The 71,842-nt window shown below is 35.1% G+C and overlaps 5 protein-coding genes across 9 annotated transcripts; 2 read left to right on the top strand and 3 right to left on the bottom strand.

The window, feature by feature from the left end:
• Positions 1 to 11,137: 11,137 nt before the first annotated feature.
• On the bottom strand, positions 11,138 to 20,080 carry LOC122599245 (DEAD-box ATP-dependent RNA helicase 17). Of its 2 annotated transcripts, none has more exons than XM_043771723.1 (11): positions 19,924 to 20,080; positions 19,669 to 19,741; positions 19,478 to 19,587; positions 19,198 to 19,341; positions 18,946 to 19,054; positions 18,515 to 18,846; positions 18,361 to 18,434; positions 12,419 to 12,723; positions 12,077 to 12,323; positions 11,670 to 11,927; positions 11,138 to 11,550 (listed from the first exon to the last, which is right to left on the bottom strand). In XM_043771723.1, the coding sequence occupies exons 1-11, from the start codon at positions 20,036 to 20,038 to the stop codon at positions 11,542 to 11,544; spliced, it is 1,776 nt and encodes a 591-aa protein (XP_043627658.1). In that variant the 5' UTR covers positions 20,039 to 20,080; the 3' UTR covers positions 11,138 to 11,541. The 2 variants fall into 2 exon arrangements, with proteins under 2 accessions (XP_043627658.1, XP_043627659.1); XM_043771724.1 differs by having other exon boundaries at positions 19,669 to 19,737; positions 19,924 to 20,001.
• On the top strand, positions 19,693 to 22,116 carry LOC122599246. Of its 3 annotated transcripts, none has more exons than XM_043771727.1 (8): positions 19,693 to 19,716; positions 20,270 to 20,607; positions 20,694 to 20,787; positions 20,911 to 21,029; positions 21,116 to 21,220; positions 21,321 to 21,416; positions 21,498 to 21,555; positions 21,755 to 22,116. In XM_043771727.1, the coding sequence occupies exons 2-7, from the start codon at positions 20,290 to 20,292 to the stop codon at positions 21,552 to 21,554; spliced, it is 789 nt and encodes a 262-aa protein (XP_043627662.1). In that variant the 5' UTR covers positions 19,693 to 19,716; positions 20,270 to 20,289; the 3' UTR covers position 21,555; positions 21,755 to 22,116. The 3 variants fall into 3 exon arrangements, with proteins under 3 accessions (XP_043627662.1, XP_043627661.1, XP_043627660.1); XM_043771726.1 differs by having other exon boundaries at positions 19,694 to 19,716; positions 21,828 to 22,116; XM_043771725.1 differs by having other exon boundaries at positions 19,696 to 19,716; positions 21,833 to 22,116.
• A 14,978-nt stretch (positions 22,117 to 37,094) lies between these two features.
• Positions 37,095 to 46,069, bottom strand: LOC122602319 (protein NPG1). The gene is made up of 5 exons (XM_043775016.1): positions 45,914 to 46,069; positions 45,194 to 45,443; positions 43,473 to 44,677; positions 43,153 to 43,300; positions 37,095 to 37,414 (listed from the first exon to the last, which is right to left on the bottom strand). Exons 1-5 carry the CDS (start codon positions 46,067 to 46,069, stop codon positions 37,095 to 37,097), a joined length of 2,079 nt encoding a protein of 692 aa, XP_043630951.1.
• Positions 46,070 to 50,014: 3,945 nt separating this feature from the next.
• LOC122599470 (3-oxoacyl-[acyl-carrier-protein] synthase II, chloroplastic-like) lies at positions 50,015 to 54,816 on the top strand. 2 transcript variants are annotated; one of them, XM_043771985.1, is made up of 14 exons: positions 50,016 to 50,619; positions 50,766 to 50,986; positions 51,080 to 51,286; positions 51,367 to 51,477; positions 51,554 to 51,649; positions 51,810 to 51,855; positions 51,937 to 52,016; positions 52,322 to 52,390; positions 52,519 to 52,603; positions 52,819 to 52,973; positions 53,061 to 53,141; positions 53,931 to 53,990; positions 54,231 to 54,393; positions 54,609 to 54,816. In XM_043771985.1, exons 1-13 carry the CDS (start codon positions 50,328 to 50,330, stop codon positions 54,345 to 54,347), a joined length of 1,620 nt encoding a protein of 539 aa, XP_043627920.1. In that variant the 5' UTR covers positions 50,016 to 50,327; the 3' UTR covers positions 54,348 to 54,393; positions 54,609 to 54,816. The 2 variants fall into 2 exon arrangements, with proteins under 2 accessions (XP_043627921.1, XP_043627920.1); XM_043771986.1 differs by lacking the exon at positions 54,609 to 54,816 and having other exon boundaries at positions 50,015 to 50,619; positions 54,231 to 54,549.
• A 130-nt stretch (positions 54,817 to 54,946) lies between these two features.
• LOC122599469 (RRP12-like protein) lies at positions 54,947 to 62,311 on the bottom strand. Its single transcript, XM_043771984.1, has 18 exons — positions 61,725 to 62,311; positions 60,862 to 61,378; positions 60,512 to 60,766; positions 60,331 to 60,422; positions 60,004 to 60,213; positions 59,517 to 59,921; positions 58,547 to 58,725; positions 58,355 to 58,448; positions 58,187 to 58,243; positions 57,839 to 57,973; positions 57,703 to 57,774; positions 57,095 to 57,208; positions 56,850 to 57,011; positions 56,544 to 56,672; positions 56,295 to 56,396; positions 56,134 to 56,213; positions 55,816 to 55,950; positions 54,947 to 55,669 (listed from the first exon to the last, which is right to left on the bottom strand). The coding sequence occupies exons 1-18, from the start codon at positions 62,223 to 62,225 to the stop codon at positions 55,090 to 55,092; spliced, it is 3,819 nt and encodes a 1,272-aa protein (XP_043627919.1). The 5' UTR covers positions 62,226 to 62,311; the 3' UTR covers positions 54,947 to 55,089.
• Between the last annotated feature and the right edge of the window lie 9,531 nt (positions 62,312 to 71,842).

Here is a 71,842-nt window from a genome sequence, read left to right as displayed (position 1 = left end):
TATATATATGAAAAGAAAAGGTAAGTATTTTACCCCAAGATTGATGATCACTCCTTAGATACATTGACAAAATAAAATATAATCTATAAGGATTTTATCATTAATTGTAATTTAAATCAAAAGTTCATAAGAATTATAATAATCTTACCGATAATTTGCTTTGACAATGATGATTAAAATATTGCTTTTGTGATGGTGTTTGGTCTTCTTTTTGTGTTTGACGGTAGGATAAAGAGCAAGCAGAGGTTTTGTTTTAGATTCTTGATAATTTAGATTATTTATAATAATCTTACCAGAATTCCATGCTTTGCCACTATCTCCTTTATGTAAATTCTTGCCAACTGTTCCATTATGTAGTTCTCACAGATAGATATAAAATGCGCAGACTTTGTCAATATATCTACTATCACCCAAATCATGTCATTCCTACTACTAGTTCTTGGCAACTTTGTAATAAAATCCATGGTTATTCTTTCCCATTTCCATTCGGGAAGTTGTGGTTGCACTAATAAACCCGGTGGTTTATTATGTTCAGCTTTGACTTTCAAACATGTTAAGCATCCACTGACATAACTGCTATATCCCTTTTCATTCCTGGCCACCAATACAAATCCTTAAGGTCGTGATACATTTTGTCAGCTCCCGGATGAACGGAGTATCTCGTACTATGTGCCTTGTCCAAGATCACTGTTCTTAATCCACCTACAAGTGGAATCCATATTTGTCCTACAAAGTATAATACTTCATCCTCTTTACGCTCCATCTGCTGGTCTAGATCACGCAACCCTTCTTTTTCTACATTGATATCCTGCAATGCTTCACCTTGAGCCTGAATTATCATTGATTTTATATCCGAGTCAATCGTCATGATCATTGTTCGTACTCGTTTTGACTTAATTCTTTCTTTCCTACTTAACGCGTCAGCCAGAACATTCGCTTTACCCTGATGGTAGAGAATCTCACAATCATAGTCACTAAATAACTCAATCCATCTCCTTTGTCGCATGTTCAGTTCCTTTTGGTCGAAAATGTGTTGGGGACTCTTGCGGTCGGTGTAGATCACACTTTTTGTTCCATAGAGATAGTGCCTCCAACATTTGAGTGCAAAAACCATTGCACCAAGCTCTAAGTCGTGGGTGGTGTACTTTTTCTCTAGCTTATTATTCCTATTACGACTTAACTTTAGCTTATAATTTCAGTGTACAAATAACTAACCTGTAATGATTTAGCAATATCTAAAAATGAATATGACTAACAATTACGCGCTTGAAGAGTACGTACGGGAGTAGTTATAGGCATCTATGTTTAGGAAGATCAAATGTCAAAATCTTAAACTATTGGAATCCAAGTAATACAAGCCACATATTGGAATGATCACCACATTTATATGCTTGTTATACTATATAGGCACATTGACTGGTCAAGAAAATTGAAATTAAAGTTAGAGACTATAATAGATTACCAGTTTTGGTGACGGATGTCACAAGGAACACAAGAATCCATATTTGTAGGAGCAGAAGATGAGACGAGATCAATCTTTTCAGGAACAATATGCATCAAAGATCTATACAAAGCAGCAGGATCAAAGGTCAATTTGTCAATAATGGGAAATCAGCATTCTTGTAATCAGCCACAGCTTGGGCAATAGCTTTGGATGAGTTATCAACAAAGCCAGAACAAGAAGCCAAATCCACCTTCCCATCATCGCTCAATCTCTTCAAGACAAGAGACCTCTCATCATCCCTGTTAGCTGTGATCACCGTCGCCACAAGCTTCCCAAATTCATCAATGTCTATCAAAGCCCTGCATGCATAAGGAATAACATCGGTTACAAGGCTAGCATGCTCCAAAATATGTTCTTGCACCTGCTTAGAAAGCCCAGCAGAAACCTCCTTTTCCAAATTAAAACTGCAAACAGAGTTGGTCAGTTTCTGCTTCAACTCAGCAATCTCATCCTCCATGATCTTGCAACCAACCTCAGCCTCCCTAAGCTTCCTTTCCAATGTTGCACCTTCATTCGACTGGCTCCTAACATCCTCACTGGACTAGTTTAGCTTTTCACATTCTTGATTCTTCTCTTCTAGCTGTTCCAGCAGTTTCTCAGTGAGAGAACACACTGCTTGCAAACGCTCCTCTATGACGATGTTCATCTTACTCTGACATTGGGCATGCTTGTGATACGATTTGATAAATCCTAAATCGCTTATGCCACGAAGAGAGTCTAATGAGACATCATCCTCGTCATCATAAGACTTGGGGGGAGCATCATCTGCATGGTCAAAAATTGCACACGCTGCACATCAGCAATCAATAGTCAAGGAGGAAACAAAGGAATAGAATAATCAAACAAAAAATTTTGACAAAAAGCAATAAAGAGATCAAAGGATAAAAACCTCTCAGCTTAGTCTTCTTTTTCTTCAATGGAGGACTCGAAGGTGAAGCAGTATCCTTCCTCTTCGGAAGACGCAAAGCAATACCAACCTCAGGAATCTTCCAGTCACTAGCCTTCACACCGGTAATCTCTACATCATCATCTTCTTCAACAACAACAGAAGGGGATCCTTCCCTAGGAAGATCAAACCCTTTGGGAGGAGAAGATCCAAGCCCTTTAGTATGGCTCACACTTGGCACAACAAAGGGCATGGGTGGGGATATAGCAGCAGCTTTACCAGGGGATTGCACAACATCTTGACCTCCTTTCTTCACAAAATCCATAAAACTCATATCTGCAAATGGAAAAGGAAAAATGCATTCAGACAAGGCAGAACAAAGATGAAAGAGACAAATGTAATAAAGCAAAACACATGCTTACCATCCATCTCTTCTTCCTCAACGGGCGAAACATCTACAACCCAGCTTTGAATAAGACACTCTCAGGGTATGACACCGCAATTATATGATTTTCACTGACCTTCCTAAACAAAATACTCGATTCTTCACCAATAGGAATGGGATCAACACATTTTTTCACATTCTCCAAACCCACCCCATCCACCAAGACACTAAAGACATTGGGAATTAACATCTCGCTCATAAATACAAAACAATCCTTCCAATCTCTGATAGTCACCTCACCCTTCTCAAAACATCCAACATTGTTTGGCCTATTCTGAATGGTAACCCAATCACCTGTATTGCAAATACTGGCAAATTTCCTAAAAAGATCAACAGTGGGTTCACCACCATAGGCACGACACATCACCTCAAAAGCCATGACCTTTGCATGACCCTGAGGATGCCATCATGATAGGTGGTTCCCATAGTGACTGTGAACACTTAGGAAGAAAGGGTTAGAGAATGGTATTTATGGGATATGTTGGACACGACTTCCAAAGATGGCTATGCACCGCCTACTTGTTACCATAAAAACACATGCAACTACCTCTTTATGGCTAAATTTTCACTTCCACCCCCTACAGAAAGAGTCACCGGTCTACGCCCCCTCTTAACCGAAGAAAATTGCACAAATGGCCCTTCGAGGAAGATCAAATTAGAAATATTCTAAAGATACCTCATCCGAAGCAAATAAAGGCACAACAATAATAAAAAATTATTTGATACGATGATGGTTAGAGTAACAACGAAGAACACAGTCTAAAATCATACCCCTTGTGATCTATAATATTAGACTAGGGGGCTTGACGATGTACCCTTTTGAGATCACTATACAAAGGGCATCAATATGAAGCATCCTTACAAAGGGTATAAGCACGAAGATGCTTAAATTAGCAAAAGACGATTAATATAAATCCTTTCCAGAGATAAATACTCTTGCCTAGTCTGAAATATTTTAGGATATCCTCCTAAGGAAACTAGATCGGATAAACATGGCAACAAGAGTTTGTAACGAAGAAGGACTAGGAAAACCCTAACCTTCTCCTCCAAAGAATCTCCTCCTATAAAAGGAGGAGATTCCTTCACATTCGACATCATCACATATTCGGAATAACACCGAATAAACCCTACACACATACGATCAACGATCGAATCAAATCCCTAAAGTCGAATATCATCCGGCCATCAGCTTCATACACCTTCGTTGGTGTAAAGGAACACCGATCATACCTTCAGGGAATCACCAACAAAGCCTAAAAACCCTTTAGGGTCTTACATTCGAATCATAAAGCCTATCGACGCAGTTTGGTGCACAATCATTGTTCCAATACATACTAGTTTTTTATTTTCATTTACCAAAGTAGAGACTATCTTTGTACCTACTTTACCAAATTAAGGTTTCATATTACACGTATATCTAACAAGACGGGCAGTCTTTTTCTTAGGGAAGGGGATTCTCTCAAGTTACTCCTAACATGACTAGGGTAATTTTGACCTTTAGATGAAAATCAAGGGCCAAGATTCAGAGATGATTTTTTAATCTTAGCCCTTGATTTTCATTCAAGAATCTAGATTTCACCAACTTAACTCAAGTTAGAGAAATAACTCAGGAAATATCCTTCCTAATCTTAGTTTATTGACCTGGTACTCCACTTTCACTTCTACATTAGACTTTCTTACATGGAACTAAAAAAAACAAAACTAAATTTTAAAATCTTTGAAATTAACATATAATAATATTATATTTACAATTCGATCATTTATAAAATATACATATTTATTCTTATTGGAGTTGGTATATTACTTTCACCAATAATATACTCATTTGACTACAAAAGACACCATTTTAATAAATTACCAATGGACTCATTTGAAGATAAAATGGACGAAACTTAAGGGCAAGGGTGCAATCGGTAAAAAGCATCAGATTTTTTTTTTGTCTTGCATCGGCTCTTTGGCTTCATTATACCCTTTGTATCGGCAAACATCGACACATTCCATCAGCTATATATATCTGCCATATTTGGCCAATCCTTGTGAACGTTGGGAGCGTAGTATGTGACCGTTTTTTTCTTGTTTTTGTGCCAAAAAGAATCCTACCGGAAACCTAATTTTTTTATTTGGGGGTTTTTTATTTTGAGGCATTGAATATGGTTTTCTTGACTTCTATTTTGAGATATGAAACCCCTTTTTGGGTTTTCGGTGGTCGTCGGCCAAAACGTTCACTTTTACGGCCAAATAGTTGTTTGGCAAGGGTGCAGTTGGCACTTTTCATTGGCTCTTTGTATGGCTACTTTTCAGGTGACCCCCTTTGTAGGGTTTCTGGTTGGTACATGCTCTTCCGGTGAACTCCTTTTTTGGGGTTTCTTGTTTTAATTGTTGCATATGTTTCGGCTACCCCTTTTTGGGGTTTCCGGTGGTGTTGCTTCGGTTTCCCAACGAGTCCTTTTTGGGTTTTCTGGTGCTGCTTATGCTTATGATTAATTTTATGTATATTTATCTTTATTACAATGTCGTCAATTGCATGTTTGTGATTAGCTTGGTAGTGTTAACTTCGCGGTAGCGTTGCTGGATTTTTTTCTTGGTAATGTTGCCGTCTTTTGTTCCAATAAAGCAATAGGTAGCCGGAAAAGTAGTATTATGCCGCAGATGATATCATTGAACAATTAGGTTGTCGGTATTACGTTTTCATGGGCGATGATGATACAAAATGTTTGTAAAAATGGAACTTGGGTGGTCCGCGGCGTATCTTGGCGGGGTAAACCTTCGGGTTGGCAGCCATGATGTCTTCGACTTCCGAATTCCCAATCCCCAAATTCAGTGCCCAAATATTATATTTTATAAAAAATGTGGCGACATTTCATTGGTCGAAAAAGAGCAAAAACTAGCCAAAGAGCCATACTTTGGCTCCTCACTTTTGTCCCTTAGGAGCACATAATTATTGGACTGTCTAACCTTTCAAATTTACTAGTGTAGAATATATTCTTTCCGTAAAAACTTTCCGATGTCAACAACTCTAAATTTGTACACTGTTTTCCATAATTACTCTATTCGCCTATAAAACTAAAGATAGACAACTAAACATTAAGCATTAATCATATAACTCATAATCTAGTTTTCTCATTAACATAAATTAGTATATAACCTATAACATAATTTCTCATGCTATTTCTTTTATACTAGTTTTAAATATTCATATAGGGATCTATATAACTTAACAATTGCTAGTAAAAATTTACCCCTACTAGTAGCTCACCAATTATTAGTAGGACTTTACCCACATATTGATAATTCAAACAATTATTAGCAGAAATTTACCCACCCACTAGTAACTTAACATTTTTAGTAGAAATTTACCAATCTAAAAATAGCTTAACAACAATCAATTCAGGTCATAGGAATTTAACCACCTAGATAATACAAATTTACGACCAATCGATTTTGACGATGTTTCAAATCTGAGCGTGTAGAGTGTCAACTCAGGTTGAGTATTAAACTATTAATGGAAATCTTCAATATGCGACCCGTGGAGATGCAACTGCACAATGTCGTAATTCCTAAAGATGTTTAAAGATGTTAAGGGGTTTTGTAAGAAACAAAAGGTGATGAAAGATTTGGTTACGGAAAGCGAAGAAATGAAACATGTTGGATATTTGAGTGTAATTGGTTACTAAAAGTGAAGAAATAAAGTCATAATAATACATCATATAAACTTGGTGGTGCGGATCGGACAACATCGCCCATGAGAGCGGGGTCCAAGAGGCATAGCCCCTAGCTAGGGTCAAGCTATGGTAAAAATATTATGGCAAGAATGTCTCAAATATTAATTCTCAGAACTTGAAGTACTATCTTTACCAACCTTACAAATTTACGAATTTAACTCCTTAAAAGATATTTACGGGTTTGGAACCCTTGATTCTGTTCTTTACGAATACTCAATAACTCTCTGGTTCATACACACTCTCAAATACACACATACAAAACGTTCTCTTATCTCTTATTGTATCCGTTTATCCGACTGAATAATTTGGGGTAAACCATCGAATTGATTAAATTTAAAAGCATTCATGTACCTTCTGAGATTTCATTATATCCTTTTGTTGTTTGTTATTTACTTAATTAACAAAAAAAACATGATTGCTAATACACAAGTGGGGTTTCATTTGCCCAAAAGTAAAGCTAAATTTATGTATCGGCCTAAGAAGAATGACAATTGTGCATGTTGCTCGAGAGTTAAAACTTTGAATGCATTCACTTTAAATGCATTGGTGTATTTAGAGGCGGGGCCAGTTTTCCTATTGATGAGGACCGGATTGAAAAATATTTTCAACAAGTCTAAATATCATAACTACAACTTATAATATATAATCTTAACTATATATTAAAACTTATGTTCAATTAAGGCTGACAATTTTGACACGGAACCTGTTAACACGACACGACACGACTTGTTCTTAACAGGTTTCGTGTTTGACCTTAACAGGTTTCGTGTCTTAACAGGTCCGGACCTGATAAGACCTGTTAAGATTCGTGTCTTAACAGATCCGGACCTGTTAAGACATGTTAAGATTATACATATATATAAAATACCAAGAATTGATATTATGATTTGATATATGATTTTTATAAGGTAAGATGTTTATGAACTTTTGTAATGTAAGGATTATTGTCGCTATATAATAATTGGAATTTGTAAGAATTTTTGTGTCCTTAAGGTTTTTTTTTCCAATATTAGTCAAAAATTCTATAATATACATGTTAACAGGTTCTTTAACAGGTCTTAACAGGTGCACCTGTTAATTTTCGTGTCGTGTTCGTGTTTGAAAAAAATGACATGATTAGTTAACAGGTCGTGTTCGTGTTCGACCTTAACAGGTTCGTGTCTTAACATGTTTCATGTGACCTGTTATGCCAGCCTTATGTTCAATATATAAATAAACTTAAAAAGTAAAAGGCTTGTATCAAAGTTTTTGAAAACTATAAGGCTGTAAATAGAAAATCAAAATAAATATCTATGTAAAACATAAAATGATCCCACCATATTCACAAGTCATCGCCTTCAACTCTTCACCCGTTCATCTTCCGACGTTTCTTTTGATTTGAATCAATTTTTTTTAACAGCTCTAATATTTACCATTTTATTGAATCATTGGGGGCTAAACTATATTAAACTCGGTAAATCTCCGACCAGTGATGAAGTTGTGATTATTGTATTACAATTTTCAAAGTATAACACACCTAGAACCGTATATCTTCAAAATTATAAGCTTTTATTAATTAAACGTATGAAGATCTAATATTGATAATATCGTAATCCCGTGTCCAGTGTTGGACACGGGTCTAAAATCTAGTATACTTTCTATATCTTAGATATATAGTTTTCTAATATCATTTGTAATGCTTGATGATCAACTTCAGATTAGCTTATATATATGGCCTCTTGTAATCTCTATCATTCATACAATTCAATAATACAAAACACAAGGTTTTTCATATGGAAAACGGAGTTTTCACTCATAGTTTATACGGAGGAGTAATGAAGATGGCGAGGAGTCTAATTTTCAAAAATGGCTATGGAAATCTTTATGGGTGATTCTTTGGCATCGGAACTAAAGATCTGATTCTTAAAGGAGATTTCACTTGTGTACCACGTAGTAGTAAAGTTTGATAACTTATATGAGCCAGCTTTTAAGGTCATTATGTCTATCTACCACCATCTAGTTTGAAATATCAGGTTCACTCTATTCGTTATACTCATATTCACTCATGGAAGAGATGCAGACTTTAGTGTATCTGGCACACCTCATCGACTTTAATTTGTTAATAAATGTAACATTTTCTAAAGATGAATCTCTATGCTAAAACTTCAAAAAGCACTCGAGCGATGACGGACATTAAAGCCTTTTCACTTTCTTCTTCAGGAAAAAAACAATTTTTTATCATACAAACTCATATCTCACGTGCTACATTTGTGGAAATATTTGGAGAATTAAGTATCTTCAAATCACTGTATTGCATTTACAAATTAAGATACTTTGGATAGAAAGCGTATTGCTCGGGAAACATCTCTTGTACGTTACATATACGAGCATGGTACCCGCGCAATGCGGCAGCGGTGGTGGGGAAAGAGGTTTAGTGGTGTCAGTGATGGTATTGTTGGTGGCGGCGGCGGTGTCACGTGGGGTAGGTTGATGTAATTGGGATAGTGGAAATTTTTAGAAGATAAGAGTTTAAAGTGTTAATTATTAAATAAAGGTTTAGAGTGTAAATTATAATTAATTAAGTGCAAAACATAAAAAGTCAAGGGTAATTCTGACAATTCAAAGGTAGAATTACCTAAAATATAAAGAGATTATTTCTTTTATAAGAAAGTAAAGATACAGATAAATATAGGCCTATATTATTTATATAGGTTTTAGGTAAAATAAAACAAATATTAAAGTAAAACAATAACTTTTATTCACTGAAAATCACCGTGCATCATAAAAATTATCGGACATTAATTGTTTCATAAATCTTTGTGCATCAATTTAACCATGATCTAAGGGTCAAGATCGTGTCCTATTTGTTTTACTTTAATACAAGTTTACCCCTATTAATTATCGTGTTTTCGAGCGGATTAGTAGGGGTTTTCCCCCATTGGGTATTTGAAATAGACATTTCTACTTCGAGCAAGGTCTCTAGCATGGATGCGGTCAAGACAACGTATGTTAGACCTGCCGTAGTCGATTAGCGACACAAAGTTTCAAACGAAATACATCGTTCAAAAAAAAACTACAATAACATCTATCTAAATCTAAATCTATATATATACACACAATTTTGGACGCCTGTAGGAATAGTGAAGCAAGCAGGCTGACAGGCTTTGTTTTTCTTTTTTCAATATCTTCGTTTTTTTATTATCCTAATTGATATGTTGTTGAGTATCGCACTTTAATTATATCTTTTAGCCTTTTTTTTGGTTATTCTTTTACTTAACGCTAATCTTTCATTTATTTTTTCACTTATTTAGTAGTATATTAATTTGTAATCATCTTTATAAAGGGTCTTTCTAACAAAAAAAAACTAATATTTCCTCAGTCAACTTTTAGATAATCCCGTCTAACGACTATAACGTTCACCTTTTAATTATTCTTTTATTCATTTACTAATATATTAGTTTATATAGGCCGTTAAAGGGTTTTTCAAATAATAAAGTAGTTGATATTTTCATGACCAACGACTAAATAACCACATGACACTATGATGCAATTTTTTTTTTACATTGTCTTTTATACTACTTTTTATTATTCATGTTTTATTTATTTATTTATAATATGCTTTTATAATGTGCGCTTATTTTTACTTATATATCACCAATCTTAAAAACTGTTGCAAGTTTTATGTATCTTTATGTTTCACGGGGCAAGGCCTGAGTTAAAAAACTAGTTTAACATATAAGATAACATGCCCTTATTTCGAGAAATTTTTTTTGAAGAACAGTGAGAGCTTTTAAATTATTTATTTGATCACATATTTTTAAAGTTTATTCACATATGAAACGTTATAAAAATGTATGTTGTAGAACAAAACTTTTTTCAAAACCTTTATATATAGCCGTTTGTTCATATATGAACGTAAACATTAACAAATTCATTCACAAGTTCACACAAAACTATGTCGAAGGTTTTGAAAAAAAATCTTCAAATAACATAAATTTTTATAATGTTTCATATATAAATGGACTTAAAAATATGTGATCCAATATAAAAATTAGTAGTTCTATGGGAAAAAAAATGTTATTTGTATGGTCCATATATCCTATATATATATATATATAGGCTTATAGGTTATACTTATACACATGCTAGGAAAAATGAGATGTGTAAATAAACAATTCTTAATTAAATTGGGAACTAGATTGATGATTAGAGGTGACAGTTTGGGACCATGGAATTTGGCATTGGTTGATCATAAAGGTGAGATTATTCTACATTTCTACATCATCATAATCATAATCAAATCACACATGAGATCATGAGTAGCCAGCCTGCCAGGCAGTCCCCAAGAGTGACCGTGACATAAAGTTTCCAAAATTAAATGAGAATATTCATTATACATATACACCGGACTTGTGCCTATCCATCTTTTTTTTTTTTTTTTTTTTTTAATATATACTAGTCATATGTCTGCATGATGCATTAGTGTAGTGTCAGTGACGATAGTGGTGGTGGTGACGGGCTATGATGGCGGCGGTGGCGGCTGCAGTGTGATTATTTATATAAAATAAATTGATGTAAAAAGAACCAAGGAAGTGGTGTAGTTATTTTAAAAGGTTGAGGTTAAGTTGTAAATAATTTCATTGAAGGTATAAGAGGACATTTTGGAGTTATCAACTACCAAATTGAAAAAAAAAAAAAAAGGGAATAAATGTTTTATAATGTAGCACAGATATAAAATACGAAGAGCACATAAGCAAAACTGATCACCTGCATTTCTCATAACAATTTGGTGTACTTTCAGTTGCCCCAACACCTTGTCAAATTAGTCAAACCAAAATTTGCATGATTGAGATGGGTCCAGTTCTCCATCTGCTTGCACTTTGATACAGCTTACTCCTGACCCTACTCACATAATTAATCATCTCCAGTCTTCTTCATCCTAGAGCTATAAATATATATATATATATATATATATAGATATATATAGATATTCTTTCTTGCCAACTCAGTCTCCCTGTCACAAACCATGCCACGTTTCGTAACTCATCATCATAACTTATATTTTCTTTCTTTTCTGTGACACCTCCATTGTACTATAAAAGAATAAATAAAAATGAAAATATGTCGTCATACCTCGTTAGCCATCATTCTCTTCCTTTTCAAACCTTCCTTCACTTTGTGCGTTTTTTGGTCTCTTTTCCTTTTTTCTGTATGCTTCTTCTGTACTGATCTGCCCACCAATGAAGGCTGCTCCTTGAGTGCAAAACTTTTAGCCACATGTCCCAAGTGAAGCTTTTTCACCATGAATATACTCTTCAACTCCCCACGATGAGCATTGTACGCACGAACCCATGAACAAAATGCATTCTGTGCTAGCTTCTTTAACTTGGCCTAATATATGTTATTATGTTAGCATACGGCACCAAATGTAAATCCAACAGTAAAATAATATGTGAATACAACAATAGATGTAGGCATAACACTAAAAACAAAATAAAATACGAAGTAACAAAAAGAAATTCATTGAAATAAAACTTTACCTCGCTAAAAATGAAAGATTCAAGAGACTTCTGGAGCAAAAGCACCCACGGATGCATCTCAATAGAAACAAACTTTTTGGTGTGATGTTTCGGACCATGTAATGGGAAACCATCCAAAAGTTTGAGGAGTGCGTATTCCTTTAACAATACACCATGTTTCTCTAGTTCTTCCAGGTAATCAACTTCAATGGGTTGCAGGAATAACAAAGAATCTCCCTTTTCACCCAAACGAGCAGTTCTTCCAACCCTGCACACTCCATATTACGATTGTTGTTAGTCATATGTCACTTCTATCCATTATAAAACAAACAACAATAATAAATTCCTATAAAAGCAATATACCTGTGAACATATTCAGTCGCCTCCCCGGGGGAATCATACTGTATAATGCATCGAACTTTTGGAAAGTCTAAGCCTCTTGCAGAAACATCAGTGGACAAAAGAAGAGCCGATTTTTCGGTTTTAAAAGCATTAAAAGTTTTTACACGATCCTCATGCTTCATGTTTCCATGTAACCTTAAAATGTTACATTTCACAAATAGCTCTTTCGTTTCTGTATCTGATTTCAAATTTGATAATCCATGAAATTGACTGATGAGTGCATGATGAAAATCTACTGCATCACATGTTGAGAAGAATACCACAATCTGAAACCAAAATAAACAGCTTACTCTTTGATAGCCTCATAACACATCTATGATAACCATTTGGCGAAAGAAACTCTTCAAGGATTCAATGTACACTCACTATCTTGGGCCTTTGTGTTGGTCGTATGTTGTCTTAGGCCCAGTTAGGCTGCCCAGTCCAGAAGCTTCTAATAGGCAGTAGGCCTTAACAACCAGCCTTAATTTAATTAGGCCCAGTTTTGTTAGGTTACTTGGTGAACAAGTTTAGCAAAGGGAACCCTAATTTGTGTAGCCAATAAATATATCTCTTGTACATGTGTTTTTCTGTGGGATTCAATAAAGAGAAACCAGTTGCCCCCCGTGGATTATTTCACAGTTAGTGTGAGATACCACGTTAAATCTCGTATCCTTCCTTCTAGTTATTTTTCTGGTTCTTGTGTTTGTGTGTGTGCTGTTTATTCCTAACAAGTGGTATCAGAGTTAGGTTTCACACAGGTTACATAGCCGTCACCTACCCAGCCGTCACCCAGATTAGGGTTCCAACGAAAACCAGCCACCACAGTCGTCGCCGTCACCCAGAACAGCCTCAGTTAGGTCTGATTTAGGCAGAATCAAGTCTGATCAGGTCTGATTTTGGCAGATTAGGGTTCAATTGGGCAAATCAGGGTTCAGTTGAGCATATAAGGGCTTGATTTGGCAGATTGGGTTTTTTTGGGGGTTCTTGAATTATCAGAAGGAAGAACTAGGTTTTGGGAAAGCAGGGGGCTGTTTCGGGAGTGTGTTTGACAGCAAAAAAGAGACAGTTTACAGCAGGAGCTATTTCAGTTCTCTTTGAACTAGGTCACGCTTAGCTAGAAAAAAAAGGGACAGAAGCAGGAGGCTTAGTGTTGCTGTTTTTTTATTCTTTGGTTAGTGGCTGTTGAGAAAAATTTCTGGGTAGTGAAGATCAGATCAAAATTTTCAGCACTGTGTGCTGATGTTGAGTTCTTTGCGGGCCTTAATTGACTTGTTCATGATAAGAGGAGACTGTCGTGTTGCATGAAAAACAGGCAGTAAGGATCCATCAAAGTAGGTGGCTTTGGATTCGTCTCGTTCTGCAAGGTGAAAGAAAACTTTAGAAGCATGTGGCTTTGTTTTCTTGATCGGTAGAGATACTTCTTTAGACAAGCATGATCAGAAGAGGTGGGACATATTAGGAATCAATGTCTGAAAAATATCAAAGAACTAAAAACTACAGAAGATTACAGCTCAGACGAGGCGATGATTGCAGAGTAGAGAGTAGTGTGCTAGGTCATGAATTTCGATGCTTCGTTACATGCTACCCACAGTAGTGAAGCAATGCGGAACCTAATGCGGAACCTGAAAGTTCGAGATTTTGGAAAGGTAAGACTGGCGAACTATGAAGTTCTTGATATGACGAGCATGGTGACAGGTTTGAAGACTCCAGCCGCTTCATGGACTTTGAAAGTCCTGGTTATTCCAAGTCTGGAGAAGTTGTTCATTTTGTTAGGTAGTTATATGAACATAGTTATATGAACATGGCATGAGGTAAGTTCGGGAACGGGCAGTGAAGAGTTATCAAGGAAAATCTAGTCGTGGCTCGAGCTAAGAAATGGGGTTCGCGTTATATGGTCAGTTTATCCTCTAAGGGAGTGACCATCCCAGTTGAAAAGAAAATCAAAATCCGATTCATGGAATCTCGTGGGCAAAAGAAGGTTTGCTTTGCAGATGGCAAACCCAGAGCTACAGGCCGGATTCAGATTGAACGTGCTAGGAAAGGTTCAGGGAAACTAGTCAAGGATTTTTATGACAGTGGGGGCACCGGTGTTGTGCTTCAGTCAGAGCTTCCACATAGTGGGTTAAGTGAACCAGTATTCCAGTATTCCAGCTGTTAAGTCTCTCCATTTATAGTTTGCTTTAAAGGAGAGTGTTTGTTCTAAGAATTTCTTAGGATCTGGCATTTCATTTCGGTAGGAACCGATAGAGACAGAGAACGAATCAGGGGTAGAGATAGCCGTAAGTGAACCAGTATTCCAGCCGTTAAGTCTCTCCATTTATAGTTTGCTTTAGAGGAGAGTGTTTGTTCTGAGAATTTCTCAGGATCTGGCAGTTCGTTTCGGTAGGAGCCGATAAAGACAGAGAACGAATCAGGGGTAGAGATAGCCGTGACTGATGGGTTGAAGCTCAGTGGGAGCTTTAACGGGCTTTCAGGTTATCTGATGAGTAGGTCGGGGCTAACTAGGGCGGATTGAAGAACTTGAGGAGTTCTAATTACAGATGTACAGAAGAGATCGAAGGTGGTGTAGAGGTCCGAAGACACCAAGTGAGAGATTGTTGGTCGTATGTTGTCTTAGGCCCAGTTAGGCTGCCAAGTCCAAAAGCTTCTAATAGGCGGTTGACCTTGACAACCAGCCTTAATTAAATTAGGCCCAGTTTTGTTAGGTTACTTGGTGAACAAGTTTAGCAAAGGGAACTTTAATTTGTGTAGCCAATAAATATATCTCTTGTACATGTATTTTTCTTTGGGATTCAATAAAGAAAAACCAGTTGCCCCCCATGGATTAGTTTACACAGTTAGTGTGAGATACCACGTTAAATATCGTGTCCTTTCTTCTTGTTATTTTTCTAGTTCTTGTGTTTGTGTGTGTGCAGTTTATTCCTAACACTTTGAACTTCTGTGACCAAGCCAAGCCCCATGTGTTAAGCTCCCCAAGTGACCCCAGGTTGTTAAAGGCTCAACCACTAAGAGGTTCTTGGAACATGGCCCATGAATGTGAGGCGTATTATATTGAAAAAAACCAGTTACACATACACACACAAAATTAGCAAACATGGTTTATAAGTTGTATAGTTATCTACAAACTACATAATCATAGCAACGGACTAAATTATGACTACCTCCGTCCTAACTTAAATGTCATAGCTTGACTTTTTGAGTCTTCTACTTTCAACATTAACCGTAAATATTTTTTTGTGTTATATAATAGTTGATATGAAGTATATGAGTTTCAAATGTATTTTTCATAAATATAACTTTCATCAAGTACTATATAACACAAACAAAAATATATAAGGTCAAAGATGAAAAAAAAAAGACTCAATGAGTGAAACTAGGAGATTAATGTATATTCTAATTGCCATTATGCTACTCAATTTGTATATAACAATGTGTAATTCCAAAAAAAGACAGTACCATCTATTTTATGGGTAGAATGATATGATCCCACATCGGCCAAGTATGGGATTGGTTGGTGGCTTATAAGCCTAGGTGCCCCCTCCTCCTAATGAGCTAGCTTTTGGTAGTGAGTTCTACACTTAGCTTAACCCATCCCATAATAGGCTCGCATCATGCGATAAGCTAAGTGTAGAACTCATTCCCAAAAGCTAGCTCATAGGGATGAGGGGACACCTAGGCTTATAAACCACCAACCAATCCCATACTTGGCCGATGTGGGATCATATCATAGAATGAGAATACGAAATTTCTTATGGAAATAGCAATTCTGCAATTGGAAAGTGGGCAGAAAGGCACAAGTATTTTCTAGAAATTTTACCCACTCCCCGGTTCACCAAATGAATATATTATATATATGGGAAATATATGGGAAAAGTGAGTGTGTGGTTGTCATGTACTTAAGTTAGGTATAGAACCACCCCCATACTAATTTTGTAATATTTTGAATAAATGATGGGCCCCCATGTATTTTATGGATTAAAAAAATAAGATGTGAGGGGTTCTATACCCAAGCTAGGTACATAACAACCACATACTCCCAACCCTCTATATGTATATATATATATAGGGTGGGATAAATTGAGACTAGCTAATTTGAGTCCAAAAAAGTCCATGTAACTTACACATGTGTAAGTTAACTCCGACCACCACCACCACCACCATAGTTGTTAGACTCGTACGAGTCACGATTCGACTCGTACGAGTCGAAACAAGAGAAAAAAGATATGACTCGGACATCCTTTTGACTCGGATTGTCTCGCACGAGACATGTTGTGACTCGGTCTGTATCGTTCCGTATCGGGAATCGGGCGAGTCACAAAAACCCACCTTTGTCTAGATTCCGGCGTCCATTGAAAGTCTACGGCGACTCTTCTCAGATGGGATTTGTCTGTTTGTGTGAGTAATTAAGTTATTACACAGGAACTTCAATAGATTGTATAAAAAAGATGGATCTGAAATTTGGGATCTAGTGATGTATGCGTTCATGGATGAAGAAGTAGATTAACATGCTTTCATGTTGTAGATGAGAGACCAAGAGAGGTAAATTTTTTCGGGATAAGAGGAGACAGCTGTGAAAAGAAAGTGGGTACAATATGTGGTAAAAGAGAATCCAGCTGTAACACATTAAATATTAAAATACATTTTCACAATTTACTACAGTAACGTTTACTCAACAAAGTAAAAGTTTTGACTTTTTAAATGAAAATATCAAGCGTTGCCACCAATACATTAAGTTTTCATACATTTATACTTTGATCAAATTTACATTTATATTATAAATTTTAATAATAAAACCTAAAATTGTTGCCATGTAACTTTTACAGATACATCATTATATATATTTGTTAAGATTATCAATATATGTATGTTTTTCACATACATTATATATTTTTGTTATATAAAATTTTAATTTTGTGACTCTTACGATACGATTCACGATACGAGTCACGACTCAAAATTTCACAAAACGAGTCGTATCACGAGTTACGAGTTGACAACTATGACCACCACCATCATCATCTCCGGCCACCACTATTACCCTCCGGTGACGGCGACCATCTCCGACGAGACTTACACATGTGTAGGTACAACTTACACATGTGTAAGTTAACTTTCCGGCAATGATGGTGGCTGGTGGTGGTTATCAAAAATTATGGTGGAGGTGATAGGTCATTGAGGGTGATAGGTCATAGTGTGATAGGTCATAGAGGGTGATAGGTCATAGGGGGTGACCGATGATGGGTGATCTACCTAACGGGCTCCGCCCTTAGCTGCTATGGCTCCGCCATGGACTGACAGGCTCCGCCCTTGGCCACTGCCATATTGCCATGGATTGACGGGCTACGCCTTTAACCTTAATTGTTGTGTACATAAGTTGTACTTACACATGTGCAAGTCTCGCCGGAGATGGTCGCCGCCGCCGGATGATCACGGTGGTGGTCGGAGATAACGGTGGTGGTGGTAGAAGGTGGTTGGAATTGGAGGAGATGGAAGAAAATCAATGGACTTTTTTTGGACTCAAAATAAGCTGGACTCATTTTATCTTTCCCCTATATATATATATATATATGGGGGAAGTGAGTATGGGGTTGTCCCCCATCTAAGCTTAGATGGGGAACCCCTAACATTTGGTTTTTATAATCATGAAAATCATGGGGGGCCATGTATTTGTTTTAAATTCAAACAAATAATATAATATTTTTATGTGAGGGGTTCCCCATCTAAGCTTAGATGGGGAACAACCCTATACTCACTTTTTCCTTATATATATATATATGAAGTTACAAGAACATAGATGATACGCATACATACGACTTCAATTAGTCATGTTAGATATGCTGCGTAGAGGGATTGAAAGTTGAACGGTTGATATCTATACAGCAGTAAGCAGAGAATAATATGAAGTTCATGGATAACTGTACCTTTTGTGACGATTCTCCGGTGAATAGATTCTTTAAAACAGAAAGTAGCACCACAAGGCGAGAACCACAAGGCACTGAAGTACAGAATGAAATATAATAAAAAAACGGGTAATTGGAGAATAGGTAAGTATTTATCTTTTTTACAATCAATTACCTTTCACATATCTCTGATTCAGTTGAGCGGGAAGTGTATATTCACCGTTTGAGGTAATTGATAGTTTACCAGAATTCTCTAATTTTTCAATAGCATTATCTAACAGCAAAACTTTCTTATTGGTTGATTGTATCTGCTTGCTATCGATACCAATCATAACTGGATTGTCCAAACTAATATTTGCTAGATGATTGACCTTTTCATTTAAGGTGGCTGACAAGAGCAAATTTTGCCTCACGGATTCAGTATCTTTACTTTCAGATATGTGCGGCCTTGAACCCAAAATATCAAGTATCTCCTCTATCTCTTTACCAAATCCTAGTTCCAGAATCCTGTGCAGAAAATTTTAATAATTGGTTTTGCGATGCACTTAACTATAAAAAAAAAAAAAAAATAGTACCGAATTCTTCAATCATGATTGCAAGTCGAACCTGTCCGCCTCATCAAAGATAATCGAGCACAAATTCTTATGTACGAATGACGACGTGTGCTTTAAGTGATCCAGGAGACGCCCGGGAGTTGCAACAAGAATGGATATTCCTAAAGACATATGACCAACACACACAAAGGAAGTGCAACAAAAATAAGTTTTTTTTATTTTTTGTAGAATAATACTTAAAGTATAATACAGGTTGCAACCGATTAAATTATGATTCTAAAGTGAATGGGAAAGTAGGGGGTACCTTTGCGCAACCTGGCTTTCTCTTTGGACCTGTTTTCGCCGCCCATAATATAACCGGGAACAATCCAATGGAAGCGGTGCAGCAGTTTCTGCAAAGTTTCATAAACCTGCATGCATAGCTCATGTGTAGGTACAAGGACCAGAGCTATTATTATTATTATCAAAGTTAAAATGAATGAAGTGAGGCACATGGAAATCCTACTTTTTGAATTTCTACCTAAAAAATAAACGGAGAAGACTTGTATAAATAACGAGAATGCTGGTAAGCAAGCAGACATTACCAAAAGTACCATCAGCACGCTGAATTCTAGGTTGGCGGTTTTGCAATCGATGAATGACAGGAGCCAGGTAAGTCAGAGTTTTTCCGGTGCCAGTAGCAGCATTAACAAGCCTATAACAATAATAATAAGCGGGTTTGTTTAAGACAAGAAGAAGAAGAAGAAGAGAAATGATAGAGTAGAAGGGAACATACACGTGTTTGCCGCAGAGGATAAGGGGAATAGCTTGAGCTTGAATTAATGTAGGTGATTGAAATCCCATTCTGTCTGGCAATTAATTAGTTATATGTCAAATTTAAATGATAAACACTATAACTACTACTATCATCATCTCATCTCATCATCATGATCATGATATATATATATATATAAATGATGATGACCAACAAAATCAACTCTAATAATAATAATAAAAAGAGAGAAAGAGAGAAAGAAAGAGAGTAGTGAACCTCGGATTTGGTCACATAAAGCAGGATGAAGGCCAAGACTAGGGAAATCACAGGCAGCAAATATTTCTTCGTCGGCGGCTGATCCACCATTATTACTGTTTTTGTTCTTCATCATCTCCTAAATCTATCTATGTATTGTATCAACAACAACAATTATAATTGGGGGTTTAGGGTTCTTAAGGAGAGAGAGAATATTTTTGTACAAATTAGAACCCTGTAGTTTATTCGTTATTCGTATGAACCCCTCTTCCCACGTCTCTCGTGGTTGACAATCTAAATCTATATTATTATATATTATCGTGTTTTATTAGAAATTAAATTCTAAATTTATACTCGTATTTATTAGGTTAGAACAACCGATAGATAATGGAGGAATCACAACAACTAGTTGAAGAAGAGGACGATCATCTGGAGAAAGGGTTGTTATTATCATCCCACCAACAACAGCAAGACATAGAAGAAGAGGAGGTGATAGTGTATTCTGCCTGCCTCCAAGGACAAGAAACTGAAGAAGCTTTTATAAAGCTCAAGACAGCAGAATGGATACTCTACTCGTTACTCATGATATTGGCTTGGGGTTTTGGTTTGCTGATGCTCCTGTACACCCCCCTCCGCCGTTACATCCTCCGCCGTACCTTCCGTTCCCGGAAGCTCTATCTCACCCCCGATTCCATCGTCTACAAATTAAGTACCCCTTCTCGATCTCTTTAATCAATTGCCCCAATACAGTAATACTAATAATTAATTTTTTTTTCTCATCTTACCTACAGATTACTAAGCCACTCCCCTTCCCTTGTTTTGGTGTTCTCAACACAGAGAAACATGTCTTGCTGGCTTCTGTTTCTGATGTTGTCATTCACCAAGGTATTCTTTCACTTCACTTCACTCTCTTCCTTCTTTCTTTTAACCCACTATCTTTGACTATCTATATATATACAAAACAAAATGTTTCTTGTTGCTGATGGTCTGTCATGCTCATACACTCAGGGTATCTGCAGTCTCGTTACGGTGTCTATTCTATCAGAATCGAGAATATTGGTGTCACAAGACCACCAAGTGACCATGTTCAAATCCAAGGTATTGCTCATCCTCAAGCATTCAGAAAGGTAAATCTATCTATCCCTCTGTCTCCTTTTTTTTTTTTCTTTCTTTTCTTTCCTCGTTATGCGTTGACCCTTGTATCATCACCCAGGCCGTTTTGATGCGCCTTTTAGCTTTGCGAAATGAAGACTTTTCTAGGCAAACCCAAGACAGTGTTGCTGCTTCTACAAATGTCCACTCATATCCTGCACCGGGGGTATCCTCACTCATCACATCCTAAACTAACCCCCACATTGAATATCTTCTTCTTCTTCAAATTCCTTGACTCTAATAATACTGCATTTCTCTCCATGTAGATGTCTCCCTTAAGACCGCCTATGCATGACACTCTGTCTCATGTTGGTGAGTTTGCAGTACTACAAAAGCTAGATGAAGTTGCCACTTCTCTTAAGGTCAACCCACTTTATTATTATCATTTTCTTTCTTTTCGTTATTTGGTTTTAATGCATTTGTGATAGTTGTGCACGCTGCAGAGAGTCCAATCACTGTTTGAGGAGCATCAACCAAAATCGTCTGTTTGTATAGACTGAGGTGCGTTTTTTTTCTTTTACGGAGTATTTTGTTTTGTATCTATTCAACGTATTGTGTATCCATAGATCTTTGGCTATTACACTTTTGTTCCTTGCATGCAAAACATGACCTATAGCACAAAGGTTGATGGAAAATCGATCTCTATTTCCCCTTTTTTGTTTTTAGCAGGAAAAATATACTGACTCATCTGTTTAACCAGATTAACAATGTTGTGATTTCATCCCGTAAAGGGGCCTAATTTATATATGATGTTCTTGGATTTCATCTGGAAGTTTAGGGGTACACATGGTTCTTCAAGTGACGCCAACCAGATTGGTGATATGAATAGAGATGATGGTGCCACCACTAAACCAACAAGTTTGGCTTGCCTTATTGTCATCATAGTATACATTTGCCAACAGTCCCACACATTCACTGTGAATTGCTTATTTTGCTGATTTTGAAGTTAGGTTGTAGCACTAGCACCATGACTTGTGCCATTTATAAAATGTTTATTGTACTGCATAAACTTATGTGATGCGGGTTTGTTAAAACTTGCCAGTTTTAGTCACATTTAAGTAACTTTTCCGTGTTTCTCTAAATGACAATTACAAGACAATATGTTAGCTATTGTGTTTTTTAGACAGCAAATGGGTGTTCACAACGAACCTTGATTCAGGACATCTATCTTTTTTCCGGAACTGTAATGTGTATGCCAAAGTCCATATTTTAATTTTATCACCAGTTTCTTAAGTCTCGTTTATCATTCCGGGCTTTAAAGAAAAATAAACTTATTGATGCCGTATACTATAAAAGTAGAGATGGGCAAGGCTTTTTTTTAGCCCGGTTTAGGCATCTAGCCCTCTATTTTTGGCTGGGTAGTCTTATTTTGTGTAAATCAAGGAGCTGGAGTATTTTCTAACCCACTATAGATAATTCATACTCGATCTCTCATTAAAGATATTCGTGCAGGTTTTATCCGTTAATATTAATAAGAGTAGTTCGTAAACTAAACTTGCGATTATTTCTTACCTATTACAATCTAAGACAATGACATGTAATTTAAATCTGAATCCACACCGCATTGGTGCATATGTTAATACTAATTGATTCATTTATGTACATTATTTAATAATCCATTCATTGTAACCTTTATTTATTTCATTTATTAGTGTATATATTGAGGCAACCTCTCATCAAGAGGCATGCAGTATTTCCACATTCACATGGTATAGAGCCTTTTTGATCCCTCCCCCTTCTACTCTCTTCATCGTTTCCTCTCCCTTCATTCTTCTTTATGGCTGCTGCTTCTTCACAAACTGATCCCCTACCCATGTCTTCCATCTCTCACTTGCTTGGAATCAAGCTATCCTCCACAAATTTCCTTTACTGGTGCAATCAAATGATACCCATACCCCTCCTTACGGTTCATGGACTTCTCTCCCATGTCGATGACCGAAGCTGCTGCTGCTCCTACCATTCTTGAAAATTCGAAGTCCATTCCTAATCCTCATCATGCTATTTGGCAGGCTATCAATCAACGCACTATCATGGTGATTAACGGCTTAAGGCTGTCTGAGGAAGCCATAGCCAAGGTCATCGGCCTCACCATTGCTCGTGCGATATGGCTTGCCCTTGAGAGTGCTTTCTGCAACACATTGATGGAACGTATTCAATACCTCTGGGACCAACTCCGACAAATTACCAAAGGTTCCTCTACTGTGTCTGAATTTGGTCGCCAGTTCAAGCTCATATGTGACCAACTCTCAGCGGTGGTCACCTAGTTGCTGATGGGGATAAAAATCATTGGTTTTTACAAGGCCTTGGTGTCTCATTTGAAGAATTTTCCACCGCCATTCGGACTACTCGACCACCTCCCTCGTTCCGTATATTACTAATCCAAGCCGAGTCTCGTGAAATGTTTCTCAAGTCCCTTCATGCAATTGCACCAGTGGTGTTCGCCTCTTGATGGTGTACCCACTGTCACCCAGGATAAAGCCTCACCCTAGGAAGGCTAAGAGGTCACCCAGGGTATCACATAGCCCGGGAAAAAGAAGATAAACACGAAAAGATACGATCATATCACTTCCTTAAATAAAGGAGATCGTTACCAAAGATAAGAAACGCGTTGGAGACTTTCTCTCCACGAAAAACCACTATAAAATGGGGAAAACCCTAAATCATTATCATTATGCCTACCACGGGAAAAACCCTAAAAGCATATACAAGATCCACGGGAAAAACCCTAAGAGATCTAAATACATCTAAACCGGCGTACAAGGGAGGAAGACTCCTACCAACAGGGAATCGTCGTCCAATCCATCAAACACCCCTAAATCTCTTAACCTAATACGGTGTACAAACAATTGGCGCCATCCTCGGGACAATCGCTACTCATCACCACAACCTGCACTAAAAAAGGTTAAAATCCAGAAATTTTTTCTCACAAAAAATCACAAAAACATTCAGATTCCCTGTTTCGACACTCAGATCCCGATAATGTATGCCGGCAAAGATTCCAGTAAAGCAAGCATGAAACGAAAAGATCCAGAAGACTCGCAAATCCAGTCAAGAGATCTACGTTTTCCAGCTTTGGGAGACAAAAAAGCCAGCAAAGATCCATTAATAATACAAGCACAAATATTCGATATTTCGGTACGAAGAGTATATATCGATAATGGAAGCGAATGCGACATTATATATGAACATTGCTTCCTGCAATTACCAGAAGCAATAAAGGCAAGAATGACAAACCCCACAGGCCCACTCACAGGATTCGCCGGTATGGCCCCTGGGGGAAATAGATCTCGATGTTACCCTGGGGAACCCTCTGTTTGCACGAACGGAAACCCTAGATTTCACTGTAGTACGAGCACACTCACCATACAACCTTCTCCTGGGAAGACCAGCAATACAACAAATGGAGATGGTACCTTCCACAGTCCACGCCATGGTACTATTCCAAACGAAATCAGGCGTGGGAATGATAAAATCAAGTTATGATCATACAAAACAAATTAGTGAGGTCAAAAAATCAAAGGAGGAACTAGAAGAAGTGAAGATACCTAGCCAGAACGATCAGGCTCAGGATAACGACAAGGTACTCGTAAACCCAGTCTTTCCAGATCAACTAATTACCATAGGGAAGGGGCTGCCAGAAGATTTAAAAAAGAAGTTACACAAATTATTACAACAAAACATCGATATATTCGCATAGGAATACCCGGATATGACAGGGGTCCCCAGGGTGCTCACCCTAGGGGAACAGACCTTTGTTACGGAGCACAGGTTGAATGAACGAAAAAGCATGGAACCTATACGGCAAAAGAAAAGAAGTTTATCAAATGACAGAGATGAGGCAACATGCAAAGAAGTAGACGAGCTTGTAAATGCCGGAATCATAAGAGAAGCCACGTACCCTACGTGGATTGCAAACCCAGTAATGGTGAAGAAAGGAGACGGAGGCTGGAGAATGTGTGTAGATTTCACAGATATAAATAAGGCATGTCCAAAAGACTGTTATCCACTACCAGAAATAGACTGGAAAGTTGAATCTTTAGCAGAACATAAATGGAAGTGCTTCTTAGACGCCTATAAAGGATACCATCAAATACAAATGGCTAAGGAAGATGAAGAAAAGACATATCTTCATACAAGCAAAGGAACATTCTGCTACACAAAGATGCCATTTGGACTAAAAAACGCATGAGCAACCTATCAACGACTTGTAGACAAAGCATTCCATAAGCAAATTGGGCGAAACCTAGAGGTCTACGTAGATGACATGGTCATCAAAAGCAGAACGGAGGAAGAACTACTTGCAGACATCCAAGAAACCTTCGAAACACTGCGAAAGATAAAAATGAAGCTCAACCCCAAAATATGCTCTTTTGGAATGGAAGCTGGGAAGTTCCTAGGGTATTATATCTCAGATAGGGGAATCCAAGCAAACCCATCTAAGGTAAACAAGATACTCGAACTACCAGCTCCCAAGACAGTAAAAGAGGTACAAAGCCTAAACGGCAAACTCGCAGCATTAAGTCGTTTTCTTTCAAAAGGAGCGGATAGGCAATTGCCATTTTTCAAGACATTAAAGAACTGCGGGGCCAAAAAAGGATTCGAATGGACAAAGGAGGCTGACGAAACATTCGAACAAATGAAAAAGCACATAGCAGAACTCCCCACCTTGACATCCCTAAGGAAAGGAGAGACCCTGTACATATACCTCGCAGCCTCCGCTGAATGTGTCAGCGCAGTTCTATTAACAGAAAGGGATAGGAAACAAATGTCAATCTACTTTGTGTGTAGAATACTGCAAGGAGCAGAAGCAAACTACCCAGAGATGGAGAAGCTTGTGTTAGCACTTGTTCACGCAGCAAGAAGACTACGCAGGTACTTCCAAGGGCATCCAATTGTGGTACTCTCAGACAAACCGCTGAAACAAATTTTAACAAAACCAGAAAAATCTGGAAGAATGACAAAATGGGCAATCGAACTAGGAGCATATGATATCGAGTATAGGGCAAGGCACGCAGTCAAAGGACAGATACTAGCAGACTTCATTACCGAAATAAGGTAAACAGGAAATTCAGTAACTCACTCCACGACACTCACAGTCACTGGGGAAGCAGATTTTGAAACCTGGGAATTATACACAGACGGAGCATCAAGTTCATAAGGTTGTGGGGCTGGAATACGTCTAGTAAGCCCAGACAAACAAGAATACACATATGCCTAAAGATTCGAGTTTGAAACAACGAACAATGAAGCAGAATACGAGGCACTAATAGCAGGATTGGACCTGGCCAAAGATATGAAAATCAGAAGCATCAAAGCATTTGTGGACTCCCAGCTGGTAGCCAACCAAGTAAAAGGAGAATACGAGGCCAAAGGAGAAATCATAAGGCTATATTTGGGAAAAACAAAGAATTTAATCGAGCAATTTGGAAGCTTCGACATCGAGCACATACGAAGAAATCAAAACAAAAAAGCCGATGCTTTAAGCAAGCTAGCCTCATTAACATTTGAACACCTGGGGAAGAAAGTACTAATAGAGGTCCTGAAAGAAAGATCCATATACGAGAAGCAGGTGCATGATTTGGTTAAAGAAGAAGGAAAAAACTGGATGACACCGATAATCGAATATTTTGTGAGCGGGATACTACCGGAGGATGAAAACGAAGCAAGGAAAATAAGAATTAAAGCTCCACAATACAAGTTGATGGATGGGAACCTTTACAAGAAGGCATTTTTGACCCCATGGTTACGCTATGTGGGACCCAAACAGGCAGAGACATTAATTTTTGAAATCCATGAAGGAATCTGCGGACTACACGCAGGACCCAGGTCAGTGGCGACAAAAGCACTGCGCCTAGGGTATTTTTGGCCATCAATGCATAGAGACGCAGCCAAGCTCTTGCAAAATTGTGAAGCATGTCAACTGCACGCAAACGTCCCCGGGCTACCAAAGCAGGATATGACGTTAGTAACATCTGCGTGGCCATTTACAAAGTGGGGAATCGACATAGTAGGGCCACTACCAAAAGCACCAGGAAAGGTAAAATTTCTAATTGTGGCTATTGATTATTTCACAAAATGGGTAGAAGCAAAACCTGTGGCGACAATAAACGGAAAGACAATTGAGAATTTTGTCTGGGAATATATAATATACCGCTTTGGGTTACCACAAATGATTGTCTCAGATAATGGAAAACAATTTGCGGAGGGTACGTTCACAGAAATGTGTCAAAGGCTAAACATAAAGCAATCCTTCACATCAATATATCACCCACAAGGTAATGGACAAGTAGAAGCAATCAACAAACAGATTATGAAAGGTATGGAAAAAAGGTTGGGACGCAGCCATAGTGGCTGGGTGGATGAACTACCATTAGTACTCTGGGCACATCGTACAACACCCAAACAAAGCAATGGGGAAACCCCATTCTCCCTAGCCTTTGGATCAGAAGCAGTCTTGCCTGCGGAAATACAAGTTTCCACATGTCGAACGACAAATGTAAATGAAGAAGATAACAATACAGAAATGCGCGTAAACCTCGACCTTTTGGAGGAAAGAAGATAAATTGCTTCAATAAGGGAGGCTGCGTATAAACAAAGAATTGAGAAATATTACAACAAAAAAGTTCACCCAGACAGCTTCAAAGTCGGTGATTACGTCCTCAGGCTCAACAGCGCAAGCCATGTAGAATACCTGGGGAAAATGGGACCAACGTGGGAAGGACCATATAAAGTTCATACAGTCGTCGGAAATGGCGCTTACAAGCTTTCAACAACAGATGGCAACCCCGTTAGCAGGACATGGAAAACAACAAATCTGCGTAAGTTTTATTGTTAATATATATATATATAATATATATGCTTAAATAAAGAGAAAAGGAGAGAAGATCTTCAACTCTTACAAGCAAATAAATATTCTTTTTTATTAAAGTGCACTATTATAAGAATTACAGGCCTAAAAAATTAACGAACGGTGGGGACGCCTACCGGACTAATATAAGGACGGGTTACAAACCCTCCAGTATCAAAAAAAATTATGATTCATGGTGAAGAAGGATCGCAACCTCACACACATAATTTTGAAATGCCAAAAAAGGCAAATACATTAAAATAGTCATACTCCTATGATTATAGTGAAACACATGCCTAAAAATGCCGAAAAAGCAATGGCATTAAAAAATCATACTCTTATGATTTTATTAAAGCATATGCCTAAATGCTAAGAAAAGCAAGTGCATAAAACAAAATCCTGTAAAAGGTATGCAAATGAGAAGCTAAAGACGTAGTGTTAACATGCTTGTAATATGTGGGAATTAGATTGAGATATTTCACCCCTATCAAAAATCTTACAGGGAGGTTATGATGTATCCATTATGATATCAGGAAATTCTTCATAAGCTTGTTTTTTTCCCTTACTTTGAAGTTTGAACTTGTGTGTAGACTCTATTAAAACCAACCTGGCTGTTGGTTCACTGGTTGGAAAAAAGTAATAGTAATTCTACTAGAATTCACTGGTTGGAAATATTATATCAGAGCGGCTGAGCGATGAGTAATTGGGCCAGGCCTTTCTAGGCCCTGGTGGTAGATTATTCTGAAAACAGGACTTTAGCTTTGTGTTTATTTTACTCGAATTTTATATATGTTGGGTAATTGTTTACAATTTAATCAAGAAGAAACCCTGTAAACTGTAGTCAAGGAAATGAATACAAGCATTAATGTACTTCAAGTTACATAATCTATAATCATAGCCATTATAAGGAAACTTTAACCTAATAACTATATTAAATCATTTAAAATTTGATACGTGTAACACATTTATCCTCTTTCACAATCATCATCTCATTTTTTTAATTTTTTTATTTGTCATGATCATATTATTATTAGAAAGATAAATTAGAAGGATCCATCGTTACCCAACAAAATACTATAATGCTCAATTTCATAGAAAATCCGTGGTTTAATATCAAAATTCAAGAGGTTGCATGAGGGGTCAATGTTTTCAACATCATATATAGGTAAAAACGTATAAATGAAATGATATGGTTGTGTTAGTTGGTTGATTTGGAGGAAACTAATACATTAGCATTTTTTAACATAGAATAAAAGGATGGAAAATTTGTTAATCAACAAAAGTTGGTGGTGACAACATTAACACCAAAGAATTTAAGCCCATGTTTGGCCTACCAATTTTTTGATTTTTAGTATTCTATACCCTATATTCACCTATATCGTACTCTCCATTTATTTATTTTTTTGCTCCATACATTCAACTTATATCTGAAACAAAATTAAGTTCGGTACTAATTATTTTCTATGGATTAGATTCTCATAGATAGTATCAACAATAAAAGAAAATCACACTAGCTAGTTATCAAATTAAATATTTGTCATGGTTCACTTTATGCATGTTATTTTTACTTTCTGTTTTTTATATTGATAGTGATATGTTAGAAGATATAGTTGACGTGCTTGACTGAAAATATAATATTAGGTGTTCTTAGACCATCCGTAATCAATTATACAGTAAACTCAATTTGTTAGACGTCATATCAGCAATACGTTGACCCAACATAGTGACCACTTTACTAATAACCTAATATAGTAAAACTTCACTTTGTTGTAACACGCAAGGCCGGCTTCGATGATGGGCGAGGTGGCCGACCGGTCGAGACCCGATTTTTAAGGGGGTCCGAATCTTTTTATATTTAGTGTTATATATATTAAAGGTTATGTATTCGTATATGTAATTAACTAAGTCCATTATAAATTTTAACAATAATTTAAAATTAAGGAATATAATTTAACCCGCATACAAAAGCTACTTACATACTTTTGTGGATAGAAAAAAATTATTCAGTACGTTATCTCAGAACTCGGCAGTCAAGCCGCCTTAACTTGTCACTTCATTTTCTACCGGTTTTTCTTTTTTGACACACAAGTAGTCATTTTACTCGGTTATTGTAAACAATACATGTATATATTAGGAGGAATATGAACATGTGGTTGTCACGTATGTAAGCTTAAGTATAAAACTCTCACATCTTAATTTTTTAATTCATAAAAACATAGAGCCAATCATTTATTCATAATACAAAAAAATATCTAAAAAAATAGTATGTGAGGTGTTTTATACCTAAATTTAGGTACATGACAATCACATATTTACTTTTCTCATATGTTATTTTAAAAAAAATAGCAAAATAGTTTGTTGCTTATCATTATCCTAAACATATCGAAATTTTATTTATGTTTGAGATTTAGATCTTACTTATTTAAGCATAATCTTATATTGTTAATTTAAAAATTCAGATTTAATTATTAAATTATCAATTGTCTCACATATTATTTTTTATATTGTTAGTCTATTTAATACAATTTGTTACACTTAGCTAAGAAGCCTTCTTTTTTCTTCTTTTATTCTCGGACTAGGCCCATAAATCCTCAAACACGACATTGATAACACGTAACCGTATATAACTAAAAAACTTTTTAATCTTCAATATCTCTAATGATAATATAATATAAGAGAATCTTTAAGTCACCAATGACAGATTTAACCGTTAGATGAGTTTTAATCATGAATTCCATCTCTTAGATAAAAGAAATTGATGTCACGCAACAAAAAAAAATTACAATTATTCACACTTTTAATTAGTAAAATTTGTTCACGCTTTTATGTGTGTAAAATTATGTTAAAATAAAAGAGTGTAGAAATTTCTTCACACAAAAAAGTGTAGTATTTTAAAATTTCACACTTTTTAGTGTGAATTTTCATATTTAATTTGTAACACTTCATTTGTCCACATTACATAAAAAGAGAGTGTACAAATGGTGTGTTACAAATTAAATATGAAAGTTCAACTAACAAGTGTGAACTTTTAGAATATCATTTTTTTAGGTGGATAAATTTTTACACACTTTTATGTCAACATAATTTCACACACATAAAAGTGTGAACAAATTAAACACTAACTAAAAGTGTTAATAATTATAATATTATTGTAGTTTGGTCATCAGAATTAATACTTAATTAAATACTTGTTATCCTCTTATTTTTATTTATCTTTTATTTATAATCTCTCATCTAAATTTGTGTATTATCTGAGATTTGAGTTTTTGATAAATATGTCAGTATTAATCCAAAAAGAATACTAGATTTTCAAATTAAAAGTTTTTTTAAAAGGAAATGAATGAATAGTTGAAATGAGAGAATTTAATAAGATTGATACTGTTATATATAATTATGGAATGGATGTTCATATCTTTCGGAGATCTTTTTGTTATGTTAGGAAATTTATTACTTGGAGATGAATCCACTATTGTAATATAAATATAAGCCTCTTTATGAGACGAATAATAGAATTTCTCTATTCTCTCCTCTATCTCTTGTCTTCTATATTGTTTGTTATTTTACAGTTTTATAACACGTTATCAGCACGCTCTAAAACCCTAATTCTCTAAACCATCCGAGCTATCTTCCATTGCCGTCGATTGAGAAGTAAGTTTTCTATTGTTACCATCGGTTGAGGTAATAACTTCCATGTGTTTCTTACGTGTTTCCAATCTATTAAAAGTGTATGTATTTAATATGATTTTCTTTCAACCGATTATGCTTTCTCACTTTAACTTGTTCATTGATATTTAACCATATCACTTTCATTAGTAAATCAATGCACAACTATAATCAAATTAACATATTAACACGTTTTTTTTTTTTTTATATTGTGTCATGCATACAAATTTTTTTATGATATGTTGTTGCTTTATTATAATTATCATATATTTAAAGTTGAATTTAAATACAAATTAATCAAGTATTTAACATCTTGTTATAATTAGTAATTAATTTAATGGGATATTATAAATCTGATTCTGGTAATAAACTAAAGAAACGAACCACTATTAGAACTAAAGTATGAAATCAATTATATATTCTTTCATTATATATGTATGATGTTTATAATTATTAATTTGATCGGAAGATATATATCAGTATTTGCATGAATAATTATTAATTATTCATAGGCTTGAAGTTTTATTATTTGGTCAATGAATATTGTTAGAGGTTTTACAATATTGTCTTAAGAGCAAACATCCTTATATTTGATAATAACTTTAAAAAAAAAATGTCTTTGTTCAACATTTCTATCCTTCAATATTAATCCTCTGAACAATTTGCTTGAGAAAACCATTGGAGTTTGTTGTCGATTATTTCTGTTCCATATAATCAAAGTTTTATATTACTGGGTATTATTAGATTGCAAAAGATTTTAGAGACATTAATTATATTGAGAGAGATCTAGCTATTTCTTTTTTACTTGCCATCTATTGTCAACTTCGAGCTATTTGTGGTCAAGGATTATGGTTACAAATTGAAGAATGTTTAGATGTAGTTATCAAACTTTGAGGTAAATCTTTAACTTTTACTTTCTATAAATCATACGAATCTTGATAAGTGTGTATATTAAATACTGGATTTCTTTAATGTCGGTTATTTGATATATGGACTATCATTATGAAAAGTTTGAAATCTATGTATCATATTTTTTTTATTTGATATGATACTAGTTATTCATATGCTAATTAAGATAAAACAATACATTGTATTAGATGGTAGTCAATGTTCTAATTATCAAAGATTTATTAACTTTGTATCTATGCGTTTAATTAATGACGAAACTTTGATTAAAATATAATAATAATAAATTATTATAACTATTATTATTATTATTATTATTATTATTATTATTATTATTATTATTATTATTATTATTATTATTATATTATTATTATTATTATTATTATTATTATTATTATTATTATAGATAACTTAGGTAAGCGCATTATATGTATCGATCCTCTGCATGTATAGTTCTTATAAATTATATTTTAATCTTTTGTGTATGAAGAATTAATTGATTTTGGAATCTTATAGTTATAATTAACTGGCGTAACTAAAGTATATTATAGCCCATTCTAACTAATTTGCAATCTATTGTGATTGAGTTATGTACATATATTTGGTCCATAGATAAATTTTAATCTGGTAAGATTATACATTTATACAGACTATTTAGCTTTAATTGGCTCTGGCTTATTAGTTGTTATATATATGAATGCACTAAAAATTTACTATGCTTATTATGTACGTATACTAACACTTTGTACACATGATTAATTTGATATATATATATATATATTTTACAACTCGGCTATAACTTTTAGCTTGATAAATATTGTGTATGCGATATAATAAGCTGGTATGCAAATCATAAATAAGTATATATATCGTAAATTAATGATATAGCATCTCGTTTGGTTTGTGGTTGATGAATACATATGCAAATTAAAGTTTATAGTATAATGATCAATGTAATGAGCATGGTTTAGACATAATTTATTTGTTTACATTTGAGATACTTTGATAAATGAACAATGATAAATATATATGGAACTTGAATTGCATGTTCATTTTATATTGTACTTTTAAGTTTATTAAATTATGTGAAATCTCTTGAGTAACTTACTATAAATTTATTATGAGAAATGTTTTGAGATATGATAATACATGTAGCTTGTACGAAGCACACCGAGTCTAATGAAGGTTTATAGACTTTGATTATTTGGCATGACCGGTTGGATCATCCCGGGTCAATAATGATGCGAAATATATTTGAGAGTGAAGAGCTTATTCAAAGTGATTATTATATTGCGGTCATTTGCTCTATAAGAAAGATATGTCAAGAAAGATAAGAATTGAATCCTTTTAATTTAATGGAACATATACAAAGGAGATGTAAGTAGGCCTATACATCGTCCATATTGACCATTTAATGTTTTAAATCGATGCATCGTCTAAATGGATCACTAAAGTCGCAACATGATGTTTGCGTAATTAATTGCTCATCTTGTAAGATTGAGAGATTGGGAGCATGTTCCATATTGTATTGATGCGCAATAATAATTAATTTGGTAATGATTATTTAGAGCAAAATGAATATGATTTAGGGTCATGTTATTTAACTTGTAATAATATGAACTCGCATCATGCCAATAGTGTTCCTCCCCATTGAAATTGGTTTATGGTCAGAAACCACATATGTCTCATAAGAGTTTTGAATGTACAATATATAATTAAGTTGCTCCACCACAATGCACAAAGATGAGACTTCAAAGAATGTTAGAAATAATGTTGGGAAAATAGGCGTACATTGGAAGTGTGTAGGCTCATGCTTTGATTCAGTTCGAAACGGTCTGATTTAACTAGACATTCGTATGATTGTTTTGGGTATGAGTTAAAACATGAAAATGTGTACGTATATCAAGCCATCATTGGTAGATTTGTATATGGCTAAAGTTTATCATTGACATGATTTAATTTTCCCAACATTAGGGGGAGATGTTCCCAACATTAGGGAAAGTGGAAAGCAGCTAAAGAAATAAGAATGAATTATCAAAGATCCTCACATCACTGAATATAAGCTTAAAGTTTGTGAGATAATTCATTTAGTATGTTGTAATTGCCAGCAATGTTAACTGACCAATAAGCTGCTAATGCTCCTATTTGAAAGTGGTAGAAAAAGTCGATTCCAAATAAAAAGTCTCGAATGAAAAGGAGCATTAAATTAAGATGGCCAAAGTCGAGGTACAAAGACCCCAAAAGAGATTGATGATAAGATCCTAGACATGGAGGTTTGTGAGAAACCCCGAGTACCTGGAAATAATGAGATCTCAATGATTTGTGACATGTCTAGAGACTTATGGAATCGAAAAATAAAAAACAACGTCGTGATTGATTGAATATGAAAGCGCTAAGAGTATGTTAATGGTGAGGATCTTGAAAGCATGCATGCACATAATTTGATATGATATAGATTATTGGCCGAGATGAAAAGACGCTAGTAGTTTGGGACATGAAGTCCAAGCACTTGAAAGTGCAGAAATTATATGGTGGAAGGAACTAAATTAAAAGTCTGGCAAAATGAGAAAGTATTGATTCGCGTCTAGTATATAAAAATAGAGCTCATTTGAAATTGAGATTCCATGAAGGATATAAAATGCATGAAGCATGTTTCGTGATTAAAAATGATTGAAACACGTGTGAAAATTCTCGAGAATATTGTTTTTCGTTGAAATTATTATGGTTGAAATTTATCCGGATTTGAATATGTTATAAATTTTATGCAATTTTGATGATTTGAATATCGATGGAACTCTGAGGGAATGTCCAATAGTGATTGAATTAATAAATGAGAGATGAAAGACAAGGTTTGTCTTGATTTATGAATTTAATATCTTAAGAATGAATCAATGTGCATCATGACAAATAAGAGAGAAAGATAATAAATATACTTGATATTGATAATAAATGATGCTCATGGTTATGAGTTCACATGATGCTTAAAATGCCCCTCTTATGACTTTTTAGATAATGATCACATTATTGGTTTAGAAGTGTCATTGAAACACTAATTATTCTCGCAGTTCAAACATGAATTATACATCATTTACCTTGAGTTTATTGGCAATGTGTAACTTGTGAAATACAAGGATGTACTTAGATGAGATGCATGATGTATTACTAATCCTCAAACATGGAATGTGAATATATGTGAATAAAATAATATTTGAGGATTTCATTTATACGAGATTCAATGAAAGTTATATTGTTAAGACACTTCATATGTTAGGCATTGAAAACATTTGGTAATAATGAGAATTTTCATGTGATGTGATCATGAGGGGGAGAAGATACGTGTTGCACTCTTTTTCCCTTGAGCAAGGCTTTGTTCCACTGGGTTTTCCTGTCAAGGTTTTTAACGAGGCAACATCCCCAAGCGTATCAAAAGAGTTATGTACTCTTTTCCCTTCACTAGATTTTTGTCCCATTGGGTTTTATCTAGTAAGGTTTTAACGAGACATAATGTCTTTTAATAATGGACATCCAAGGGGGAGTGTTATATATAATTATGGAATAGATGTCCATATCTTTCGGAGATCTTTTTGTTATGTTAGGAGATTTATTACTTGGAGATGAATCCACTATTGTATTATAAATATAAGCCTCTTTATGAGATGAATAATAGAATTTCTCTATTCTCTCCTCTATCTCTTGTCTTCTATATTGTTTGTTATTTTATAGTTTTATAACAGATACGTGTTTATTGATTGTAAAATTTAAAAGGATCGCCAATCAAATATAAATACAGATTGTAAAAGAGTTTGAGCTATAGTGATCTTAAATTTCGAAATTATAGATTGTATGTCTTTTTCTTTTTTTTATTAGAAAGGGAGCGGAAATAGCCTACTAATCCTTTATACCGCATCGGTAGCTACACAAACACCATGCAAGGCTATGGTTGGTCAAAATTGCACTTGATAAGTTTTTATTCCCATTTGTATTAGTTTGTGTAATAAGACTTAAATTTATATGGTAATATACTGAGGTTCAAAAGTTTAATAAGACTTGTATTTGTATTGGTCTATCACTGAGTTGCTGTTATACGGATTGTTCGTTATCTGAAAGGTACCATGATCTTGGTCTTTTTGTCATACACAAATCTGGTTCCCTTCTTCATGCATTTTCAGATTCTTTTTGGGACGTCCGCTTGGTACCCATACATGCTTATTTAGATTCTAATTGGGTTGGTTGCCCTTTGTTCGAGAACAGGTTGCTGATTGAAGCGAAATTAAATATTCAGTTTATTAAGATAGACGATTAGATTGCCAACATCTTCACAAAGCCTCTATTATCACAAGATTTGAGTTATTGAGGTCCAAGTTACAGGTTGTTCCTGGCCCTAAGGGGGGGGATATATTAGACAGTTTGGTCGAGTGTTTTATTACATAGGGCAGCTATATATGCATTCTATATATTGTAACCCTTTTTTATTCCGTATTTTATATCAGATCAATAACAAATACCTACAAGAGGTGATATGATCAGAATACAATTTGCTACTTTGGGTAAACAAATGTCTTCCTGCTAACAAGATAATTACAACAATGAAAAAGAATATATGTACTAATGTTTAACCTTGTGATCAAAGAATTGAGTTGAAGCTCTCAATAGGATCTGATTCTTCAAGCATGGAAGCAGCCTGGAAACTATCTATGGCATCTGATAAGCGCCCATCGAGTTTATGCACGAATCCCAGGTGAAGCCAAGCCATACGATTGGTTGGTTCGAGCCGAAGTGCATCTGAGAGCATGGTCCGTGCCACAGGTAACATGGGTAACCCCCTATCTGACATTATAGCCCCAATACTGATCTTGGAAGGTAGATAATTTGCCTCTACTAATATAGAATTAACATAGTAGGCCAATGCATCATCTATTTCCCCTCGTCTCTGGTATATAGTTCCTAACAAAACAAAGAGATTTGAGGTATGATTAAAATGAAGGTACATTTAATTGGTACGAATGAATGAAAAATGAAAGTCATATTGATGTTTGCTTTAAAGGAAATTCCCGGGTTTGAATAAATACAAACATGGCATTTTGTGAACCTATCAAATATGATAGGTTTTACATACTATCTTTTGTACTGATTATAGAGATTAACTTTAAAACTTTTGATAATAATAGTTGCACTATCATGAAAACAATAAACACATAAAAGGATATGAAAAAAGATTTATAGTGGGTGAACTAAAGATAATACTGGTACATATGTTTACACTAAACTGAGCACAATGAGTTATTTTGGTTGAAATACTCATAATTTTTGCACAAGCTTTGTTTTTGAGTTTTGTATATTCAGTATGTTGCTTGAGAAGTTGTTTTGTACTCAAAATTTCGAGATACCTCGAAACATAACCTCAAAAGTTATCTACCAAAAAGCCTAACCTCAACTCAACCTATATATATGACTAATCTCGGTATAAAAACTTTTTATTTTTTAATAGGGTTTTTTTTTATTTTTTAGAAAAAGAACTTGTAATCTTGAAATTTACCTCTATATATTATACTAGGTTATACATATGTGTTGTATAGCTGATTAAATTTTTAACTATTAACTAATTAATCATTATTAAGTAGCTAAAGATAGAAAACTCAATTTTATCTCTATATCTATATATTTATTAAAACAGTAGGAATCCGGACGATTTTAAAGCACCCTCAACTTAAAACTATCTTATAACATTGCCACATAAGCTTTAATCCTAGGTGGCACTTCTATAAAATTTTAGCCAATATTTTAATTAGAAAAAGAAATGAAATAAAACTAAAAACTCAAAGATATTATTTAACATTAAAAACTCAAGATATTATCTAACGTGACATATTCTTTTTCTTAGGCAAACATTTTGTTGCCCTGCTCTAATTATATTAATATTAATTATATAATTAGCAATGTGATATTACCTACCCTAAAAACAAATATTTCTTCACCTACTCAATTCATTGTAATTTTAATTTTGTTTTTAGTCATCTTTAAAGTTTTTCATCTTTCACGAATTTTTATTATTTGATGATGTAAACTTCATTAAAATATTTTATTTGAATGGGTATGATAAAATTCTAATGGATTACATATCATTTTGCAAAAATAAGAGATTGTTGTGGTCTTACATTATATTACAATTTAATTTAATTTTGTGTTTATTAATATTGCGTGAAGTATAATATGTCTTACATAATTAATAATTATAATTACTTATTAATCGACTAATAGTTAAATAATAACAATTATACTTTGGATAGATATACTAAATATATATATATATATAATTATTTCCATTATCGATAAATATAGATTTATGTATATATGCTTAAGATATAAGTTATAATTGTTAAAAATTATTATTTATACTAATATAACATAAATGAACAACTTTTTTAAACAACCGCACATCGTGCTGGTAAAAAACCTAGTATATATATATATAATATGCTTAAGATATAAGTTATAATTGTTAAAAATTATTATTTATACTAATATAACATAAATGAACAACTTTTTTAAACAACCGCACATCGTGCTGGTAAAAACTAGTATATATATATATATATTAAAGTAGTAGTTAAACAAGCCTTCTAAAGCATTCTTCAAACTAAAAGTCATTCTAAAAAATTGCTACGTAGAATTTATCCCATGTGGCATCTCCATATTTTTTTAACAATATTTTATAGCCTATTTTATATTTATAGAAAGTTTTAGATTAAAAAAAAAATCTTCCATCAAAATGATCAAATCTTATGTATATATAATCACAATTACAGCTTTATAATTCAATATTAAATATTATATTAATGCTACAGACTACAGTTCTTTATTATATTATTATTAATATCAAACTAATATGTTGAGTTTTAATGATTTTTTTATGAATTTTTTAAGGACTTAGGTTGAGTGTATGTGATTATAAGATATGTTCATGAATAAGTTTGAAAAGAAACGATTCATATCATATTATTGATAATTTTAATTATGTGATTAAATTTTAATACATGTTTATCTTTAATCTTATATCTACAAAATAAATAACATTAGTCAAAACTTTGATAAATGATTATTTTAAATAGCCTCACATTACAAAATTAATAACATTAGTCAAAACTTTTTTTTTTTATTTTAGAACGATAGTCAAAACTATATTAAATGATTGTTTTAAATAGCCGCATATCGTGCGGGTAAAAAACCTAATATAATATAATCCTCTATCTCCCAGTGCTTATGTGGCATATCTCCAAGCTCGCCACATCAGCTTTTGTCTTACGTGTCGACACATCAATGCCATGTCAGCGTCATATGCCACATGTATATAGAAGTTAAATGCTTTCAACTTAAAATGAAAAAGATCATGACCTCTAGGATTCGAACCCGCGGTCATTGTCATATAGTATGAAACACAATGCCATTTGATCTATCTACTTGATAGTTAATATCTTGCTGGCCGACAATACTTATTGTTTGATAGAAGTCGGCTAATACATTTTTGCTAAAACACTACAATACTTATTCTTGATTTGTTAGTTTATAATTTTTCAATTCAACCCAATAATATTAATTTAGTGTTCCCATTTGTTCTCAGTGACAATCAAATGAGAACCAAATTAAAATGAGAACAAATAAAACCACTAAAAAACTACATTTTGATGCATTAAAAGTCCATAAAACTAACATAATGCATAACTAATTATCATTATTTAAGTGTTTAACAACACATTGATCCGTCAAATTCGAAAAAATCACGTGTTTTGTTGGATGCATCATTTTGATGAATATGCATCCAAGATGGATGCATAAAATATATATATAATATATATATATATATGTGGGTTATTTGTAGTACACACGAAAAAAAGTACAAAAAGTACACTCCTTCTTCCTCCTTCTCTGGTGAGACGGTCACCGCCAACCACCACCTTCTTCTCCAGCGACCGCGACACCTCCTCCTTCTTCCTTCTTCACAGGCGAGACAACTCTAAATGCACGTCTATGTCAATAGCAGTCTAGATTGTTTAGGCTTATATTGTAATATGTCTTTGTCATGTGATTGTCATTAATGAACTTTGTATTATGAATAGAATGCTAGATTAAGTTTAAGTATTGAATGTGTAATAATATTCTGCTATGTGAAATACGACCTCGTAATTGCAGGGTCAATTACGAGGCAAGACATAGGAATACGACCTCGTATTTGCAAGGAAAAATACGAGGTGGGACACAATTACGACCTCATAAAGGTGTCGAGCTGGGCAGAAAATGCGAGGCTGACTCACTGAAAGCCCAGATCGTGTTTCCTATAAATACCAGAACCCTAACAGAGTTTAGGTCGAACATTTGTCGAATTTTCAAGCATTTTTTGTGCCGGTTAACAGGTCAAAGGTCGTTTCGCTAGCCCAAAGAAGATCTGCGAGGCAGCAGGTGATCTAGGGGCTTTCGTTGTGAATCACCACGTTATAGAGAGGGATTCCGCACCTCTGGATAACGGGATCAAACTATTAACGATCCGCTTCAAGGGGACTTACAACAACCTCCGCCACCACCTCCGGCGACATCTCCGGCGACTTTTCAGCAAGAATCAAGTTCGTTTTTGGGTGGATACGGTATGGGCATTGCTCTCATCCGTTCTAAACTGGTTGTCAAGGGATGCATATGAGAATCGTACGGATTGATGGGCGGCGATCCAAGAGATGGTGACGGTTTGGTACGGTACGGGCGAAACCCTTGCTGCTGGCGCCGACGTCGTGGTTGGGGTGGTCAGAGATGATGGTGGCGGTGGTGGTTGTCTCGCCAGAGAAGAAGGAGGTGGTGGCTGGCGGCGGAAGTCTCGCCGGAAAAGAAGAAGGTGTCGCAGCAGCCGGAGAAGGAGGAAGAAGGAAGAGAAAGGCTTGATCTGATCCGTCCAAACCTTTGATCCAACGGCTGTGGAGTGTACTTTTGTATATTTTTTTTATGTGTACTACAATTATCTTTCCTCTCTCTCTCTATATATATATACACATATATATAATTATATGAGTTTATGTTTAGTTTTATAACTACCTTTAACCCCCATGTATTAACATGAGTTTTCTATAAAAAATTCCATTAATATTATAAGTGTCATCAAATTTTTAATAATGAGTGAGCAAACTTTATGAATATGTTGTCCTAACCATATCTACCTAGAGAGCTCAATCACAATTATTGATTACGTCTGACCTCTTCCATTTCAATACTTTTTTTAGCAAAATATGTTATTATGTGTTGATAATTAAGATGATAATTGTTGATACTTTTTTTATTGCTCACTCTGTAATGGTCTTCTTTATTACCATTTGATTCAAATTATTACATGTTATATAAAAAAATTTGATAATTTAAAAAATGTTAGTGTATGTAAACACATGGAATTGTGTGTTCTGCAACCAATTTATTATATAAAAGAGTGAGATGGTTAAAATTGTTTTCTAAATTATACAAAAAATGATATTTATAACTAGCAAGGTACCCGCACATGCAGCAACAATGGCAATTATGGTATAGAGGGCTAGCGGCAACGGATGGTGATGGTGCTAATGACGTTATATGGTGTAGGTAATTTATGTAAAGATGTTTGATTTAAAAGGTGTAGTAGACATATTTTCTAATATAAGGGACTAATAATGTAATTTAGTATTAAGGGTTGGTGGTGATTTAGTTCATTAAGGGTACATTGATCAATTCGCGTGTCCCGTTATTCTCAACTTTCAACATGGGTTATAATTTTTATATAGTAGTATAGATGTATCCTCTTTTGGCATTCAAACCTTTAAGTTGTATTTGTTATATAACGGGTTAATGCGAAAAATGTTGTCTTAACTTAAGTTAAATTTATGTTTTTGTATTCTTCATGTTTAATTCTTTGAGGACGGATGGAGTACAAGGGAGCAAAGTGGTGACCGATGAGTGACTGGGTGGAATATCGCTCCACCCTATAGGTACCTATGGGGCTATGAGATGGGAGCAAAGTGGTGAAGAGTGAGTAGTGAAACAATCCTTGCTTGTGGGAAGGGGATAATGAAAAAAGTGATGAGAAGTGAGAAAACAATCTGTGAGTGACTGGGTGGAATATCACTCCACCCTATAGGTACCTATGGGGTGGGTAACAAACTGGTGAGGGGTGAGTGGTGAAACAATCCTTGCTTGTGGGAGGGGATGATGAAAAAAGTGATGAAGAGTGAGAAAATACTCTGTCCGCCATGATATTTACAATTTTTTTTATTTATAATAATGTTTATTACTTTATGCTTTCTTTACATTTTACTTGAATTTCACAAAAGTTATATTCATTCTTTGATGAAAGTTGTTTTTTTATATTGACTTTTTGTTGAATTATTCGTTACAAATTTGTGTTTACTCGTGCAAAGCACGGGCCAAAAACCTAGTGTATATACTATTTTATATACTAAAAAGAGAATGATTTTGATGAATCATATTGGCGATAGGCACTTAAACTTACATAAGATAAATGATACGATGCAATTAACTGAATAAAAAAGTATGATTTGAAAGCTAATGAGTTTGGTCATCTATGAGTGCAATCTTAGTACCTTGGTACCTTGGGTTTAGTTGTGTTAAATGGATAAATTGAGGTTTGTACTATTGAAATTTTAAGCATTAAATCTTACCCTCGGTATGCAATGTCTCTGATGAGCATTCTATATTTTCCCGAGCTTTTCCCAAACATATCTCTGCATCCTTCCAACGTGCAAGGCTGGAATATAAATGCGCTAGACCTTGCCAAACTTCATACTCGTTTACCCTATCATCTTCGGTCTACAATATTCAATGGTGAAATGACTGGTTTGGTCATCGTCCATAACAGTAAAAAATATAGGATGCCAATCAAAAGGGACACAGGTTAAACTCTTCAAGGAAAACAACATTTCTGTTTAATGTATGCTTTTGGATATGTTAAGAAACGAGAAGGGATAAAAATAAAGCAAACCTGGTGTGTACTATGAAGTGGCCCATTAGATTTTTTTTGGACTTGAATCAATGCAAGTAACTGTCGATAAGTTTCAATAGCATCCAAATGTCGTGATTGTGCAATTCTCAGCTTGGCTTTTAATCTCAAAATTGGTCCTTGATCCCATTTCACTGTTTCATCTAAAGCAGCATCAGTGACTACCTCTGCCTCTTGAAACCGTTGCTGTGCAGATAAAATCAAAGCAAGCAGTCTCCAACCACGTAACATAGAGCCACCGGTTATATCAATATACTGTTTAGCTAATCTTAAAGCATTATTCAAGTTGCGTTGCATAGCATATTGTATTGCTAACTCAAAGACCAAATCCGAGTTTTCAGACTCTAATGAAACTGCTTCATCTAATGACTTTAGTGCTTCAGATTGGAGACGTGAACGCTCATAATCTGAAGACGAAACACTCGCCTGTTTACCATAACAAAGTCCTAAAGCTCTAAGGCATACACCCCTTAAATGTCTGTTTCTTTTTTGGCAATTATTCAATGCCCTTTGAGCATACATGATTCCCTCTGCAGACAGAGATCCATCCTCACTACAAATTTTAGCAGCCAACAACAAGGACAATATATCATCCGGTTTTTCATGTTTATGAAGTAGTTTTTTCAGTAAGTTAAGGGCAGTTTTTCTCTGGCTACTGCAAAGAGCCAATTTTTTCCATAGATCCACACGATGAATTACCCCTGGGATCACTTCTTCAAGCTGATTTGCTAAAACATGAGTTTCGTTGCAGACAGACAGAGCAAATGTGAGGTGCTCTATAACACGTGGGTCCCATCTCGCCTTGCCGAGTGAGAACTTTCTCATGCAAATCATTAAAAGTAGAATTGCTTCTTCTAAATTGTTTTTTGGCAGGAACGTAGTGCCCTCACCTTTTGTAGATGTAGTGGGTGGTCCCACCTCAGCTCCACTATACAACAAAAATACTGCAAAGTTATTTTGAATTCGTGCGCCACTGTCATTATCCAGGTTCCATTGAGTGAGGAGGGCACGTCGATAAGAAGAAACAGCTTCTTGGTAGCAACCAGCTTCCGCCCAAAGTTCTGGGAGAAGCTCAGTGGCCCGGCTAATTGTTTCTTGTAACTTGGTTTCTAGAAAAGCATCAGGAATCCCTTGTGGAAATATCTTCTCTATCGCATCAACCACTTTCTTACACTCTTCAACAGCATCTACAAAGAGTGGTCAAATAAATGAGGGTTAAGACTAATGGAAATTCCTCATCAATAGCATTTGAATCTGTTGCTGATCAAAACTGAAAAAAATTAACTTGGTTTTGTCATGATGATTTTCATACTCCTAAGTCCTAACTAATTAAGAAATGAAGTGAGCCAAATGAGAATTTGGTCTCAAATTAATTAAAAAAAAAAAAAGGATTAGTTTCCTGGAACGTAAGAAATTTTGAACGAATGTCTATTGTAGGAAATAACTAAAGTTTTGTGTATTGTATATAAACAACTCGAAATAATGTTTAATGTATGTAAGAATTTCGTTTCAACCAATTAAAATCTGACAAGTGGCACCTGTATATGGTTGCCACGTATGTTTTCTTACATACAATAAACATTTTTTCGAGTTGCTTACATACAATACACACAACTTTAGTTTTTTCCTACTATAGACATTTGGTCAAAGATAGTTACATCCCAAGAAACTAATCCTTAAAAAAAAAAATACAAATATCGTACCATTTATCCTATCAAGTTTTTGAAATGACTTGATTTTCAAATATATGGCTTCAAGCACCAGATTGGCTCCCTGTTGTGGGCCGGAAAGCCCCGACTCAGATTGTGACCGTGCTTTTTTAGGTATTTTTTCTGTTGAAACAGTGTGCAGCCGCTGTATAGCAGCTTGGAGATCAATACCTTCAAATAATTGAAGAGCAGCTTCCGCATTTCCTCTTTGATATTCTAATCTTCCAAGAAGAGCTCGTGCTTCCTATAAATTAGACAATATTCCATTATCTTCCATCTGTTGGTCCCCCATAAGAACTTCTTTCTTTATACAAATAGAGGTTACCCAAACTTTAAAAAAAAAAAAGAAAAAACATACAACCAAAGATCCTTAGTTGATCAGCAACAAGCATAACGTGTATGCTTTCTGCTAAACAGTTGTAATTAATTATTTGAGTTTCTTAACAAATAGACTACAAAAAAGAAAAGAAAAGAAAACGTGTATATTTATTATTGAAAAAAGGGAAATGCTTGGAGACGTGAATATTGTTATCATGTCGTGCACCCAACTTGCTACTATTTTCATGATACATAACAACTTGTGAGCAAAACTATTATATATCGGACAAACACAATAGCTATATTTGAAGGTTGAATACACATCATCATAGATTACAAATACGACATTGTACGTGCTCGATACGGAAACAAAACCAAAAGGGAATGAATAACAACCTCTGCATTGAGTGATAAACCTTCACGTAAAGCAGATTCGGCTTGATCATAATTACCGGCATCAAGCATTGCCTCCACGGTATCTGTTTGTACACAACCCCCATTTCCGCAAATTTTTCGTTCCTCGCTTTCAACAACATGCTTTGATCCTGACATTGTTTTTCAATCAAATATCCTAAATATTTACCATATATTTCAATGATCAAAGAGCGGCAAACACGGTATGTCGATTTTGAGGAGGTTGAAAAAAGTAATGTGAGAAATCAGATAATATTTTTTGAAAATGTTATCCAGATGTTAAAAGACAAAGGTTTGTTTTTGGAAAATGTTTTTAATTTGGTTGCGTAGGAAGGATCCTGTAACAAAGTTTGGGAGAACTAAAAGTATTCAATATTCAAATATCATTTTAAACATGCATTAAAATTTAAAACATTAAAAGTCTATAAAACTGACATAGTACATAACTAATTATCATTATTTAAGTCTTTAACAATACATTGATCTGTCAAAATCGAAAAAATCATGTTTTCTGTTTTGTGCATCCATCTTGGATGCATATTCTTCAAAATGATGCATCCAACAAAAAAACGTGATTTTTTCAATTTTGACGGATCAATGTGTTGTTAAACACTTAAATAATGATAATTAGTTATGCACTATGTTAGTTTTATAGACTTTTAATGCATCAAAATGATGTTTTTAAGTGTTCTCACCGTTCTTATTTTAAAAGTGTTCTCACCGGAGTGTTACCCTATATATATTAGAGTTTTCTTATTTTGAGAACCATTTTTTTTTGTAAGAACCATGAGAACTCTTAACTTATATGTTTGTTCACATGTTTTTTTTGTTCATTCACATGTGAAATGATATAAAAATGTATGTTGTAGAATAAATTTTTTGAAGAAACCTTCAAAGTAGCCTTTTGTGAACTTGTAAATGAATTAGTTCACGTTTTCTAATTCACATATGACAAATGGCTATATATATAAGGTTTTGAAAAAAAATTTCTTCTACAACATATATTTTTATAACGTTTCACATGTGAATGAACAAAAAAAATATGTGATCAAATATAAAACTTAGGAGTTCCACGGTTCTTACAAAAAAATGGGTTCTCAAAATAAGGGTCCCTCTATATCTATATCTATATATTAAAAGAGTAGGAATCCTAGCTTTCTAAGCGATCCTCCCCAAGACAAAGCTATTCTTAAACGTTACCACATAGGATTTATCCTACGTGTCATCTCCATATTTTTTTGACAATATATATACCCAAAAAGTTTTTAAAAAAAAGTCAATCATAACAAATGTTGTTTTTATGATTTGAGACTCTTACGAGTTACGAGTTACGAGTCGACTCTTACGAGTCGAGTCGATTTAGATCGAAAACGAGGCGACTCGTTGAACGACTCTCTTTTCTCCTGACTCTTACAAGTCGCGGTGTGAATTTAAAACGAGTCAGTACGAGTCGCAAACTTATGATTGTTGTAGTTTTATAATATGGTTATATATTATGGTTACATTATTTATGGTACGAATTTGGAGATAAACTTATCATATTTATGGTTACATTATTTTGTAGGTTATATATGCATTTTTGATTCTTTTAGTACGAATTTGGAGATAAACTGTAAGTTTATAACTTAAATGTATCGAATATGTGATATTTTGGTAATGTATTAAAATAATCAACTTATATTTTGTTTATAAATACGTCACATATATATAATTATACAATATTATGTAGTATATACAAATGTCCGGACTCTTACGAGTCAAGTCACGTTTCGAGTCGAGTCGACAACTATGGGTGTGTATACCTCGAACAACATTATCTTCATATGTCTCCACATGCGTATATGGCATGAAGCCCTTCTTTAATTTATACTATGTATAAGGACTACTATATAATATTTAATTAGATGAATAATTTACAAATTTATGTTATGCAGAGTGTTGTTTTTAACGTTGTTGTATCTGTGTGGTGGTAGTGGAAGGGATATGACAGCTAAGAATGTTTGTTGATCCTTTCTTCTAATAAAGTTATTTCTATAGCATAACTAACAAGTTTTATAAAAGTTTTGATATTGATATGTAGTAACTTTTTTTGAGTTTTCGTTCCAAGTTTATCGAGTTTCATTACCTATGTTTTTGCTACAAAAATGTATAATAAATATTTTTATTTTAGTAAAAAGTCTTCTTAAATATATATATATATAGCTTTATTTATTTGTTTTTATTAAGTTATTATTATGTATATTTTGCATCATCTTATTTTCTCTTTTCCGTTTTTATGTAAACATTTTTGAATATATTCAAGTGTAAACATTTTTCTTTTCCATATTTAAAAACATTTTGAAGATGATATATTAATCCATATTTAATATTGTTTTTATTTATATTCATATGTTTACGAGATAAATAAGAAACAATCATATTGAACTACTTAAACAAAATATTAGTTTCCGTGTATGTCTACGTCAAAAGATTTAAATCAACACTAATTAAACAATTAGTTATAATAATCCGTGTATCGCGCGGGGTAAAAGACCTAGTGTGTATATATATACAAGTCTACAAGATAAAGATCAAAAGAGGGAAAGAAGAAAGAAAAGATCCATTTTTTAAACTTTTTTTCTTGACTTTTTGTTTTTTTCTTAAATTTTTTTCATTTTCTCATTTATTACATAATTCTAAAAAAAATTTAAAATATTTTTTTTTTTTCAAAAGACGTAGCATGTAAGCTATATGCGAAGCATGTGAGTCTATGACAAAGTTATGATGGATAAGGGCGGAGCCCGTTAAGTAGACCACCCTATCACTGATTACCTCTATGACTTATAATCCTTTATAACCTATCACACCACCAGCTACCCCTTATTAATATCCTTAATGGTGAAGCTCATATCATACCCTTATATGTATACCTGACTAATTCGGACTAGAACTTTTTTTATTTTTGGAATGAGTTAATGAAAGTAATAATGAAAAAAATTTAAACTAAATTTTTTTAAAAAAAAAAAGCAATCTTATCTCATTTATCTCCTTAAGAAACTTCTCTCACAATCGCTACCCTATATATATATATGTATATATATTGATATATCATTCATGGTTTACCTATGATTCCAAATTGAGTTCCATTCATAACATGAACAACTTTCGTATACCGTTATTCAAGTTATAGACAACTTTTAAGTATACCTACAGTTCTCTTATACAAAAAGTATATGGTATATTTTCTAGATCATTAAAATACAAATTATAGGAAGTCTTCATTAGGAATTTGGCAAGTGAAAAAACGGTACTATTCGGTACCAAACCCGAAATACCGCACCTGGTATCGTATTCATATAATTGGTACGGTATTCGGTTTTAACTTTGAGTTGTTTTAGGTATCGGTAATATTTGGTTCGGTATGATTTCGATACCGATCTTATCCCTACTAACGAACATAGAGAAGTAGGAGCTAATGTTTTAGATGCAAAAGTATGAAAACATCGTCACGTGCAAAGTGCAATGCACGTAAGGGCTTTAACGGGGAATCACTACCTTTTGTTAGTCAAAAGGACGGGTGACGTAACTAACATCGACTATAATGGCACCAAGCAATATAAAAAAAGGAAGATAATTCCCTCAAGTTATTTCCCTAACTTGAGTCAAGTTAAAAATTTTTTTACCCTTAATTTAAAGTCAAAGGTCTTGACACTTGATTATAATCTTAATGGTCATGATTTTTTTAATTTTGACTCGTCAAGTTGTATTCAACCCGAGGAAGTTTTCCTTGAAAAAAATAAAAATAAAAAATGATGAAAACGTTATTTTTGACAACTTGAAGGTAAGTTAGACAAGAATATAACGTTTATTAAAGTGATTTGTAAAGTGTGGGCGACATTTGTCATATGAAGATGGTGGGGCCCAAATGAAGTGTGTTAGAGGAGTCACTCAGATATCTGCCATGGTTATTTAATTTCCACTCACTCCGTCCACACTAATTTTTCTGTTTCAAATTACATTTTTTACAATACGTTTGAAATTCATTCATTCATCATATATACGAGTATTCATAAACCTAAACAATTGAATTTTAATAATAATAATAATAAATATGATGGAATTATATCTTTCCTCCTCATCTTCGTCGTCTTGTTGACATGTGTTTTATTTATATCCATTTTTGTTATTTTTAAACACCTTTGTTTCTCTCTCTCTAATACTCTCAGATTTAACGCCTTTCAAAAACCACCCCTTACCGTCCATTTTCTGCTGGTCTCTGTCCGCCGTCACCGCCACCACCACGACATACAAATATAACAGAAGAAGAAGAAGAAGAGTAATTGATTGATTAAATATCAAGTTTTTGGTTGAGAAAGAAGAAAAGCTGAATTAAATATAAGAAATAGTATTATTAGAGATGGTAGGGTCTACGGTTGTGGCTACATGGTTAGTAGCCGCCTGCATGTCCGTTTCATCATCTGCTAGTGTTAGTAACAAGAGCAGCAGCAGGAGGAGGCTCATACCAAAAGCTAAAGCTAATAAGGCTAAAGCTGCTGCGGTTAGTATTAGTAATAACCAATTAGTATTAGCAGCAGCAGCAGCAGGAGGAGGTTTTATGTCGTCGTCGTCTTCTTGTTGTTATAGTTTAAGTTTAACTCCATGCCATCATCATCATCATCATCATCATCGTCGTCGTCCTCGTTCTTCAGGTTTAATTCCCTTCCCTTCCCTTGTCTACTGCTAGCTTTAGAAATTGATTGATTGATTGATTGAATTGATTTTCCCTTCCCCTAGATCAAATTATTATATTATAAATGAGTAATACTATATTATAATAAATTATTATTATTATTAGGTGGCGAGGCAATAATGGCTATAGCCATTCAACCTTCAATGGAGGAGGAGGAGATGATAACTAAAAAGAAACCCCCAACTAAACAAAGGCGAGTGGTTGTGACTGGGATGGGTGTGGAGACCCCCATTGGCAACAACCCTACTGATTTCTACAATAATTTGCTCGACGGTGTCAGTGGCATTTCTCAGATCGAGGCCTTTGATTGTTCCACCTATCCCACCGTATGTATCTCCCCTCTCTTTCCTTCATTCTCTGATTGTATTATTAACCACCCACACACACAAACAGACCGATGTCTCTATATATTCTTGCAGCGCATTGCTGGCGAGATCAAAAATTTCTCCACTAATGGATGGGTCGCACCAAAACTCTCCAAAAGGATGGACAGGTTTATGCTCTACATGCTTACTGCTGGCAAGAAAGCCCTTGCAGATGCCGGCATTACTCAACATCATATGGACCATGACCTTGACAAGTCCAGATGTGGGGTTCTTATTGGCTCCGCTATGGGCGGTATGAAGGTATCATCTTTCTTCTCTGTTTTCTGTTACTTGACATCTTTTTCTACTACCTACTCACTGTATATATATATATTGTTTAGGTTTTCAACGATGCCATAGAAGCTTTGAGGGTTTCCTACAGGAAGATGAATCCCTTCTGCGTACCCTTTGCGACTACCAATATGGGCTCTGCAATGCTGGCTATGGACCTGGTGAGCTAAATTCAATCATCCCCCGACTAAACCCTTGGACATCATTGTAATTGCTTGTTTGCATATGATTCTTCAGGGATGGATGGGTCCAAACTACTCCATTTCTACAGCCTGTGCAACAAGCAACTTCTGCATATTGAATGCAGCAAATCACATCATTAGAGGTGAAGCTGTAAGTACCTTCTTTCTCTCTCTCTCTCTCTCTCTCTCCTTTTTTTTTTTTTGTTGTTGTGTCTGTGATACTGTAGCTTTTGTTAAATATGAGATACAAAAATCCACAATTTTAGTTATCACGTGCTTTTTTTCTGCTGAAAGTGTAAAGAAACTTGCAGGACATGATGCTTTGTGGTGGCTCGGATGCTGTCATTATACCTATAGGTATTGGCTTTTTTTATTCTTTCCTTCTAGGGTACCTGTTAACATAGAATATCAACACTAAGACATTAACCATTGGTGTAGGATTGGGAGGATTTGTGGCATGCAGAGCTTTATCTGAGAGGAACAGTGAGCCTGCTAAAGCATCTCGCCCATGGGATTCGGTAATGTTTACAAGATCTATTTGATTAACATTTTTGGTATTCTTTATACTTTTTGGAAGCTACCGTGCTGAACATGATTTAGAACATCACTTGGAAAGAAGAATTTCATGTGTAAAAAGCTCTTAGTTTTCAACTTATGCTGTTGAAAATTGTTTATTCTACTGCGTAAAGCTATGTGATTCGTGTATGTAACTTCATGAGTTATACACCGAAACTTGTGAACTGATTTTTTTTTTACCGTTTGTCCGTTTCTCTGTACATGTTTTAAGTGTTGGAAGACATTATTTTCTGTGTAATTAAAACAGGGCCGTGATGGATTTGTTATGGGAGAAGGAGCTGGAGTCCTATTGTTGGAAGAACTTGAGCATGCCAAGGTTTGTTTCAAGTTTATAGTTTTACTCACCTTTTAAGTAAAGATTGGTGATCCTTTTAGTGTCAACCACAACACAACAATATGCTAGTCACATGTGTTAACAATTGATTAAGTTCTGGTATTGTACAGAAAAGGGGTGCTAAAATCTATGCAGAGTTTCTTGGTGGAAGCTTTACTTGTGATGCTTATCATATGACAGAACCTCATCCCCAAGGTTGGCATTACATCTTTATGTGTAAAATGTTTTCATCTGTATACAAGATTTGATGGGGGAACAGAATCCAATCTAGTTATAGATACTACGGTGCAACATTTTGGATATACTTCTGTATGTCCTTTGATAGAAATTCACATCAAGAGTGTGTGATGCAGGATAACTGCATTTTTTGCAAGTCTGGTAATGGGTTTCCTCCTTTTCATCTGATACAGGTGCTGGTGTGATCTTATGCATAGAGAAGGCATTATCTCAGGCTGGGGTGGCAAGGGAAGATGTGAACTACATAAATGCACATGCTACTTCAACACCAGCTGGAGACCTTAAGGAATACCATGCGCTTCTTCATTGTTTTGGCCAGAACCCAGAGGTATGACTAATTACAAGCATCAATATTTCAGTGAAAGCGATGTCTTTTCTATTGCTGACTTCATAATTAACATTTTAACGTTTGCAGCTGCGAGTGAACTCTACAAAGTCTATGATAGGTCACCTCCTAGGAGCAGCTGGTGCTGTGGAAGCTGTTGCAACTATACAGGTATGCAGTAATTCATTTTATATTTGGTTTTCCTTAATATGTGCTGGAAATAGAGTATGATTAGGTTAACTGGTTTTTTACAGTTAGGTGTCATTAGTAGTGATATCTAGTAAGAGCAAGGTAAATTTTCATGGAAGGAACAATTATGTGCATTGGGTTCTTTGCATGACATGGCTGAAATTTTAGTGAATGGTTGTAGAAATTATAATGCGTACTAGGTCCTATCTAGATGTGACTTGATTTCTAACCCAATAATAAAGTACCATCTAAGATGTGGCATGCCATTGTGCTGCTTTGAATAATCTTAATCCTTGTAACCAGTTGTGAAATTTGGTTGAAAAGCAATATGAAACACGTAATAGGAAGTCAGAGTACAACTACTAGAAAAGCACACTAGGAATGGTTTAGGTAAATTCACACTGATTGGGTGTTTTAATGACCATTGTGAATTGTTATTCCCTGGAAATATTTGTATCACCACTTGTGTTAAAAAGGTATACCCATAATTTCTGTTAACCTTAGCCTTTTTAAGAAAAGGGTACTCAGTCCATTGCTTTCCATTATCTACTGGGTCTTCTTGATATAAGAACAATGTGTGGTGATATGTTTGTCTAAAATATGCACGATAAATTTAATGGTTTTTATGTGGACATTCTTCGAGCGTTGGTTTTTGTACGCTGGTCAAACAAGTCAACTTGTCTTCTTTTTTCTTTTCTTTTTTTAATCTATTTGAGGCCTCTTTTTTCTTATAAATGGATATGGTTTTGATGCTTCTTTGGCACCTTGCAGGCAATACGAACAGGTTGGATTCATCCAAATATTAATCTTGAAAATCCAGATGAAGGCGTGGTATGAATTGTTCTCTGTTATTTCTTGACTTTTTTTAATTGTTATAGTCTAGGATATACAACATCCAAATTAACGAACTTCCCATGGCTATGATCAATTCAATATGATCCTTTTGACACCTTTCATTGAGATGATGTTTGTCTCTCTTTAATTTGTATTAGTTTAATCGTTTGTTAGTAAATGGAATATTTACATTTTTTGCTTGAAAAATTCATGTGTTAACATAGCGATCATACACAGGACACGAAAGTACTGGTGGGTCCAAAGAAAGAGAAACTGGAAGTCAAGGTGGCCTTGTCTAATTCATTTGGATTTGGGGGGCACAATTCGTCAATATTATTTGCGCCTTTCCAATAGTTGGTGCTGCAGACTACTTTAAGCATGCCTACAAGCAATTTGGATTGTAAGGAAAACACATGGAACTCTAGTTTTTTTAGTTTTGATGTACGAGTTTATTAAAACAAACTGAGAAATAGTGTTACTAGCATTTAGCATGTAGTTGACAAAACATTATATGAAACTATAATAATAAGATTACAACATTTGTAGTTTTGATGTCTACAGGTTCTAGAAACACATTTTCCCTATTAAGATATGCTTTTTCCATTGTTCCTGCAGTTTTTGTTTAAACAGTGGTCGAGAAAGAGAAACAATGGAAGATTGAGGGCAAATTATACAGCTGCTAACTGTCACCTTTCTTGTATTATCCCATCTAATGATGACCTTCACCTTGACTGTTGGTTCCATATGTACTTTGTCACTTCTTCCAAGATGAATATATTGTTGAATTTTTAATGATGTTATGTTCAATTGTTTGAATTGTGTTCGTTGGATGGTCATTATTTTTATAGTCATTTTCATTTTGTATGAACAAATAAAATGCAGTTTAATCTCCAAACTATTAGAATCTGACAACTAGACGTTACATGAAGATGAATGGTGCAGAGAAAGCAAAGTGAACAAAACAGCTCTACTAATGACATCTTAAAAAGATTCAGTATCTTTGTATACATTCAGAACCAAAATATGACCCAATAAATAAAAAATGGTAGGCCAAGACTTGCATCTTCCTTTCATAACCCTTCAAAAATAAGGCAAACTACCCACGTTGCTTCTGGTTGCTCTTCTTTTTGCCTTTTTTCACTTTCAGTGCTTTCATGGACAAAGCATTAGAGACACTTTGTCCCTCAAGCTGCTTTGACATCTTTACCACACTGGACATGCCTTTCCTTGCAGCTGCCCGATGCTCAGGTCTGCGGCTAACCATCTTGCGATCCAGTGGCCAATAAGCATATGGCTCAAGCTTACCCTTCCTCTTCAAATCTCCACCTGCCTTCTTGCTTGAGTATTCAGAACCCGTATACGCCCAACCTGACTTGGTTGTCTTCCTGCGTTTATCTGCTCTTCGTGGGTTAACTGACACGTTACTACCTGCTAAACTCGTCGCATCAGAGTCCAGCCCTGCAGGCATGTCTCTTTTCAACGTGCTCTCATCTTCCCGAATAATAAGCCGTCCATCAGCATCTAATTCTGGCTCATCATTGGATTGTAGCTTCCTTTTCAAAGTCCCAGATGATCTTAGAGACGATCTTGTCTTTTGACGGTCAAGCAAGTCAAGAGGTTCATCATCTAACTTCTCATAATTGTCTTCCGGCAAGCTCTTCTCTGCTCTCTTGGACCTGCAGATTTGTTCACTTAATTGCGTATTCATCTGAGGAGCAAAAGATCCCTTTCACTTCAGGCACAAGGGGTGTGCCGCTAAAATCTATTTGCACACATGAACATAGAATTGAAGTAAGAAACATATTTGTGTCCAAGCACGCACCTAAATGAAGATTTTTTAGAGTTAAGCATGCTATGACGACCAGAAAACGTCTTGGTATCCATTTCTTCAAACTTGCCATTGTCTTCTTCATCACCATAATCAGAAAATATTTTTGTGTGATTCCATCTACTCATCCTGTGAAAGTACAAATTGATTATCAATAACAGTATTTAATAGAGATATATTTAGAACCTTGTACCCAAACACCATTTGTGGCCTAAATAGACTTAAAGTTTAAAGTTTAGCGGTAATAATAATGTGGGATCAAGAGCATTTTTAGGACGTGTTGATGGCATTATGGTTAATGTCTGACAGAACCTGGAGGTGGTTGCTTTTGATAGACGAGATTTGTTTTCCTCGGTGTTAGCAGCATGCTTCCGTTCGTTTCGATCCTTCGTCTGCATTTCAATAGTCACTGGTAATCTATATTGAATTATTGATTAGGCTTTAACTAAATCTATATATAATGATTATCAAACCTTTCTGATATTTGTGAGCAGCTTCATATGTTCTTCAGGCATAACTTCCTTAACAGAGTCAATCCCACATTTCTTGACAAGCATTTCAAGGAGCACCTTCACCTGTAGAACATATGATCATCCAACGATTATAGCCACCATACTCTGATACAACTTTTATCAATTATGGACATACTTAGAAACAGCATTAGAAACCAACTATCATTAACTTAATAAATGAAGGTTTTAATATACAGTAACTAATCTAACCTTTGCTTTTAAATGATTGTTGTTGCTGCTTTGCCAGTTCAGCAGGGCATCAACCATGCCCCTCATATGAGTTTGCAGCCCTTCAGCTTGAGATTTGGCAACTAATACCTTTAGCAAACCTAAATTGGCCTGCAACAAAAAATATGGTCCCGAAACTAAACCCTAAATAAAACATATAATGGTAGAAGCTACCAAATTTTCTCTATCATATATCTCCTTTGTTTAATGCATATGCTCTAAAATTTTATCTTGATTCACTTGATGAAGGTTTTCAACCAGCTAAGGTTCACAATCAAATGTACTTACTTTACTTATTTCTCTGTTCTTTCTCTGGAGAAGAAGAAATGTGGATGGAAGAACACTAAAAGCTGTGGACAGAAGATCAGTGAACTCATAAGCCAATCGAGCTATGCCTTTGACTGCTGCACTGATCATGTGAGGGGTCTCGCCAGCAAGGCCGCCAGCAACCTACACAAGTTTAGCAACCAAAAAGAAAATCACCGTTCCACATGCAAGGTAACACAAGATGTCCTTTCAGGAAAGTTCTCTACCATGTTGAAAAAGTTGTGCAAGTTCTCCTTGTTTCCACCCTTGTCTTCATCTCCACAGGCATGACCAATTTGAACAATTATCTCATATGCTCTATTTCTTGTTTTCTTGTTAGCCTGTAATTCACAAAATCCAAAGAAATTGTCAGCCATGTTAGACAAAGCAAAAGTAAGCTAGAGCACGCAATTTTTCTACACTTCTATCATGTAATATATATATATATATACACACACTAGCATTTTACCCGCGCAATGCGGGGTGGTGATGGTAGCGGCCGTGTGGTGTTGGCGGCGGGGAATATGTTAACGGGTGTGGCAGTTTGGTTATTATTGTAAAAATAATTAATGTAAAAGAGGTAGTGTAGTTATATTAGGAGTTGATGGGTCTAGTTATAGGTATTTTAAATAGAGATGTTTAAACTAATGAATAAAAGAAAAAAAATTCATTCATTCATTAAAGGTAGAATGGTCATTTCGCATAGGGACATTTTTATGAGAGAAAATGTTGAAAATTGTTAGGAGAGAGAGTGTGATAATTTTAATAAAGTAGTAAATATATATATATATATATATATGTGTGTATATATATATATTACAAGCTTAGATGTTACCTCTTTAAGTCCGAGTACAATTTCAGTCAAAAAAGAAGAAACAACCTCACGCTTCATCTGTTCCGATCCATCCTGCAAGAGTAGTTTATGCACATAAGTGGAACTCTTAACTAAATGCACTTCTGTTGGTTGTTACCTTTGAGACATGGACGATCAGAAAATATAAGCAGTCAAGTCTGTGCCGCTTGGCTGAAAAATGACATGAATGCATCACTTCAAACATCAACGAGAGCAGCACTTCAAGCTTTCTTACTATGAAACCATCACTATGCTGCCCAAGCGAAAAAAAAAGGTAAAATTAAAATTTCAAGATTATTCAAATAATTAGTTTGTATCACTTCCAATGACAAAAAAATATATATTCAGAACTATGTATATAAAAGGAATAGGCTATGAGGTGACATTAAATGAACTAGCAGAAGATATCGCAATATACACAACTGGCATGTTTTCCATCTATTATTTGATGTGCAAAATATAATACCTCAAGGATTGTTGAAAGAACTTTGTAAGCCTTCTTTTGAATCGAACTTTCAGTACCCTACAAGCAAAAGTACATCAATTATGTTAACCTTACTCTCATCACAAACTGCACAGTACAAGTTTTGGTCATCAGAGCCAACTTCTTATCAAGATATGGGGATCAACAAACCTTCAATGCAGGTTCTACTGCAACAAATAAAAGATCAACCTCCTCGGGACCTAGGCCTGGTAGAAGTGAGACTGCCAAGTCATATAGCAGCGCCCTGTAAATCAAAATTAAAAATGTAAATATGTGATATATATTACAAGATTTTTTTAAAAATAAACTGATAAAAACGAACTTTCATATGAGGAATGTTACCTTTTTTGTGATAGCGAAGTTTCATTAGATGAATTGTCTACTTCCATACATCTGGAGCCTTTGGTAATTTGTAGTTTGCCAGCCTCCTCTGTCACTTTCAGTAGCTTCTGCATTGTTCTCTTAAAAAACATCGACACTACATCTCCGTCAGCTATAGATGCCAACTCACCAATTGTTTTCTACAAAAAGGAAAGTTAACTGTGTAGTCTAGCTTTAGCTGAACCATGAATATGTCAAGCCGAACCAATTTATGCACACGAATTTGAACATAAACATGCACACTTGAGATGACATAGATTATAGCATTTGAAATTTGAATAGTCAAGTGCACAAGATAAATCAAGACCAAGCACCCGTGAATTCTAGCAAACTCTTGAATCAAATTGAAGATACAGAAGAAAGCAAAAGCACAACATACATGCATGTCTTAATTACATCACAGCATATATGATGTGCAATATAAACCTAGACTTCAAACTTTTTACCAATAGACAGACCAGGAAAAGATAAAAATATCTATTTCAATTTGTACAAGGATACTTTTTTGCACATGTCAACAGAGCTAATACATAATAATCCGCTTGTTGAATACCCTTGGACCTTGCTATTAGTTAAAAAAGAGCGATGATTTCTACTTCACGTGGGAAGAAAGTGGGTATCATATGCCATAAAATTTTTATAACAGTACTCTAAATTGCATATACAAGAAGTCCTTGACTACTACCAACCAACTAAGCTGGGATGAAAACAAAAATAAAAAACTTGCAAAAGAAGGAGCTACAAATGCTATTAGTTTAGAATCAACAGCTATCACCCTCTTAACCTAGGGAAGATCTAAAACATCTCCGCCCTCCCAAGAGCAACTGTTAAAATTGGCAATATTATTGAAATATACGAACCCAAACAAAATAACAATCTAACCATCCATATTAATGAGATAGAAAGCAGACCACTAGATGGTAAGAGCTACCTGCAAAGATCCACCATCATCTTTGGATGACTTGATGAAAACTCCTGATAAGGTAGATAATATCTCACGTGCAGAAGACCTTAATACATCCAAGTTACACGCTGCAACTTCTGAAGTGTAGTGGGCAACTGCTCGATGTTCACAAATGCAGAGTTCCTTAACAGAAGGTTCATTTTCACCGTCCATTATTCTTTTATTTTGTCTGATAAGAATCTGCAGACCGGAGCATATTACTCCACGATAATCAGGTTCTTCTCGAAGTGCACGACATAATGCTTTTTCTAGATCATTGAAACTCTCAGCAGTATCCAAAGGATAGTTGCAAAATGAAGGAAACAAAGACCATAAAGAATAAACACGTCCATCAATACTCCCCGCAGTATGATCTCGCCCCTCTTCCTTAAGCTGGTACATACAAAAGGTGTAAATGCACTGGATGAAACATGAAGTTGAAAGAGAAAAAGGCCCAGAATTACAACACTAGTACCTTTGCAGATTTCAGCTTCAAGAATTTAATTGTATCCAGTATAGATTCATTGAAAAAACTCAAGCGAGCACCCATGATATTCTGTTTCAGGATAAGAAACAGCCACTCATTCGCATCAGAGAGATCTTGAGCTTCTAAATTGAGAGGTAGATACTTCAAGAATGTTTCAGGCCCTAATGCAACTATAGCTACGCCCATGCAATCATGTAACTGCAAAGACATAAACAGAAATTAATGTGTTGAAATGGAGCAACATAACAAGTTCAATAAAAGAGGAAGCTGAAGAATCACATAAAAGAAAGAATCTTCCAGACACCAAACGTTTACCTGTTTCCTATAAGGAAAATCATCATCCGGCAACTTTTGTATTTCTTCCATGCTCTTAAGGGTGCTTTTCAAGAAGTAAGAACTGAACTCACCTGGAAAAGAAGGGTCAAGGATTGAGCTTTCTCACTCACAGGTTTCTAAGTAATAGTTGCACAGAACTTGAGAAAAGCAACAGGATTACCTAGTTTATCGAACATTGCTGCCACAACTTGAAATGACATGTCCCAGACAGCAGCATATCTATAATCAAGTAAACTTTCCACCGTTGCACACAGTTTCTCGATAATGGTTGGTGCGGATGTTCTGACACTTCCACTTGCCATAATATGATCAACACCCTGTTTGATCATGTTCTCATCAACGCATGTATGTATTAAGCTCTTCAATGCCTCCATAGCAACAGATAAAGGCTCCTCATGTTCAGAAGCTAATATTTCTGTCATCCAAAAATTAAAAGCAGAATTACCCCTCTATGCATAGCCATGATATAATATTTATCAGCTATGACACAAATTTAGAAAAATTACAAACCTGTGAAAATACTGAAAACATAAGGAAGCTTGACAACACAAGTTTGCCGCTTAATAGAGAAAATTTTCTTCATCCCGACATCCAACAGTCGAGCCATGAACGTCAAGTTGTCGCCAGACATCTCACTTGAAGCAACAGAGTCCGCTAACAAGCATAACAAGTCAACCAGTGTTTCTGGAGAGACATCTACAGCAGGTTGAAGGCAAAGAAAATACAAGGCATCTGTAATCCGCCGGGTAGGTGCAGCTTGGCGCAGTTCCACAAGAGACTTAAAGTAATTCAAAATCTTTGTTGAGAACTTGAGGGACATAAGTGGGAGACTGTCTTTTAAAAAATCCAGAACATATAGGACCTCCTGGGCTCTAGAACCTTGTTTAGAGTTTGTATTTGACCCTCCAGCAAGCAAAAGAAACCTCTCAAAAGTGCTTGCAATTGCTTCACTAGCAGGCGACAGCACTGATGTTCCCTGGAAGCCTTGCATGACATCACGTAGACAAACATGCGCTTGTCTTCTTACCTATTCAATATGCAGCAATCGGTCAGCAGCATGACTATCCTCTAAAAGTAACAGAAATATAAGGATAGCCTCTGAAAGTAAGCAGCTTTCCTATTTTTTTTTTGGGTACCCACTTCACATATTATCCACAATAAGACCTATGATCCTTCAATGTGTGTTGTATATATCAAGATGAACTAGTAAGAAACCTTGATGAGCTAATCTACAGACAACTCTCTAAAGGTAGCTAACCTAAGCCTTAATATAACCAAAACTATAGGAATAGATTTGAACTAACATAAAAAAAAAAGTAAATGGAGCATATTTACCAGCTATCTATTGCAAAAGTAAGGTATAAGAAAACGACCTTGGGGCGAGAATCGGTGATAAATCCCAAAAGAATGCCAAACAAATGAGAAACATCAGAGGACCAATTAGCCCGATGGCCGGCAATCAACAAATGCGAAATACACTTCAACCCGGAAGCAACGGTGTCAGTTTGGGATTGGGATACGTGAATAACACGCGTCATCAAAGCCGAAACAAACTCGGATTGTTTGCGAAGGACCGGGGCCGATATGCTGGGCAAAAGCATAGATATAATGGTAAGGAGGGCATGAATGTTGTGATGAGGAGGCGGCGGCGACAAAAGAAGCTTGTCAAGACAAGTGCAGGCTGCACCGAAATAAGCGAGTGGGGTGAGCGGGTGGTTGAGCTCCTTGAGGCCTTGTGAGATGTCGCCAATCATTGAGCATAACTCATGGTGCTGCGGGTCCTCCGAGTTGCTAAATCTTGACATTATTGACTTGCACAAGTCTCCACTTTCATTTTCCATTTCATCTGCTGCTGAAAATTGCTGCTGTTCCATGATTGAATTTTGGAAGGATGGATGATGATGACGCTGACTCAAAGCAGGAATGGAGGGAGGCAGGAATGGGTAGTTGCTAAGCTAGGGTTTTAGCCTTGTCAAAACTGATTTGTACACGCGCTCACCCAACTTCGGCCCATATCCGAACTCTGGACCCTGACCCGAGTTTTATGTTAAAGGAGTTCACTGCTCCCTCAATAGATGACTCAAACATATTAGAAAAAAGTTTGTCCGCTTAGACTTGAACTTAGGTTCGTCCAAATACAAGCCCTCACTCCCTTACTAATTAGATATTAAACCTGTTGGGATCAGAATTTTATACAACCTTTTATAATAGATAAACTAGTAAATATATCCGCACTTCATATTTGACATCGTTAGTATAAAAATATAATCAGCAATTAAAATAAGGAAGGATGGAAAACTAAAAAACATTGAACATTATATTATATATATATATAATATATATATATATATGAGTTGTGATCAAAAGAAACCAAAGAAAGTGGTGAAACCCAAGGACTGCATCTCAGCCTTTGGATCAAAAGCAATCCACGACTCATATTTAAAAAAAAAAAAACAACACGGAGGGGTAGTAAAGTAATTTCACACATTATAATTTATCTTCTTCCTTTCAAAAACATATAAAACTCGATCGAAAAAACTTCCTCTCCAAAACTCTTCGATGAAAATAACAGTCAATCAATCGATATCTCCGACGAAAGCTCCGTCAACAACATCGGAAACATCATCAGCGAATTCAATGGAATCGATCGATCCTAATATTGTAACACAATCTCCGCCGAAAGCTCTGTCAACACCATCAGCGAATTCTGTGGATTCAATCAATCCAAGTCGATCTCCGGCGAAAGCTTCGTCAACAACAACCGCGACATCATCATCCAATTTAGTTGGTGAAGGAGAGATAATTTCAGATGTAGAAAACTATACAGATATTTCAACTTCGTGTTCCAGTAATTTTAATATATTTTCTTCCTAATTTTTATTTTTTTTTCAATTTTTTAGGATTATTTTTGAATATTTTAACTACATGTATGTTTAGAATCAAATATGATTATTTACGTTTCAAGGCATTCGTGTTTGTGTAGTTTTATGTTTAGAATCATATATGATTTTGTACATTATAAGTATATATGTTTGTGTGATTTCATGTATATATGTGCAGAATCATATATGATTTTATACAGTATAAGTATATATCTTTGTTATTATTTACGTTTCAATATTTACGTTCAGAATCATCTTTGATTATGTATAGAGATTATATACATTTCTGTTTTTCTAACTGTATGTGTAAAATCATATTTGATTATGTATAATGATTCTATAGATTTATGTTTTGTAACGTTGTTTTGTACAATCAAATATGATTTTGTATTGAGGTTTTAGTTACCTGTGTTCTTATGCCTAGAATCATATTTGATTTTATTCATACAGTGTTAAAATCCTATAAATAATGAAGTATTGAAAATCAAAAATGATTTTACGCATACATTGGGGAAAACCTATTTTGTATACAAAATCATATACAAAATATGATTTTGTATAGCACATTGAGACAAAGCAAATGAGTTCAAAATCAAGAATGATTTTAAGAATATATTGTGAAAAAGATATACAAAATCATATATGATATAATTTTGTTCAGGTTTGCACGTTTTAAGGTATAACTGTCTTTTTAAGACTATCTGTGTATATTCTCATACAGTTCCCATGCTGAAAAAGACACCTAAGACAAATGTTACAAGAGCATTTCAAACACCGGACGGATCGTAGTTTTTTGTGCCAATAGTTGATTACAAACGACAACCCGTGGCTGGAAATTGAACAAATTTAACAATATGAGTCAAGAATATGAAATTGAAGTTAATTTTGATTCAGATGAAACAGATGTCGAAATTGAAGTGAACATGATATTGAAAATAATGTTGAGAGGCGAATTGTTAAGCAGAATGATGATGAAGAAGAAAGTTTTACACAGTGGTTGAAAAAAATAAGGATGAGGTTTTTGAAAGTATTAACAAACTTTCGTTGGAAATAAAGAGAAAGAATCAATCAGATATTCAAAAAGAAGAAGATGATGTTGTCAACTTGTCCAATCCAACATTTCATCTATTAGCTCAGTTTTCTTTAAATTCGCCGGCGAAACATTCTTTAGATGTTGTTGACCCTGTCATAAAGTCTCCATATGTTAACAGGAGGTTTATCCCTACTTCTATACGTATTCTTTATTCCGAATTAGTGGTTGCCTTGAATATGTTTTCTTCAATTACACAAGCAGACAATTTTTGGTGAGTTTCATCTAGAGAAATTAATGTCCCCCACACCCAGTATTCGTAATCTTAACTGTTGAGTAGCTAAATTTTTTTCTTGTTTATTTTTATTACAGTAAATTGGTGTTTAAATCTGAGGGTGTATATGGAAATCCATTTGGAATGGGTTATATGTTCCAATCATTGGCCCCTGGATCATATATTGAAGCTTCAGTTATTGATTGTTGGGCAGGAATATTGAATTATGAAGAAAGATTCAAGGATCAATATTCACCAAGAGGGGTGTTTCTTAGTACATGTATTTTTGTAAGTTGTAACCTTTATTTTTTTTATAATCACTATTATAAGTTTTTAGTTTATATGGAGTTGAAACTTTTTGATTTTCTAATACAACAGACACATTAATTATTTAATGAGCATTCCAAGAAAAATAGAGATGTACTTCACCAGATTTTTAAGTCTAATTTGGAGAACTTCTTTAATAATGATCCTGATGTGCTGTCATTTAGGGAAGTCGATATGGTATGATACAAATTTGTGTCTGTATTTCCACTCATTCATATTTGATCTTTCTTAACTGTTTATCTAACTTATTTTGTTTTTGCATTAACATACAAATTAGATATTTATCCCAATCTGTCTTGTGCAACATTTTTATCTGCTAGTTCTGGAGATAACAGATGATTTGAATGGCTTTCACATAATTGATAATATCATTTCAAGTTCAGATTTCAAAGACAAATATGAGACAGTGTGTGATATTGTGGTATGTACTAATCAAATCAACTATCTTTTATTTTATTTTTTAAAATTAGCTAAATTTGCTTTTGATATTTGTACATATATATTTTTTTTAAATCCCAATTATGTGGTTTGTTCATTTGAAGCTTTATCACTTCTCAAGACATTTGAAGAATGTGAATCATCCTTTGTCCAATATTGTTGATTTATACCAAGCAGAACAACTAGATCTACAACGGCGTACAGAAAATAACTATGTTGACTGTGGCGTTTTTCTCATGCGACATATTGTAACAACCGTCATAGAAATGTTTTAAATAAAATCTTCGAATCGTGCTGTCGCCATTAGAACGACTAGACGACTCAATTTAACTTGAGTTCTTGATATATTTTAGACTCAAATATGTGTTTACATGAAGGCCCATTCGATCTTAAAGCTTGATTTAAATGACGAGTTTATAACTTAATACGATAAAATACTAGAATTCGAGTCGTAAACGTTTGTGTTCATATAATGTGTAGATCAAAATGTTCGCAAATAGTCCTTGCATTTATGGAGTTCATTTAATATGGGAAAGGTATATAAAGAAGGAAATGAAACCCTAGTGAGAGAAAGACACTATTCACTCATCTTCTCCATCTTTCTTCACTCTCTTTCTAAAACACACACTTGCAGCCTCCATTCACACACACAAAATTTATCTTTTGATTTTGGGTTGTTAAACCAAAATTATTTGTACTTTTAGCTTCCTTGTGATAATCAAAACATATTTCTAGCATCAAATCTCAGGTAACAACAACACATTTTGAGTTTTGATCAAATTAAAAGTGTACTTTTCAAGTTTATGTTCTTGATGATTTGGTCCAATTTTTGAATGAAAAACGTGTTAATAGCTAATGAGTTTGTGTCTAAATGTGTTTAGTAACCTTTTTGTGAACAAGTTTGGGTCATAACATGCTTAAATCTACAAAACCCATTTTTGAAAATGAGGGAAACTTGTTCTTGATGTGCCACACCTTGTTCATGTTATAGATGGTCTTGAAATCGTTAAAAGTGTTAATGGTTAGTGTTATTATGTATATATGTGCTAGTTTGATGTTCTAACAAGTCCCGGAATCGATCTAGACCTTCGTATTATGATCATTTGTTGTTTCAGCCCGTCTTGTATGTGGGACGATCTCAGTGGGACAATCTTGGTCCCCAAGATCGTCCTGGGCAGCCTATTGATACCATGAGTTTGCTCGTTCGATCTTGTGTGGTGTTGTGTTGTTGTTGGTACGTTTAATGGGTAATCGATCCTTTGGATTGGTTTAGCTCAAACACTTGTTAATGAACTAGAAATGATCTTGTACACTTGCTCTTGACTTGGAAGCTAGGACGGTATTGGCCAGGTAGAGGCTAGGACGATCTTGAAGCCCTTGTAATGGTGAAACGACCTTGAACCTTAAGTGCTAAAACGATCTTGAATACTTGGCTGTTGAAACGATCTTGACTTAGCATTAGAACACTAGGATGGTCTTGTGGCAACTAGGATGATCTGGAGCTCTTGGAACCCTAGGACGATCCTAAACATGTACAGTGGGACAATCTTGCAACCTAAACTCTAAAACGACTTCGTGCAATCATAAAACAACTTGTACATGTTCTATAACACACCATACATGATCATTTAACACCAAACCAAGTTCATAACATCATTATCATTCGATTAAACACATTAAAGGCTACTTATTAACATCGAGCTAGTTCATGAGTCGATCTAAAACAACGTACAAAGTGCAAACCCGAATTGAGTACGCTTAGGGCATGTTCAATCTAAATTACTAAAGTACAAGTTCTATAAGCAACTAAATCAAGTTCTTAAGGTTAAAAGATCATTATTAAAGGCACATACGACTCATTATTACAATAAGTACTTATGTGTGAGTTCAAAGACGTTCATTTCGAGTCCGGTTCATGTATTTAAAGTTCATTTAAAACACTTTTGAGTCAAGATGTTCAAAGAATCTTCTAAGGACCAAATCATCAGTTCATCAAGGACAACTCAGTGAATGATTAATCACAAGAACTAATACATGTATTCATCTATGCTCAATGACTTGTGATTAGGTTGACATCAAGACATACTTGGATTCAGATAGATATATCCCACTTATATCTGTGCTTGTTCTCTGTGCTTGTAAACTACGCTTGTACCGGGTCACTGTGAGTCTTCGTAGCCCCTTTTTCTTTACTTATGTTTTGGGGTGAAAGGAATACTACACATGCTTTTATATGCCGTAACTGCTTTTATTATTCTATGGCTGTTTGACTACTTTGTGACATAATAGCCGGTCATGTTGATGACTGTGAGTGCTCGATTGATACATATTAGCTGGTTATATTGATGACTGTGAGTGCTCGATTGATACATATTAGCCGGTCATGTTGATGACTGTGAGTGCTCGATTGATATACTTGCCGGTCATGTTGATGACTGTGTGTGCACGATTAATATATGTTAGCCTGGTACCGTAAGTGCACGTTTATACTCAAACACATACTTATGTGCAAAGTTAGTCTCTAGCCACATCATACTACTTTATTCTCAACATTCTATCGACGACATAAAACATATTTATACAACTTGTTTATGTACTCAAACCTACGAACTCACCAACCTTTATGTTGACACGTTTAAGTATTTCTTTCAGGTAATCAAGCAAATCCTAGCTAGGATTGGTAGCATGGGACTTTTAGCAGACTGCAGGCTAGGTTTTGAAGTTTGCATGCTCTTGTTTATGCTTGATGGCAATATGCCTAACCTTTTCCCCTGCGTGGGAACTTATCTCATCTCTATTTGAATGCTTGTTTTAACTTGTGTGTGATGACTACTATTATGCTTGTTTGGTTATGAAATTGACTATTTATGCTTAATGTATGCACTCATTTAGTATTCCTATGTAACATCCATGTGCGCGTGTGCTTTATCTTACATCCCGAGTTTTCCGCCGCTGTCGGGGTGTTACAGATTGGTATCAGAGCCGTGGTTATAGTGAATTAGGTGGATTTGCCTAGACTATAACTTAGGAACCGCACGTAGCATGCATGATAGGAATTATGTGTGCATTCAATCTCTATGGATCTTATCTATATCTGCGATATTCATGCTATTTTATAAATTCATGCGCAGACCTTAGAACCATGCTACCTTGGCACGTGTACTCATGCTATTGGTATTTGAACTATGACATGTGATTAAATTTAAATAATGATAATAAGTTAGCGAACTGATGTGTTGTTAGCAAGGAAGTACGACGATATATCATCACAGAAAAGCCTGATCAACTTTTCGCGTGTGGTATATTTTCTATGGACTTGATGGCAACATGGATCGTGCCTAAGATGGTTAGAGTGTGGTAGTAACTCTGGCATGTTCAATAGGTGTTGGTCGGGTGGAGGTTAGCCGCCGGTACACCTTGTATACATACCTTTGCCAATACTTAGGGAGCATATCAGTACCGTGAACCGACCTTGCATTAGATGTACTAGAGGTGTGGAGGGTAGCCGCTGGTACACCCTGTATACATACACCACTAGTGCAACGGATGTAGTGTTAGATCCGGACCGCATTTTGGCTGTCAAAAGTTAATTGGATTTAAAAATTAAATTTAAGTTGAAATGGTTATATTATTCATCTTGCGAACTATCCTTCATGAATTGAATATCTTATTGTAATGTTACTTTGTACTGCATGATTGATATTGATGATAATGCTCACCTTCAGACGTAATACTTGATTTCTTGAGTTACATGCGATAATGGAAGTATAAATGTATAGGATTCTAGAAAACTAACACGAGTGTGTTTGAGAGTGCATAAATGACGTCACGAATGACTATTTCCTCATTCTAACGCCGATCCCGTCTTTTCCTAATATAGGAAGATGGTGCGCACAAGAGCAAACCCGAATGTCAAGGCTCAAGCTGAGGGAGTTGGTCCTGGTAACCCTGGAGGTGGTCGTGGCAATCTAAGAGGTGGTCATGGAAGTCAGCAACGGAGAGGTCGTGGTAGGGGTCGTGGTGGCCATGGTGATGGCTTGGGGCATGTTGAAAACCCTGATTTGGCCACTATCATCGCTGAACAGTTGGCGGCTTCAATGCCTACTATTATCGAACAAGTGACTGCCGTAATGGGTGCTGTTCTGAATTAGAACCGAAGAGCACCTGAAGTTAAAGCTGAACCAGTAAGAGTTGCACAACAATAAGTGAACCAAGAACCCGAGAATTATGACCCCGAAGTGGAGTTTGTTGGGGATGGTGTGTATGTGGGCCCTGGACCCACGAGGTTTCCAAGAAATGATGAGTATGCAGTGGAAAGGAGAGGGTATAGTTACACTGAGTTCAAGAAGTGTGGTCCACCAGATTATAATGGAAGAGGAGGGGCTGGTGTGTTTATGAAATGGTTGGAGAAGTTGGAAGCAGTCATGGACATAAGTGAATGTCCATCTCATCAGAGAGTAAGATTCACTGGAGGATCATTCACCGATGATGCACTGTCATGGTGGAACACTCTGCTAGGAGCCCGTGGAAGAACTGCTACTTTGGAAACACCATGGGATCAGTTTAAGGAGATGATGAAGAACCGTTTTTGTCCACTGAATGAGATGCAGAAGATTGAACAAGAGTTTTGTGAGAACTGACTACCAACTTGCAGATTTGTTCACCAAACACCATGAGAAAAGGTTTAACTTTCTTATCTCTAAGCTTGGCATGTTAAATCTTGAACCTTAACTTATTTTGTTCTTGATACATTCTTGAAAAACAAAATACAAAATCTGAAAAGATAAAAATCAAATACAAATATTTAATTTTTGAAAAATAACAAAAAGATTTTTTTTATTTTTTTAAGTGGCTTACATATGCTATGTATGTAACCCGGGCTTCATAGTTTTATTTATATCTTTGTGGTTAACATATACTCTGTATGTAACCCGTACTTAAATGATTTATTTATTTCAAGATGGCTTATACATACTTTGTGTATAACCCATTCTTTTACTCTCAATTGTTGATATGAGAAGCAAATGATCGAATGCCTTTGTGTACTACCTAAGTTGTCTCATCTTGAACAATTGATTGAGTTAAATTTGTGCTTAAATGTTTTATTTGCATCCAACTTGTTGATGTAAGATGCGAAGGATTGAACGCCTTTGTGTACTCCCTAGTAGTCTTACTATGAACATTGTTGTTGACGCAAAACTTTGTGTTTCTTAAAATATTTTGTTCACTTTTAGACTCTCAAATTTTTCTGTATATATATCACAACAAAGATTTTACTCTTTTTGACTTCACAAAAACCAATTTTTGCTCTACCTTTCTATGAAAAACTTTTAAGATCTACCTTTGCATAGATTAAGGGGGAGTTTGTGATTTCAAAACTTCAAATGTGTTTTCAAATCATTCTCTTACACACATTTGATGATTTTCAAATGATTCTCATCAATTGAAGTTCGGTGTTTAGTTTGCACTTGAAAGATTCATTCACTCCATGAACTTCATCATCACCGATAAGTTCTAACCCCGGAGTATTCAATTCTTTCTGTAGATTGTAAGGGTATTTTGAGTGATGATGGTTTCGTGCAAATAGGATGGAGGGAGTAAAGTCGAAAAGTGAGAGGTTATGGTGATGTGTTGTGAGAAAAGGGTTAAAAGAAATGACACCCTTCCCTAAATTTCTCAAAATCACCGGGTAAAACACATTTATATCGGATGTCATTTGTTGATATCTTGATTAAGACTTCATGGACCCAGTGAAGCGATGCACATCTTTACCTAACCACTCAAGTGTTTCTTAACAAATACTTGTTTCATTTCTCACGGAGATTTTTCACACTTCTATTGGCTCTTCATTTGGAAGATGTTGATATTGAAAAAGGGAGACATTCTGCTCCAGTCCCCGACTTCATTTGATCATGTTGTGTCTAGAGCTATCTTGCTTGATCATTAATTTGATCCTTATTCATTTTCTTAAGACACATTTGAGTCATATCTTTGTGATATTATTGCATATCTATGTGATATAGCCGGAACATTTGTAGTGATATCTTAATTGATATTCCACAATGATCAAATGGAAATCCTACCAATGCTAACATCTTTTCCAACGTTGAACGTAGGTCTCATAATTACACTTGTGTAATTATTGAGTGAACGAGAAGTCTATTAGTGACCTCGGATGTTACCTAAAAGTCTTTAAGGATAATAGATTGTGGTTATCGAACGCCTTAGGTGACACTGACCATGATTTCTATTCTTTGAAGCAATCTCATAGTTGTAAAGCTACAAGACCGAACTATGTTAGAAAATTGCTTTGTGCATAATTCAATGATACATAGGAAATCCGAAAAATGTCATACATTTCTATCGGTCATTTCATTAATCCTTTTGATTTTTGAACATGTTAACGGATCACCCTTATCCGGTTTTTTCATTTCTCATCTCACAGACACAAAAACCACCAACACCATACTATAACATTTGTACCAACAACTTCAACCTTACATTTTAGTTACCCTTAGGATTCTTTGGGTTAGGACTATT

Source organism: Erigeron canadensis, chromosome 5 (assembly GCF_010389155.1).
Source record: "Erigeron canadensis isolate Cc75 chromosome 5, C_canadensis_v1, whole genome shotgun sequence".
NCBI classification, from domain to species: Eukaryota; Viridiplantae; Streptophyta; class Magnoliopsida; order Asterales; family Asteraceae; genus Erigeron; species Erigeron canadensis.
The sequence above is the reverse complement of the archived record's forward strand: the minus strand, read 5'-3'. Positions and strand labels throughout refer to the sequence as shown.

What these genes read in the sequence shown, in the direction of transcription:
- LOC122599245 (XM_043771723.1), bottom strand. Translation starts at nt 20,038, where the DNA reads ATGATGAAGAACAAAAACAGTAATAATGGTGGATCAGCCGCCGACGAA. An exon ending in GAAAGCCAGGTTGCGCAAAG is followed by an intron (nt 19,055 to 19,197) that starts GTACCCCCTACT and finishes ATATGTCTTTAG; the next exon opens with GAATATCCATTCTTGTTGCA. An exon ending in AATCTTTCATTTTTAGCGAG is followed by an intron (nt 11,928 to 12,076) that starts GTAAAGTTTTAT and finishes AACATATATTAG; the next exon opens with GCCAAGTTAAAGAAGCTAGC.
- LOC122599246 (XM_043771727.1), top strand. Translation starts at nt 20,290, where the DNA reads ATGGAGGAATCACAACAACTAGTTGAAGAAGAGGACGATCATCTGGAG. An exon ending in TGATGTTGTCATTCACCAAG is followed by an intron (nt 20,788 to 20,910) that starts GTATTCTTTCAC and finishes TCATACACTCAG; the next exon opens with GGTATCTGCAGTCTCGTTAC. An exon ending in ATCCTCAAGCATTCAGAAAG is followed by an intron (nt 21,030 to 21,115) that starts GTAAATCTATCT and finishes ATCATCACCCAG; the next exon opens with GCCGTTTTGATGCGCCTTTT.
- LOC122602319 (XM_043775016.1), bottom strand. Translation starts at nt 46,069, where the DNA reads ATGTCAGGATCAAAGCATGTTGTTGAAAGCGAGGAACGAAAAATTTGC. An exon ending in GTTTATCACTCAATGCAGAG is followed by an intron (nt 45,444 to 45,913) that starts GTTGTTATTCAT and finishes TCTAATTTATAG; the next exon opens with GAAGCACGAGCTCTTCTTGG. An exon ending in AGAGACATTGCATACCGAGG is followed by an intron (nt 37,415 to 43,152) that starts GTAAGATTTAAT and finishes TTGTTTTGTTAG; the next exon opens with GAACTATATACCAGAGACGA.
- LOC122599470 (XM_043771985.1), top strand. Translation starts at nt 50,328, where the DNA reads ATGGTAGGGTCTACGGTTGTGGCTACATGGTTAGTAGCCGCCTGCATG. An exon ending in CAATGCTGGCTATGGACCTG is followed by an intron (nt 51,478 to 51,553) that starts GTGAGCTAAATT and finishes ATGATTCTTCAG; the next exon opens with GGATGGATGGGTCCAAACTA. An exon ending in ACATCATTAGAGGTGAAGCT is followed by an intron (nt 51,650 to 51,809) that starts GTAAGTACCTTC and finishes AGAAACTTGCAG; the next exon opens with GACATGATGCTTTGTGGTGG.
- LOC122599469 (XM_043771984.1), bottom strand. Translation starts at nt 62,225, where the DNA reads ATGGAACAGCAGCAATTTTCAGCAGCAGATGAAATGGAAAATGAAAGT. An exon ending in AGCAATGTTCGATAAACTAG is followed by an intron (nt 60,423 to 60,511) that starts GTAATCCTGTTG and finishes CTTCTTTTCCAG; the next exon opens with GTGAGTTCAGTTCTTACTTC. An exon ending in CAGTAGAACCTGCATTGAAG is followed by an intron (nt 58,244 to 58,354) that starts GTTTGTTGATCC and finishes TTTTGCTTGTAG; the next exon opens with GGTACTGAAAGTTCGATTCA.